Here is a 72089-nt window from a genome sequence, read left to right on the forward strand (position 1 = left end):
CTCCCACCAGCGGTACTTTTATCAAATTTGATTTTTTCAATTACATTCTTTATATATAGTCCTATATATAAAACTATATATACTTTTACATATAAAAGCGTTACCTTCAACTAGTTTGGATTTTTTTTTAATTAGTTTTTTATATACTTCCAACATCGACCACAATTTTTAACCACCACCACCACTATTTTTAACTAGTTTAAATTTTTTAAAGAATAAAATTGCTTTTTCTTAAAAAAATTCGTAATATAAAATAAAAAATTATTATAAACTATAATTTTTTTATTAATTCTTTTAATCACCAAGTAATTACATTAAGTAATATTTGACCGATATTACATATTACTTATATATTACTAATAAATTATTAGTACTATATTAGTAATGTCGTAAAGCATAAGTGGGTATGACGTTGTCAAAATAGCTTAAATTTTGTCAAGATTTCTTTTGTTAATGATGTTCTGGATTATTTTTATATACGGTAATAGAGTTATAATAACCGAGTAAATTTGAGTTAAAATATTCGTAATTCATTGAAACGTAAATCTAATCGTAAAAGCGTAGTAAAAACTAATCGTAATTGTATCGTATTTTGAAATCATCTGATAAAAAATATTATTAATAGCAGCAGCGGACTGGCCCGGTGTGCCACTATTCTATAGCACAGTAGGCCGGTACCTGCTTAAACGTTTTGGGCCTCAAGCAAAGATATCTATAATTTTATATTTGCACTATTTTTTTACTATCTTTTATTATAATTTATAATATAATATAAATTATTGTTATATTGGACGTGGCCGTTTCCCGTTAACACATAGACACATAGTATAAAATATTAAAGTATAAATAGACATCAAAATTCAAAACAAACAAAAATATTTTGTTTCTGCGAACGTTATCGTCTTATCGGATATCGGTATTATATCATAATTATATGACAATATCAATATACGCCATGGATAGCAACGTATTTACGTATCAATAATCTATAAATAAATACGAACAATATATTGTGTGTGTGTGCGTGTGTGTGTGTGTGTGTGTGTGTGTGTGTGTGTGTGTGTGTGTGTGTGTGTGTGTGTGTGTGTGTGTGTGTGTGTGTGGTTGTGGTCAGTGGGTGGTACCGTGGTGGTGTATATCAGGAAGAAACTGACTACAACTGCCGGAACAATTATTAACTTAATAATAATTTGTTGTTGAGTATACTTATACTGTTCGTCGTACATTTACCGTAAAGTACAATAGGTGCATTAACCTAACGAGTATAATATAAGATACGACTACGGACTAATAGTCAATTCTAAAAAATAAAAATGAATAAAGTTAAAACTAATCGTAAAGGAGGAGCGGAAAAAATTAGAGATAAACGAATTGCCGAACTGAAAGCAGCAGGAAGTCATCCAAAACAAAAGAAATTACAATTTTGTTCAACTATCAATACACGAAGAGGTAAGTTTATAAGTTTATATAATTCAATTATGAGTGGGTATGTTATAGATAGTATATGTATATAAATAATAAATATATATGAAGACATGAAGTACCTTAAGTTCTTAAGTACCTATTTTAATTTATTGCATTAACATTTTTAGATAACTTTAATGATGATACATCGGAATTCGAAATAAAAACAAATAATTCTATATTTTCAAGTGTAAGTATTAAAGTATATTATATACCTACCACCAGTCTTGTTAAGTATTCGAATACTTGTATTTAAATACTTTTTTTGTATTTTAAATACTTTTCAGATTCTTTCAACCCGTGTATTTTTAAATATTTAAAAAATACTTTGTTTTGTATTTTTATTTGAGAATACTAAATACTTTTATTCTAGTGTTCAACTCGAAATTCCAATTATCAATTTTTCTTAATATACTAATTTAAATTTTGTTTCCAAAGTATTATTATTTAATGTTAATAGTTTTGACTTATGAGAATTTATAAATAAGGTTTCCCAAAACACAAGCAGATAACAAAATGACTGAAACCCCCATCTGCTCCTCTCTACCATGGCATACGGGACACTTGTACTTACTACTTATTAAAGAATTATATTTAGTCATTGAAACATTTATAAATAAGTTTAAATATCTATACATTTGCATATCGTGTTAATTATATATTATATATTAATAATTATTAATAAAAATAACATTTATAATATGCAATTTATTGAACTAAAAAAAAAAATTTGTTAAGTATTTTGAATATTTTTAAAAAGTATTTGTATTTATATTCAAATACATTTGAAAAGTATTCTTAACAAGACTGCCTACCACATTAAAATATATTAAATGTAAATAAAGAAAAAATTTACTCAAAGGTGTTTTTTTAAAAAACCTAGCTATACACTTTTATTTTAATATTGTGTTGTAGACTATAGAATAAAAAAACTTATGTTTTTTATTCAAAATAACTTATATTGGAATTATCATTACAGGATCCTGTATGTACTAATACATCTACTGTGCATAATTCCAATAACTTAAACATCAATGAAAAAAGTTTGGAATTAGTAATAGAATCTGATGAAACGAAAAATCTTATATTTTCTAGTGTGAGTACAAAGTATTAAAGTATCTTATATACCATATTAAAATATATAAAATGTAAATAAAAAAAAAATGTACACAAAGATATTTAAAAAAACTAATACTTTTAAATAAATTTGTGTTAAAGTCTTGTAGACTATAAAATACAAAAAACTTATGTTTCTAATTGTTTGATTGCATTAGGTAGAAGATATTATTATACGTTCTAATATCAATATCAATAGTATTATAGATGATGAGACAGGTATTATGAATAGCAGTATTGGAAAAACTGGTTCTGATTTTATTTCGGTTTGTACATCGACAACTGACATTCCTATTGTGAGGACATTTACTTAATGCCATTTTAATTAGATAGTTTACCCATTAAATTTATATGAGATTTTTTTTTTTGTAGGAAAATTATGATTATACTTTACAAGTTGATTTAAAATTTCCGACAAATCCTAAAAATTTAACCGTGGTTCAAAAATTGGAGTTTGTTAATACAATTTACCCTTGTCAACCTAAGTTTTTAGAAAATGTAGCTTGGTCTCTTCACAGAATATATAATTGAACAGACCTAAAAGGTAATTTAATACCAAGAAAATGGTTGACTGTAAAATGTAAAGGCAATAATTATGTAGAAGCTGTTTATTGCACAATTTGCATGGTATTCAGTTCTTCAGCTAGTAATTTTTGTTCTGGATGTACAAATTTCAAAAATATATATGCCACCATCGAATCACATGAAAATAGTCAAGTTCATTGTTTTCGCTGTGGAAGCATATACTTTAGCATTCAATAATTACAGTATTGAAAATTCTGTAAATATAAATATGATGAATTTAAAAAAAAATCAAGCACTTGAACGTATTCATGTTTTAGAGCAAGTTTTTGAAATTGTTAAGCTTTTCGGGAAACAAAATCTCCCTTATAGAGGTTCAGGTTAATCTGAATCTTTATGTAATATTAACAGTGAGAATATTAACTATAATAGAGGAAACTTTTTAGAACTCTTAAAGTTTACAGCCAAGCGAGATTCAATTTTAAATGACTATTTGACAGTTGCAATTGAAAGTAGTAAAAAGCGCAAAGAAAATTTTTTCTAATAATTCTAAAGGAAGAGGATCTTTAGTAATAATGCTCTCTAAGAATACAGTTAATAAAGTTATCTTAGCTATATTAGAGTTAATAAGAAGAAAAATTAAAGGTGAATTGGGAGATAAACAATTTAGTATACAAGTATGTTATTTGAAAATTATATTTTTTTTCTATATGTGTATATAATACATATTTTAAATATTTTGTTCATAGGTAGACAGCACACAAGATATAGGGTCTACAGACCAAGCTGCTGTTTGTATACGATATGTTTTTAAATCTGAAGTAAAGGAACGTCTCTTTGCTGTATTAGAAGTAAAAAATTCTTCTGGAAAAGGCATGTATGAATTATTAAAAAAATGTTTTGATGACCATTCGATTAATTTTAAAAACATTGTTGGTGAGTCTTTTGATGGTGCTGCTAATATGCGAGGAGATTTTAATGGACTTCATGCGTACATAAAAAAAGAAAATGAAAACAGTATTTACATATGGTGTTATGCACATATTTTGAATTTATGCATTTGTGATACTTGTGATAATAAAGATGCTATTAAACTATTTGGATTATTGAATCGTCTATCAACATTCTTCTCAGACTCTTACAAAAGAATAAATGTTTGGAAAGAACAACAGGAACAACTAGGAACTGGTCAGAATAAATTAAGAAAACTTCAAAAAATTGATGAAGCCCGATGGTGGTCACGAGAAAAAGCATTAAAATGGGTTCTTAACTTTGTTACCACATCAAGTAAATTTGATCCAAAGTCTTCATCCGAGGCCTCGTCTTTAATAGAAAATTTATGCAATTTTAAAACCATATGTACAGCTCATGTATTTTTAAAAATATTTATTACTGTTGGTTCTACGTTAACTTATTTACAAACTAAAAATTTAGACCTCCTTGCTGCATGGGAAATGGTCAAAACAACTATTAAAGAAATAGATAAAATTAACTTTGATGATGTTATGTCAGAATCAGAAAAATTTTGTTCGGATATGAATACCAAGTTAACAACTGTTAAATTACCTGAAGATATAATTGTCGAATCCGAGTTTAAGCAAAACAGAATAAGACGTACAAAGCGAATGTTTGACGAAATATGTAGCGATGAACCACCAATAAATCCCAAACAAAAATTTAAGGTTGAAGTATTCCTGTGTATTATTGATCAACTAAAAACTAGTCTGTCAGAGAGATTTATAAATAATACAAGTTTAATTGTTGACATGCAATATCTTTTACCAAAACATTTAAAGGATTTGAAGTCAGATGATCTTCCAGAGTCAGCGTTACAAAAATTGTCTACTTTGGCGTCAGTAGACCATCCATTGTTAATTGCTGAATTAAAACATTTTGCAAGTATTTACAATAGTGTTAAACAACCGCTGAACAAATCCAATCGTATAATATATGATAGCATTGATGACAATAGCCATGAAGAAGATGATGGGATTAATGATAATTTATATGATATCAGGACAGGTAAAATAAAAAACAATTTAGGTAGGTTGTAAGTTAAACCTAGGTGTATAAACAAGTATAACTAAAAACTTAATAGGTAATTCATTTTTTTTTTGGATGTGAACAGTCTATGAGAGAAAATGATAATGGACATAATTGTGATTCTTGTCTCTTGTGTGTTCACAAACTAATTTATTCGCTTAATATGCATTCTCCTTTATACGCTAATCTTTTAACTGCCATAGAATTTGTATTAACACTATCCGTGAGTCAAGTAAATTGCGAGCGTGTTTTTAGTAAATTAAAAATAATTAAAAATCGTTTACGTTCTTCTCTTGGAATGAACACTTGGAAGCATTTCTCCTTATGACAGTTGGAAAAGAAATTTTAGACGAAATTGAATTTGAAGACATACTTGAAATAGTAAAGAGTTCATCACCGTTTATGTCTTAGCTGTTGTCAAAATATTAAATATTTCAATTTATATTAACTGTACCTAACTATCTAAGTACCTATAAGGGCATAAGGCCATAAAGTATCATTACTTTTATTTTGTTTAATTATGTTTTATGTTATATCAAATTTATCACATTGATTGTATTATTATGTATTTATGTTATGTTTTCATACTAATTTATACAAGATTTTAGCAAAATTTATGTTGATGACAATATCAACTATTTAGATATTGTGCAACAACATAAATATAATAATGGTATAAAAACCATTAACATATTCATAACATTCAGTAATTATTATTTTGTATAAAAGATAATTTGGCCTTCGAGCCACAAAGTTTATAAAGGCCCGTAATCACAATATGAGTAAACTTTTTTTTTTTTTGGGGGGGGGGGTTGGACCTGCAGTAATAGGGCCGCTAATGAACTTGGAATAGTGGGCCGAACCCTTCCCAGTCCGCCCCTGATTAATAGGGTCTGTTTATTAGGTTTAATCGGCGCACTCTCTCCTATCAAAAATTTGAATATCGTTTGTTGCTCCTTTAAATTATTAGATGCTATGAAACAATCCTTAAATTCTGGCAGCATTTTAATTTCGGGGTCATTTATAAATTACGTCACTCATAAGGGAAAAGGGTCGTAGGGGTTAGTGGTTTTGTGACAACTCAAACCGAGGGTCGAAAACGGTCAAATATTGTGTGGCGTAATAATTTGTAGATGACTCATATAAATCGCTGTTTATATGAATCGGGCTGGCCCGGTTAGCCGGATGGACAAAAAAAAAAATTTATTTCAATTTTAATTACACAACTTTATTTTTATTTAATTAAATAAATAAAAATATTATAATATATCTAAATATTACAGGGTTTATGCGAAATATAAAACATTTTTTAAGAAAATATAAAACATTTTTTAAGAAAATATAAAACATTTTTTAAGAAAATATAAAACATTTTTTAAGAAAATATAAAACATTTTTTAAGAAAATATAAAACATTTTTTAAGAAAATATAAATCATTTTTTAAGAAAATATAAAACATTTTTTAAGAAAATATAAAACATTTTTTAAGAAAATATAAAACATTTTTTAAGAAAATATAAAACATTTTTTAAGAAAATATAAAACATTTTTTAAGAAAATATAAAACATTTTTTAAGAAAATATAAATCATTTTTTAAGAAAATATAAAACATTTTTTAAGAAAATATAAAACATTTTTTAAGAAAATATAAAACATTTTTTAAGAATTTATAGAACATTTTTTTAGAAAATACAAAACAAATTGTAAGAAAATAAAAAATAAATTTATAAAATTATAAAACATTAAAAATATATATATATAAAACAATTTTTAAGAAAATATAAAACAATTTTTAAGAAAATATAAAACATTTTAGTTATTTAAGAGTGCATTTATGATGTATAAAGTTATTCATAAAGCTTCTAAAGAATAAAGTGTATTTTTTTAATATAACTAAAACTCATTATATTTAAAGATATAATATAAATAACAAAGTATCCACTTTAATAAAACTATTGCCTTGCTATGCCTTTCAAAACCCATTTTCTCATATTACAATACCAACCACAAAAATCAATGCCAATTGTCGGTATAAGCCAATTTAAAGTAGCCTTAACTTCATTGCTAGTTTTTAGAAACGGCCTTATAGAAGTATAATTAGCTTTAAGACAACTAAAGTATTCCTCGATCGGGTTCAATTGCGGTGAATAAGGTGGCAAAAAGTAAACTGAAACATTGGATTGGCCGAGCAAATCGATTACATCTCTTCGACGATGAAATGCACAATTATCCAATACTAGTACAAAATGAGGATTTGTTAGGAAATACGGTCTTAAATTATTGGTTATAAAATCACAAAAAATATCACCATTATAGGCACCATCCACTATCTTAAAGCTTAGAATACCATTAACTGTTATAGCGGCCATTAGACTTACATTCTTTCCACGATTTGCTGGCACTGTAACAAAACATTTTGTATTCTTTATAGAATAGCCATATTGCTTAGAAGTATGTAAGTTAAAACCTGTTTCATCTAGAAATACTAAGTTATTATCAGGAATCGAATTAATAGTCCTGCAAAAACTTTGTCTTAAATCAACGTTTTGCGGCGAGTTCCTTTCTTTTGGTACTAATGTAAGTCGTTTTCTAGTGAACTCCATCGACTTCAAATACTTAGATATTGTTGGTATAGATACATTAATATTCCTTTCAATGAGAATGTTTCTCAATGATGCTAAAGTATGAGATGGATCATGCTCAATTAACAATCGAATTTCAGATTTAAGCGTCTCGTCATAAGAGCTGCGCCTTCCTTTTTTTACTGATGTGATTTCATCATCACTAAGTCCTTTACTGATTTTATCAGAAATAGAACGTGTTGCAGAAACTGATATTTCAACTTCTTCCGCTATTTCTTTTAACTTCATTTCTTTTAGAATTGACTTTCTTATGGTTCTTACAATATCCTTTGTAATAAGTGTTCTTTTTTTCCTTTCTCTCTCATTTTCCATTAATCAGTTAAAACAACAAAATAAAGCTCGAATAATATATTTTAATTATAAGCATAGTAAGGCATGATAACATATGTATTGCATTTAAAAAGTTTTCTCTGGATAAAAAAAAGCATTTGTTTAATATGTGTATAGTAATTTTTCTATTTTTCATTGTACTTGATATAAACTTAAAACTATAACAAACATTACTCACCATATTAAATCTTTTAAGTTTGGAATAAAAGTTTTATATCTTATAAATATAAAACTTTTATTCCATACTTAAAAGTCTGATTCCAAACTTTAAGGTATGATAAAAAGTTTGATAATAGACTCAAAAAATTATACTTTTAAGGCACTTACAACTGACAACTAATTCACTACCGCCATCCTTTTTTTTATTTTTTATAGTTCTCTTCTTTGTCATGAATAAACCTCATAAATTCCAAAGTGTTAAGGAGTAATTACGTAATTAAGTGTTTTATATTTTCTTAAAAAATGTTTTATATTTTCTTAAAAATTGTTTTATATTTTCTTAAAAATTGTTTTATATTTTCTTAAAAATTATTTTATATTTTCTTAAAAAATGTTTTATATTTTCTTAAAAAAATGTTTTATATTTTCTTAAAAGATGTTTTATATTTTCTTAAAAAATGTTTTATATTTCGCATAAACCCTGTAATACGCTAATGAATATTATAAGTGCGCATAGTTACGCCTATTGTTAAAATACACTATTTCTTAGTTTTTAAGTAGTTTCTAGATTTTTGTTATGCGCGGTTATATGTTCCATGCGGTCCACAGTGGGCGGAATTTCAAAAAACCTGGCCAAAAGTCAAAAAATGATTATAATTAATGGAAAATTTCTGTAAAGCATTTTTTTGAATCCCCAACTTTGAATTTGACATAAGTGTACCAAAATTCAATAATGGTAGATCCAAAATGGCGGTGTTTTAAAAACATTAATCATTAGAAATGCTTTCGTGGGGCTTTCGTGTTTAAACAATTAGTTATAATTCAACATTTAAGTTCAATAGACTAATGTATTATTTACATTACATATATAAACATTATATATAATACCGATATATAATGTATTATGACTGTATTATTATGCCGCAATGTTAAAAAAAATAAATTGAAAAATTCATTATTTATTCTACTTATTTATTTGTTCAAGGAAAACAAGGAAAACTTTTATTTGCATCATTTATCATAATTGTTTCATTTATATTACTTTAAAATAAATCACCACTGTCATCTGAATCATTTATTGTTGAAATATTGTTGATAAACTCAATCACAGACGAATGAGTTTCAGAGTTTTCGTTAATCTCCGGAGGTAATAACATTTGTAAAGCTTGAGAAGTCAAAGATCTGCTAACTTTTGCATGAGATTTTAAAAGTGAAGATATTGCAGGATCTGACGTAACCAGAAGTCTGCAAAAAACGTCATGCATTGTATTTTTTCTGGAATTTTTCCTGGAGAAATCTTCGCGATATTTTTTTAAGTCTTTGTTTCTCGATTCCTGTGCATCCTCAGATAGTTGTCCTATGGGTAGTATTGCTGTTTTTGTTATTAAGGCTCCATGAATAAGTACTTTGTGTACTGTTGTAGGCATGTTGTACCAAGGATACTTTTCAACAAAAAGTAGTGCAGTTTCGGTAGAATAGTTATCGAGTTTGTCTGCGTCTATAGGAAAGCCACTAGATAATACCTGTAAAATTACATGAAACCGATTTATTAGTTCTAAATCCACTCCTAGAATATCAGCAGACACTTGTGAGTTTTTAAAAAATCTTCGAGCTGTATTTCCGTCATTTGTATTACCGCATCCTGGTTTCGGTCGATCAACTATTAACCCTAGCTGCAGCTTAAAAGCATTCTGGATTAACAATTTTTGTTGTAATATTATACTTTTTTCAATGTCAGAACGCTTGCCATTTTTTTATTCCAAGTTTATACCCAAGATGCAAAAAACATTCAAAAAAGCGAATCCATGCGTGCAACGTTGATAAACCGTATTCCAATTTTGATTCGTCAACTTTTATTTCTTTAACGAAATTGATATTATTGAATTGACTCGAAGTAGCAGAACACAAATAACACCGCATTGTTGATTTCGTCAATGTTATTGCATTGCAAACTTTTCCGTCAATCATTGTCATAACCAATTTATAATGTATTTTAATTTCTATTTCATGTTGAACAATGACGAGAGGAACCAGTGATTTAATTTTATCTTCAATATAGTCTTTTTCATTAATGCTTGTATGGACATTTTTGTGAAGAAATTGAAGTCTGATAGGTCGGCAAAATCGAGTAGATGAGGGTGTCCTATTTTTCCATAGAATAATATCTTGACCTAAAACTGAATTTGTACACAAAAGTTGTAATGGTACAAGTGAAGTCAGAAAAACATTTGCATCTGAGTTTCTTCCATCGGCAAATCTCTGTTTATATTCGCTATGACCGGAACTGCCATCAAACCCCCACTTAAGAATTAAAATAAAATTTGATAAAATATTTACATTCAAGGAGTCAATTACATTTTGTTGAGTTTTTATAATTCTTAAACAAGTGTGATTTAATAAAGATTGCAGTTTTACTTCGGCGCTTATTTCAGTTACCGTTATATCTTCAGGGTAACACATTTTCTTGGCTTCTTTAAGTTTTTCGTAAGATGGTAAAAAAGAAGAGCTATTCGCAATTGCAGCACTTCTTATAATGCAATATTGATGTTTAGAAAGCTTTGCTTCCATTAGTATAGAAAGAGCTGTTTCAGCACATAGTTCAGATGTTTGTGAAATTTGGGACAATTTAAGGCTCTCTATATAGTTTGCGACTCGGTGTTGAATTGTGGAAGGTAAATCTTTAACTGTAACTCCGGCATTGCATGCTTCTGAAGCCCGAAGACTCTTCTGAGAAGCAAATGCTAACTCGGATGAACTAAATGTCGAACGCATTTCCTCTGTTTTTCGTCGTTTCGTTCGTTCACTAGCTTTATCAAAATTCAAAGGTGGTCGACCTATTGCACTATGGCTTTTTCTCTCTTTATTTCGTGCTTGAACAATCTGAAATTATTTAAATGTTTAGTAAATATAAAAAAGTTAAAAACTTTAATAGAGATAAGCATTAAATAACTTACACAAATATTTGTTGAGGCTTTTAACCAAGTGTCATGTGTCTTCAAAAATTTTTTTTTTGTTCGGTTACTACTTTTCCATTTTATTTTTAATTTTGTCAATACATTTTTTAGTTTCTTTTTATCATCTGTTGAAAATTGGAAACAAATTTTTCTTCTTAGACACAACTGTGATTGCAAAATATTAAGCTGGTCATCTAGATCTGAAGGTAACTCGTTTTTTAAAATTTCAAAAATTTCAGTTCGAGGAATTTGCAAATGATCTTTTTGTGAACCTTAGATATTAATTGAAAATATAATAATTGAGAAAATCATAAAAAAATTATAACTTTACTAAACTAATTAAAAATAAAGTAAAAAGTAATCGATGATATATTATATTATATAAATTCGATATATAAGAGAAAGGTAAAATATACTGTTAATCATATGATTGTATATAGATAAAGTTATTATGTTTTTTGAGAAACTGATTTTGTAAAATTCAATAAAACTATACAAAAATCGTCGTTGCTGAGGTATAACTAGCACGACTAGCACTACACAATATAAGTTAATGAAGTAATAGGCAAAAATAGGTGCCTTTTCTTTTAATCAATCTTTAGAATACACTTTTATGAACAACATCCAAATTATAACTAAGCGGAATCTCGCGGGTTCACTACTTTTTCAATGCTTGAAAAATAGGTTAAAGAAAATAAATAAACTTTATTCTGTACTTTTTTGTTCGCACTTTTCGCATAAAATTTAGAGAAATAATATAAAACTTTTTACTAAAATATTATATAAATACCTTGAATAGTATCGTCCATAGTTAGTTTTTTAGTAACGATAAATAACTTTTTTGTAAACGATACTTATTTGACCACATTTTTTGTTTTGTTTTTAAAATGCCTATTAAGTGTTTTTAATAACAGATGTTTAACTGCGTAGATTTAGGTAACTTTAAAATTTATACAATTTTTTCTTATACAATAAAATGCAACAGGGCTTTGTTTATATAGTTTCAAAATAATAAAATCGCAATAGTGATTTTTTTTTTTGACTTTTGGCCAGCTTTTTGAAAATTAGCCCACTGCACAGTGGGCCAGGTATATGGGAAGTGGTGGACAAAACCTAATTATTACCCAATTGGTCCACAAACCTATTTAGATATATAAATAATCATTATATATGAAATAATATTTATTTTTAACAAGAATATTTTAATTTTTAATAAAATAAAAGACATTTAATTGGCTTAGGTAGTAAAAAAATATTTTTTTCAATATCAACCTTTTTTAAAAATCAAACAACAAATTGTGTTTAGCTACAAAGAAAAAGAAGAAGGTGGAGCTGATTCCCTCAGCAAAGCCAAAACTTCACTGGGGTATTTTTTTAAACTCTTACCATTTTTTTTATGACACTTTCTTAATGATGTTATGACAGGATCACTAGATACAAGTAGCCTGTTAACTAGGTCACGATTTGTGTCAATTCTGGAAGTCTTTCTACTGAAATCTTCCCTAAAATTTTTAAAATCCTTGTTACAGGCCTCTTGGGCCTCCTCTGACATCAGTCCAATTGGCAAGTACTGTCTAGCAATGATGGCATGGCCATGAACTAAAATTTTGTGTACTGATTGTGCCATGTAATACCAGGAATACTTAGATATGTAAAGTTTAAGAGCAGTAATACAGAACTCTTTAAATTTGACAGTGTCAATTTCAAATCCAGATGATAAAGTGACTAGTATGATGTAAAAATAAAATAAAAGAGTTTCATCTACTTTCAAAATTTTGGCAGTTGATTGATAGTTTGCAAAGGCTCGTCGGGCAGTGTTACCATCATTACTGGTACCTACAAATTGTATATATGTGATAGTTAACCTGATGATTTATATAAAAGTATTTATGTAATTTCACTTACCAGATCCTCCACTTTTTGGGAAATTCACAACTAGTCCCATTTGGTTCATAAATTCTGTCTGTATACGTTTCTTCACTTGCATAACATTTTCTTTATCTTCTATAGCTCTAGACTGCCACTTTTGAGTTTCTAGTTTATGTCCAATATGCAATACCATCTCAAAAAACCTAATCCAGGCATGCAGGCTAGAAAGACCATATTTCAATTCTAAATTATTAGAATTGTCCAATTTCAGCACCATTTCTAAGTTATTCATGTTTTTTGGAGACACACCACACACAGAGCAACATTGAGTTGAGTTAGTCACATGAGACAGAATAGTTTGAATTTTGCCATCAATCATGGTCAGTTCAATAATACTTTTGACAACCAGTTCCTTTCCATTAAAAGTAAAATTAAAAACACCACATTTTTTGATTTCAGATTCTAAATATTTTGCTTCTTCTATAACAACTGCTTTGCTTTCATTTTGAAAAGAAAATCTTATTGGACGACAATATGCAGTAGATGATGGCTTTTCATTTCGCCATAATAGTACTTTTTTGTTATTACAGAACCCACTGAGTTCTAGTGGTGCTAAGCAGGTAATGAACAGAGATTCTTCTTTTTTTAAGTTACGATCTCCAGCTTCCTCACTGCTAATTTGCTTGTACATGCTTTGCCCAGTAGCCCCATCAAACCCAGCCTTGCAACGCAAAGTCAACCGGGTCAAACCATCTAGCATTGTGCTGATCACAGGAGCTTGCACCTCACAAAGTCTTTTTACTGTATGTTTTAATAATTCTTGTAGTGGTACATGTGCTGAATAATCATCAACAAAGATGTTCTCTGGATAGCACTTAGCTTTGGACAATCTTATGTTGTTGTATGAAGGATATATATGGCAGTCACGTTCTTCAGCTCCATTTCTCATAAGTTGGTAGGTTGATTTTGACATGCCACCATCTATAATTAATGCCAGACCTTCATCAGGTGTATACTTTTTAAATTGACTAGAAGGTTCTGATATCTCAGCAACTTGCTTGGCAGCCTCATAATTATACTCATTTCTTAATTTAAGCCTTGCTGAGTGGAGCAACTCATCACTAGAAAAATTATTTATAATATCATTAAGTCTTCTCCTTTTGGTTTTGTCAGAAGCAACTTTAAAGGAACAACTTGGTCTTCCACCAATCTTATGTAATTGACTAGAATTATCAGGCTTAGATATATTATTACTGTATGTAGATTTAAAGTCCTGAGTCAACCAATTTTTATTTTTACTCTCAAACTTTATGTTTCCTCGGTTTGCATCCTTCCATTTCTTTTGATAAACTTTTAAAAATGCAGCACACCCAGTAGAACCCAAATTCATAGAGACTAAAATAGCTTCTACAGACAAAGAAAATGATTTATCACTCGGATTTAGTTGGTCATGCCGTATACGGTTATGGACATCACTTATCTTCATATCAACTACAAAAAAATTAATTTAAAATTATTAGTGCAACCACTATAAACTAATATAACATGAATATGGCCATTATTTTTATTTCAGATATATTTAATTAGGCCAGTACAATAAGCACAACACCTAATAATGACAACAAACCAAAAAATAGGTTTGTCGCGAATAGCATTTTACAACAATATATATTTTTTAAATGTTTACCAAACCTAAAGGGGCAGCTATGAGCAGAATAAAACAGCACCAACAGGCTGTACATATATTGTATTAACTTATTCTAACATTAATATGCTGTTCCAGCAGGTTCTAAACTATATGAGCCACTTTTAACATAATATTTTTATACTATAAACAAGAATCTTACCTTTATATTTCAAAATAAAACTGTGACTTTAATACAAGACCTTGGAATTTGTTATGGTATTTTTTGAAAAGCTATCAAATTAAATTTTAATAATGTCAATTAATTTCGCATATGTTAAATAATTTAAAAGTTATTTGTTGTTATAGTTATGTTGTTATGGTATATTAAAAAAAAAAAAAAAATTAATTCATCATTATATTCAATTGTAAATAATAATTGTACATTTATGATGTACAATTAAACTACAAATAATGTTTTAAACCATACATTATGCTCTTATAAATATAATGTACTAAGTAGTTGGAAGTATTTCGAAATTTTTTTTTTTAGGTTTTGTCTACCACCTGGCCCACTGTGCACTGTGCGGTCTTTCGAGTAAGGTCAGCAAGCGAATTAGAGCTGATGTACTTTTATTCTCAAGAAGAATTAATGGTGTTCATTGTTCAAAATTAAAATTTAAATAATAGTTTGTTTGTTGTTGGTTGTTTTTATTTTTCTAATTTTTATAGCCTGTTTTTATTTTTTAGAAGAAGTTATATTATTTATAGATTATGAGATTATTTATAGATTATTTTTTGTAGAAAGAATAATAAGAGTAAAATTTTTATTTATCTATTTAATATGAAAAGTTAAATAAAATAAGACTGTTGTTTGTGGTCATGTAAGTTTATATACATAAGTTTGCGTTTATTTCAATCTATTTTATATTTCTCTATATCTATATAGATATGTATATTTTATATTCTTAGGAAAAATAATAAGGAATAGAAAAATTAAAAAAAACTCTTCTGGAATTTGTCAAAAGAATGTTGTGTTATGCTTCATTTTAAGGTATCTGTATTTTTGTTTATTAGAAATTTTTGATTTTGTTCTTAAATGGTTTCATCTCTTTCATTCCAATGTTGTGAATTGTAGTCTGCATTCTTTGTTACATTAAAAATAATTGATGCTAATAAATGTTTCATATATATATTTATACTATGCTCAAAGTTAAAAAGTTTTTGATAAATACGTTTATGTGATGATATATGTTATATACTATATAACATATATCATCACATACACGTATAATATAGTTGTTTTATAAATGTGTTTATATAAATGTTTTTATAATAGTATGAAATGTATTTTATCTAATGTGTACATGATTGTTAAATGAGGTGTTTTTATATGTTATATAAAATTTAAAAAATATTGTGTTTTATAGTTAGTATAACTATAACACACAATATATTTGAGATATAGATCTAGAACAAGATTCATCAACCTTACCAGTCAAGCGGTGTTACTGTGTTAGGTCTAAGTGTAGTCTAGCCTTCAATATAACTATTCTGAAAATACATAACATCTTTAATAATTTTTTGTGTAATGTTGTTACCTAAGGCTAATCTTTATGTTAGTGTCTGTTGTTAAAAATGGTTAATAGCTAGTTTCATTACTAGAACTCACTGCTTTTGTTTCTTAATATAAATACATTAATATAATTTCTTCAAGCAGAAACATAAATTAGTGACTTTTATCTGAAATAGCATAGTAAATATTATTATTAGTGCACATAGTTATACCTATTGTTCGATATTAGTTACAATTCTGTATTCTGTAAAATACACTATTTCTTAGTTTTTAAATAGCTTCCTGACTTTTCTTAACCAAGTGTTTTCTTAAAAAAGTCATGACCTTTTATGGTACAAGTTAAAAATGTTTAAGTTGACATTTGGTGGATAATGTGTAGTAGCTTAAACTGATAGGTAATATAAAATCTTTTTAAAATTTTATTAAGTAATTAGTTTATTGTAATCTTTTTTTAAATTGTACTTTTAAATTTAAAGCTTCGTGTTATAGATGTTAATATTGAAAATATAAGTTACTATAATTTTTAGATGGGGTCTACCATTAAAAGATATTTATGGGTAGTTTCATGCTTTCACATGCTTTTAATAATTGGGGTAAATGCCATGACAACATCTTGTTATAAATAAAATTTATCTATAGTATTGTTAAAACTTTTCTCTTTGAAAAAAATGTTTCTGGCTTTTCAATAAGTGTATAATAATTTCTCTTGCATGAATGAATTGTGGTTTAGGATATAATTGTTTAGGATATTATATGTTTGTTTTTCTATATTTAATATAGTATTAATCATTTTCATACCTTTTTATTTAAGTTTAATTGTTTATAATTTATTAAGATTTAGATTATTAGAAAATTCATGCTTACAGAGTTGTTATTAATCATAATCGAGTTGTTGTACCAAGGAAATTGTAGAGGTTTATTTATAAAATGTACTATATATGTTATATAGAAAATTTTGGATTACATATGTTTTCACTAATAAATAGTTCAATATATATATATATATATATATATATATATATATATATATATATATATATATATATATATATATATATATATATATATATCCTTGGAGTTGCAGCAGCGTCATAGTTTGTGTGTTGGAGGGGGGGGATTTACAAACACGCGTTAATAACCTGTTTTGTACATAACGCATTTATAAGTTTTATTATGTGTTTTGCTCAATGTTTTCTCCCAACACATGAACTATGACGCTGTCTGCGACTCCGAGGATATATGTATGTATATGTATGTATGTATATACATATATATTTTTTATTAGAAACACTTTACTGTTTCTAATAAAAAAGGATTTTGTTTGTTTCTAAATTTTTTTTATTAGAAACAAAATAAATTTTAACTTTTTTTTATTAGTCTTTGCTAATATGGTTGCAGGTTTTTCTTAACTTTAATTAAATAAACTTAAGAAAAAGTAATACAGGTGTATTACTTTTAATGATGGCAAATTAATTTTATTTTGCATTTATTTGGTTTCTTTATTTTATAATATTTCAAATAAGATTTTTTTGAGTTATTTATTAAGTTTTTTTATTTTATTGTTAACTTTAGAGTAGTAAAACAAAGAAATAATTAGTGTTGCTTTGATAAATATGTTTAATGATAATGATGACATTGAAATGGATGATAGGCTAGATAAAGTTATGTATTTACAAAACCATGTAAGTGCTATAAGGCGTGTTAAAAATAATCGTAGACGAAATAAAAGAAATAGACTTAGGCGAGATGAAATTAATCATTTACAAAATGAAAGAAATTGGTTAATCAAGATGAAGTTAATCGTCGTTAAATGAAAGAAATAGGCTTGATTGAGATAATGTTAATCGTCGCCAAAATGAAAGAAATAGGCTAAATCGAAGTGAAGTTAATCATCGCCAAAATGTAAGAAGATCTGTTTGACAAGGACGAATGTATTCTATAGCAAGAAGTAATGCTATTTTAGATTATAATTATTTAGGAGAAATGAATCAAATTTGTCAGCACTGTGGTGCTAAGAAATTTCTAGATGAAACACATTTTCTATGTTACCATAATGGTAAGGTAGCTTTACCTCCACTTTCACCATTTACACAAGTTTTACAGGGGATTATGTAGATCGTAATGCTAATGTTAATTTTTTAAAACATTCGAAATTATAATGCCTGTCTTTCTTTCGCTTCTTTTAAAGGAACTGTAGTTCAACCAATAAATCATGGGCCTCCATGTTTTAAAATATGTGGCCAGATTTATCATTGTGTAGGTAATCTTAGGCCAGATCAAGATATTCCACCAATATATTCTCAACTATATATATATGATCCACTTGCAGTAGTAAATTTTAGAATGCAACAACGTGGTAATTATCTTTGTTTACGTGATTTAATATTTCAATTGCAAACTATAATTACTGAACAAAATCCATTTGCTCTTGCATTTAAAAATATGGCTGAAGTAAAAGATGAAGAAATTCGTCAAGCGGCTATAGAAGGTCGCCAAGCTTCTGTTGTAAAAATGTCTTTACTTGAAGGGGGTGATAGGCATCGCTATAATCTACCTTCACACGATGAAGTTGTAGTTGTATTTGTTGGTGAAGATGGTGCTCCCCCAACTTCCAGGGAAGTTGTTATTTACCTATTTCAGCAATATGCTGTAGATGCATATGTAAAAATTGAAGGTCAGCGTCTTGCTTTTATCAGAAATAATCAAGACAAACTGAGAAGCGAGCAGTATGATGCCTTACATGAACATGTTAACAACATTGCGAACGAACATAATGTTAGACCAGGGCAAGTATTTATTTTGCCATCATCTTATGTAGGAAGTCCTAGAGCTTTAAAAGAAAATTTTGAAAATGCTATGGCAATTGTTAAAAAGTATGGTAAACCAGATCTTTTTATTACTTTTACTTGCAACCCAAAATGGCGTGAAATAACAGAAAATTTATATCCAGGTCAGACTGCAAATAATAGACCTGATTTGGTCACTCGAGTATTTAAACTGAAGTTAAATAATCTCCTCAAGGATATATTCAAACATGGTGTATTAGGCAAAGTTGTAACGCATGTTCAGGTTATTGAGTTTCAAAAGTGTGGTTTGCCGCATGCCCACATTTTACTTCATTTAGCCAATGATGATAAACTTGAAACAGCTCAGGATATCAATAGTTTAATATGTGCAGAAATTCCAGATCCGGTTGTTAATCGTGAACTTTATGATATTATTAAAACTTGCATGATTCACGGCCCATGTGGGATACTGAATCCTAATTCTCCCTTCTTAAAAGATGGAGTGTGCAGCAAAAATTATCCTAAAGAATTTAATGCCAACACAGTAGCCGTTCACAATGGTTATCCACAATATAGATATCGTAATGATGGGTTGGTTATCAATATTAAAGGCAACAATGTAGATAACCGCTGGGTGGTACCTTACAATACTTGGTTGCCAAAGAAATATCAAGCCCACGTTAATGTTGAAGCTTGCATGCCTGTAAAGGCTGTTAAATATTTGAACAAATATATATACAAAGGGCATGATTGTGCGAATGTTTTGATAAATGAACAGGTTAATCACAATGAAGAAAATACTTTTTTAGATTGTCGTTATGTTAGTGCACCTGAGGCACTGTGGCGAATATTTGAGTATCCTATAAGTCATATGTCACACACTATTATCCATCTTAAGGTTCATCTTCCTGAGAATCAGATTGTGTATTTTAGGGAAGGAGAAGAACAAGTGGCTTTAGAACATGCTGCCCAATATGATACACACCTTTCGGCATGGTTTAAATTAAATTCTGAAAATGAAGGAGCGCATTGCTATTCATATGTAGACAATCCATATCACTTTGTATTTGATGATAAACATTGTAAATGGAAGGTTAGACAAAGAGGTGGAAATAAGGTGATAGTAAGAATGTATGAAGTTAGTCCAACAGGAGAATTATTTTTTCTTAGATTGTTACTTTTGCAGGCAAAAGGAGCAACATCTTGGGCGGATTTGCGTACTGTTAATGGAATAGTTCTTGAAACCTTTGGTGAAATTGAACGAGCAACCAAGTGTAGAAAATCAACATTCCAGATTGTTTTTTATGGATGGACCAGCTGGTAGTGGAAAAACATTTACGTATAATTATTTGGTTGCTGAAACCATAAGTAGGGGTTTTAAATCTGCTACAGCTGCATGGACTGGCATAGCAGCAACTCTTCTTACAAATGGCACATGTAATGTAACCCCTAACTCTATTTATTGACATTTTTTAAAACAAGTTAGTTTGTTTTTGCTTGATGAAATATCCATGATACCTAAACATGCCTTAAATGCAATTGATAGGTTGTTAAAAGATGTTTGCAACAACAACTTTCCATTTGGAGGAAAAGTCATTCCTTTTGGTGGTGACTTCAGGCAAATATTGCCTGTTGTAAAAAGAGGACAACCAGCTGATATTGTAGAATCGTGTATAAAATGTTCCTTACAGTGGCGATGGGTGCAGAAATTTACATTAACTGAAAATATGAGAGTAGATGATGGGGAAAGAGAATTTTTCCAATGGCTATTAAAACTTGGTAGTGGAACAATACCTGTCAAAGAAGAGGGTCCTTTTAAAGGATGCATTGAAATACCTTATCAGTGCATTATTAGAGAAAATGTCTTTATTGTTGATAAGATTTTTGAAGATACTGAGCAAAATGATTATTCTAAATGTGGATTCATTATCAAATAATGAAGAAGTGCTTGAATGTCTACCGATCAAGTCAAAATTTATTTAAGTGCTGATCAAATTGAGATGGATGACATTAACGAAAGAAATAACTTTCCTGTTGAGTTTTTGAACAGCTTAACTCCTTCAGGTATGCCTCCTCATTGTTTAAAATTGAAAATTGGTTGTGTAATTATGCTACTTAGAAATTTAGATGTCAAAGCTGGGTTATGCAATGGCACTCGAATGAAAGTTTGTGCTCTTCAAAATAATTATATTGATGCAGAGGTTTTGATTTGTGTTTCCGGTGGTAAACGGGTATTTGTTCCTCGAATTCAGTTGGCTCCATCAGATTCTAATTTACCTTTTGTTCTGAAATGTCGTCAGTTTCCTGTCAGATTGGCATATTCAATGACAATTAATAAAAGTCAAGGTCAAACATTTGACAGAGTTGGTGTATATCTAAAAAAAACGTGCTTTTCTCATGGGCAACTATATGTTGCATGTTCAAGAACTAGAGCATTTAATAGTTTGTTTTTCAAAATTAATAAACATACCATTCAAGGTATGGTCGGTGAAAAATGTTACACAAATAATGTTATATTTTCTAATGTTCTTAATTTATAGTCTAGGTTTTTCAAATTTGCACATTACATACATCACACACTTGTGCAAGCACAAGCTGTATGATGTATGTAATGACTTTTAGTTATAAATTATACTTTAATATATCAATTGTACTTTTTATTTATCATTTGTACTTTTTTTTTGTTTAAACATTTGTTCCAAAATTCCATATAAAATTCCAAATGTTGCATTAACAAAATAGCATAAATTTTGAATTATTTAAAAAATGGTTTTCAAAAATGTTTTATTTACAAATATACTTGAATTTTAAATTATTTTAATATATTGTTTTAATATTAAACATTTAATTTTTTTTATAAAAAAATATAGAAAATGCAACCAGTTTTTGTTATTTTGCCTACTGTTATAACTGCCTTTAAATAGTTGTTAGTGTTATAATTCATAGCCAAATGTGTAGAGCTAGGTCGTTAAACTAGCCAAGCAAGTGACTTGCAGTGTGTGTAGAGCTAGACTGTTATGCTAGCCGGCTATTCTTTATAACTAAAAATCTATTTAAAAAGAAAAGAAAAAAGTAGCGATCAGCAAGATTGCAAACTTTGCCAGCCAAGAGCTTTAGTTAGCAGAGCTGTGAGACAGCATTTAGTGCCAAAAGGTGTTTGGATCGTCTATAAGTTACGTAACGCAAACTTATACAATAAAACAAAAAAGTTCAAAAGTTTTCCCTCGCAGAGTTTTAATATTTAGATTAATTAGCGCATTAAATTTAATGAAAATTGACGCGTTAAAGAGCTAAATATCTCCAACTTCTGTTTTTAGATATATTTTGCGTTGCGTAATTTATGGAGGATCCCTTACTGTTATATTTAATGTCTGTTGTCTAGCCTTTTATAGCTATATATATATAAAACACATGTCTGTTAATATTTTGTGTAATTTCATCCTACAAATATCTTAAGCTATTTGCTATTGCTTTGCGTAATTGTTGTGATGTTATTGTTGTAATGTTTTGTGTTGATAGACAGCTTGACTTACCTTCCCGTGGTGTCTATCGTTAAAAATGATTACAGGTTGTTTCTCTAACTGCTTTTAATTATTCACTAAAAGCCAATATAGCATTTGATATTACTACAGTACAATTGTTTATATCTCTTTTTTTTTTATATTTAGTGTTATTAATATTTTTGCTCTTTAAATGAGATTAAACGAGTTGGCTTTTCATTAAAGATAAAGATATTATTGGTTTCAAAAATGGATACCATAGCCAAAGTGCTCACAAAATTAAGTAGTTTTTAAAAATCTTTATATTTTGTTCTTTTTTTAATTTTTTTTTTTTTTTTTTTTTTTACTTTTTACTTATTTTTCTATAACTTCCTACTAGCATGGAATCACTTAGCTTTTTTGATATTTAATCATCGTCCCTATCGATAATAAATATTTTTAATTATTTTAATATGGTTTTCTTTACAATAGGCTATGCTTGACTCTTGGTCCTGGAGATAGCGGCTATTATAACTCAATTGGGCAAGTGCCTTCAACGTTAATTGTTTTTTAAGAAAAATATGTTTTATATAGATTTTTTTTAAATATTTTTGTTACATATTTAACTATTTATCATGTAAATAAATTTACTTTTTGTGTATGTTTGTAAAAAAATTTATTATTAAAGTGAACACAACTGTTCTATATATGGTTTTAACATCTCTTTTATAGCCTTTTCAGCTCATTAGGCCGGGTGAATATAAAAAAGCAATTGCTTTTATTCAACGCTTTTAGACTAATTGCTCACGCAATTTTGACGCAAAGTAAAGACAAACGCAAGGCAAAATATATACCGGACATTTTTTGCTAAATATTTTCTGCATTATTATAAATTAGGATTGGATGAATGCTGAAATAAATATATGTTAATATAAAGTAAATCGACATTTTCTTTACGGTATTTTTTTTTTTTTATTTACTAAATAAGACTTGGATGATCTATGCATAGAATTTTAGTCATATTTTAACAAAACGATTTTGTGATTTGTGCATTTAATGTTCGAACGTTGCGGAATAAATGGTTCACTGTATCTTTATGAAGCTAACAGTTTTGTTTAACTAAGAAGACAAGAAAAATAAAAGTAAGCACAACTAAAAAAGTATTAATGAATTTATATTTCATTAGAGAAAACAAATAAAAGTTAAATTATTAATAATTTATTTACGAAAAACCCGTATTACGGGTTGCCTACTGCTAGTATTTCATAATTTCTTTAAATTATTTTTGGAGGATGTTTAATTTTGGTATTTTACAAAATTTTAAGTTTAAAAAATTATTTTACATATAGATTTTTAGTTTTTTAATAATTAATTTTTATTCAGAAGTACAATTATAATTGTAGTGTCCAATTTTTGTAATATTTTCTGCAAATATCAATTTGATATTATGTTATCAATCTGAATGTATAATCTCAAGACATAGTTAAAAGAATGGTAGGATGAGGTACATAAACATACGCTTTGTTTTCTTATAAATAAAATTCAAGTTTAGCGCAAAATGTCTGTACCGATAGAAACTACTCGCAAAAACTTTTGATATTGATTGGTCTATTAAAATTTAACTGTTATTTTCACATCATTTCCACTTACAATGACTGTAAGTGCGAAAACACGCGCAAACTGGCAATCGGGAAATTTTTGAACAAAAATTAACGCCGTGTAAAGTTAAGCAATTTACTCAGTAATTGTTCAGCTTTACGTGAATAAAAAGTTAATTAAAATTGTTAAAGTTTTTATTCACGTAAAGCTGACCAATTTCTGAGTAAAAGCAATTGCTCATTTTTATTCACCCGGCCTATGGTATTACTATGTTAGTTAAGAAGTAAAATATTCTCTCTGTCAAAAATTAAAATATTTTGATTTTATTACTAGTTTTTAGAACAATATGTTGTTAGCTACAAATTGTAGCTTTGTAACTCGCTAAAACATTACTATAAATCTATACATCTGTAGGCGACATCGCTAGCTAAAAAGTTGTGGTGCGTATACACACTACAGCTATTATGATTATTATTATATTATTGTAGATAACTATAACATAACGGCTAATCAATATTTGTTCGATAACTACATATCATAGCTTTGTAGCTATCAATATGGTTATTTTAGATAAAACTATTAAAACAATAAAAATTAAAAAAAGAATCACAAGCAAACGCTAATTCTAGCCAAATCACTGTCTTTATTGTTACGCGAAATCGCTAGGAATATTGCTTGCCGATTTTCCACCAGATATACTAGTTTTTTGTTACTAAAATATATTTTAAAGTTATATAATTTATATAACTTTAAAAAAAAAATGCGTTTTCTGGAGAGTTTATTGCCAAAAATAAAGCGTAAATATATTTTAAATCGAGACTCCTTTAAAGGTTTGGTTTTGCAAAAAACAATCTTGAAATGATAAAGAAAACGGGAGCTGATAGGCAAAGAATACCAGATGGGATATCTTTGTAAAGCCCATACGAATCAGAGAGAGGACCCCTTTTGATTCCACTGGCAGATTCACAATTGTACTCATGACGGGAACCCAAATGGGTCTCAGTATTTTCCCTTGTTCCAGTTGGCACCCAGTTATACTGGTTAGCTGGGATTATCTCACTACGAGGCCAGGATGATCCAAAGATAGGCTTGGGGGTACTAGATGTGGTGTTTTTTGTGGAGTAAGATTTAATTCCGACGTTTCGGTCATTCAAAATTCTTATTTTGGCGTTTGGTTTTATGTTTTTTCGAAGCAGTCTCGGTTTTTTTTTAATCAAAACTATAACAAAGAATCAAAGTAATTTTTGTTTTTTTATTCAAACTATTTTTATTTCATACTCGGGAAAAAATATAAATAATCTGATTATTTCAAAAAAAAAACTTTATACGACTGCAGGGGGTTTATATAAATTATAAAAATTTAATTTAGCAAAAAATACTATAATTTTACTACATAATAACTATATTTCTAAGAAGTTTTATTTATTTATTTTTTGCGTAGTTTTAGGTGATTTCAAGGTTTCTAGTTTACTTGATGAAGAGCGATTAATAATTTTATTTTCTTGATAATCTTTTTTTAAAAATAAATAATCCTTAAATCAAACTCTTTTAAAATCAATTTTTAATTTTTTATTTGCTACGGTTTAAAGCAAAAGCTTTAATACCTAACTAAGTTAATAATTTATTTGAGTCTAATAATTTTATTGAGTTAATGTAAAACTTCAAGAATAGCGTTTCAAATGTTAAACTTCATACATGAATGCAGTTAACTTATTTTTGAAATTCTTTTGTTGCAAAAGTTCGATATGAGTTCTAACTTTCAATTTTATATACTGAATTATTATATAATAACTTTTATCACAATTATTATAATGACATTGATTTTTCCTGTAACTATTGGAGAAACGATAATTTCTAGTCAAGAATGGACATCAACACCATCTCTAAATGTAACATTAGAAACATCTACTGCTTTAAAGCAATCATCGTATGTAGACATTTTACAAATTTTTAGCTCAACAGTTAAACAAACTTCTTTTGTAACATCGTCCACTAGAACAGAAACGCCTAATTTATTACTAAAATGGCTTCTCAAATTTGACTTATCAGCTAAAATAGAAAAACCTTTCAATGAAAACCTTAAAGACTCAAAATCGAATGAGTTTTTTAATTTATCTACTCAAATAATTAATGAAGTAAGTTATTAGTTTTTATATTTTAATGTTTTTCTGTGTTCTTTACCATTTTCAATATCAATATTACGTTTTTCTAAAATAAGCAATAATTGTTAATATTGGTAACTAACAACCTTTTCATTTAATACAAGCTTTTTTAACTTTTATTATAAATGGGTACATTTATAACCCTTTTTATTGTTCAGGTTAATTTTTAGCAATAAGCAAACTACTTATTTGCGCATTTTTTCCCCTGATGTTAAATGAGGAGAAACATACATATTGACAAAAAGACACTGTGATTGGAGCCTTAGAGCCTCATTTGATCTTAGAGCTTCGATTTGATCTTAGAGCCTCGCAGTGGTTGGAGCCTCATAGGCTGCTAAGCTTTTAATTAAAAAAAAATCAAAATGTTCTCTTAATAAACTTTTTGTTGTTGTGGTTTTTATTTTTGTAACCATAAATAAAGTCTCTAAATTCATTTTAATTTCATTTTAAAAAAAAGTCAATTTTAAGTTTCACAATCCTATTTTCTGTTAGTCATTAAAAAGATTTTCCGAGTGATAATGCTGATAATTAAATGTCATTTTGAAAGTTATAAAATTACCCTGGCCAAAAATATCTGCGTCCAGAAATCTTTGACGCGAATCTGTATTCTTCAACGTCAAACAATGGATTCACTGGTTTTTAACCAATAGTAATAGTAATATATTTAAATAAGTCCTCTTAGATAACATGACAAATAATTAAAAAACAAACAAACAAAACCAACAAATTAAACAAAGGTTTATGGTTTGTGAAATATAAACTTTAAGTAAAAAAAAAGCATTTGTTATTGATTTTGACAATGAATTGGTTGTTGTTTTTTTTCAAGTTTTTTTTTTTAGCTTGTTTGTTTGTTTTGTCGTTTAATAACTTTTACAATTTAAAAGTTTATAAATAAAAACACTGGCGGGGAACTTTGCTTTAAATTGCTATCAGCATCTTTATTTCAATATTATATTAATATTTGTGCATGAAACACAAATATTAATATAATATTGAAATAAAGGTGTTGATATTAGATTTCTTTGGGTGGGTAGGGGAGGTCATTAAATGTTGACGTAATTTTTTAGGGGGTCTCTGAAAGTTTGACGAATTCTTGACAAGGGTGAGGGGAGGTAAAAATTGTCAGAAAATTATTGACGTAATTAATGGACAGCCCTTTTAGGGACAATGTAGGTATTATCTGAAAATTTTGCCGGGTATTTATGCACTACTTTTTCAAAGTAGGAATGAAATATTTTAGGAGATATCCGATCTTTATTTTATACATGAACATTAAAACTTGGTGTAGTTTGATTTTATAAACGTTTAATGCGCCAAGTATACGCAGAAGAGGCTCGCGTATACTTGGCGCATTAAGCTTACCAGCTTAAAATAATATTCTGCACGCATGTTTTTGTTTACTGTACAATTTTTTAACTTTGTTTGATTTGTACTCGCCCGTGTAATATTACAATAAATCAAATAACAATGAATGAAAGAAAAATGAATACTTTTAAAAAATCTATTATTTAGAAATGGTTCAACCCTATATATCATGGCAATATTTTTTGATATTTTTTTCTCAATGCTTTTTATATAATCACTCCCACGTAAATGTTCATCTAATATTACGCTCAAAAAGTTTACTGAAGTGTCTCTTTTAATGCTAGCGTTATTGATTTGGCAGTTTAATGTGAATATTTTCTAATTCATTTACTTTATGGAACAAAATGAATTTGGTTTTATCCACATTTAGAGACAGTTTATTACTTATAAATCACGTCTTACACAAGTTGTAAACGTCGTTGTACGTTAAATTGAAAAAGTGCAGCCGTGGTGCAGTAATTAGAATTCTGGTTTCCAAGAGTTCTGTGGTTACATTGGTAAGGAAGGAGGTACATTGGTAAAGAAGGAAGCATGAAGTTAGTTAAATGGTTTTCTGCGGTGCTATGTGATAAGACCGTAAAGGACTCCTGGGAGCACCTTAACTCTCAAAACAATTTTTTTTAGAACCTACATTTGAAAAAAATCTAAAAATATTAATAAAATTTTTATTACTAACTGTTTATGGACACATTCAATTCGCTAACTTTTAAAAATGCGATCAAAGTCATTGTGCGTTAAATTGAAAAATTATTTTTTTGTCAAGAAGGTAATGTTCTTCTTTTGGAGGAATAATAGCTTCTTTGTTTGTTAATAGTCGAAGAAATTGAAAAGATCACCTGCAAAATTATTCGTAAATACTTTTAAAGATAGTCATCCAATTGTAACTAAAATTTTGAAGATTCAACGACTTTGATGAATTGTTCATCCAATCCGAAATTAAGGAACTGTTAAATGTCAAAGTTGAATTTGAGTTGACTTAAAGTCAACTAAAGTCAAAATTCGGGAAATTCTCGAATTTTGATTGACCTCGTCGATTATTAAGCAGGTTGCCGAAAACAGTTTTGTGTAAATTTTCATAAAACAATACGTGTTTTAATACGTGTTTTAGACGTCTTAAACACGTGCGTTTCAAACTTTATAAAAATTACAGCAAGTTGTCTAACAAGAAGCAACGAAATTGTGTTTATTTAATGGGCAAGGGGTCGTGCATCTAATACGTAACATAAGTTTTGACAGTTTTTACCAAAAGAAATTTAAAGTTTAGAAATTAAATGCTCCTCTTAAACACGCTGATTGCTTACATTTTTTAAATACTCGCAATCAATACTAAATAAATATAATGTAGATTAAAAGTAGATCAAAGAAATGACTTTCCTTAAAGGCTTCAGTAAAGCCTTATTGTTAAACTGTGTTGTTAAACTGTATTGTTAAACTTTACCTTTACAATATAATTTTATCTTATAAAATCATCTTAGCATCACAACAATTAAACTGCCCTTCGAGTACAAAAATAAATCATTCTTTTCAATGAGGACTATTTCTTGATTTAATTAAAGTTGCTGAAGTTGTACTTATATTTTAAATATAGGTACAATATTAGAACATTTTTAATATCTCTTACATTACTAATTTCACGTCTATAGGAATTTCTCAGGGTTCAACTCTCGGTCCCCTTCTTTTCATTATCTATCCATCCAGTTGGCATGACGTCACTCCGTATTAAAAGTATTGTTTTCAAGTTAACCATCTTGAATTAGGGGAAAACAAACTAAAAAGTCAGTTGCGGTTTGTTAGTTATTTTTTTTTATAAATACTTAAAAGTTGTTGTGCAGTAGGTTGCATTAAAAAAATAAAATAAAAAAATCAAAACTTAAATCTTCGTAAAGATGAAGTACTTAAAATAATTGGTTGAGTACGTTAAATCGTACTGTAGTACGATTTTACGTACTCAACCAATTATTTTAAGTACTTCATCTTTACGAAGATTACGATTTTAGGGTGTCCCAAAAACACACTTTTTTTAAAATTTCAATGTGCTCTCAACTGATCCCCATTCTATAGGTCCTAAATAGCTACCAAAATCTTTTTTTTAATTTTTTAATGACTAGAAGTGATAGATGTAAATTCTGAGTTTTACGGTTTTGTACACTTATGTGTATTTACTAAAAAACAGCGCTATCTAGTATTTCAATATGTTTTAATACGATGTAATAATTAGTACACAAATAATTCCCATAGGATGTTATTAAAGAATAGGATCATTCCCTATGAACATTGTTAGAGATTGATATTTTTCCCTCAAGACAATATTATTAGTTCGTATAATTCCCCATGGATTGGTTCACAAATAACTCCATTTAGAAATTTTTTTTGAAGGAAAAAATTTCTAAATGGAATTATTTGTGCACGAAGGAATTCTAATTTGTGCACGAAGAAGTTCTCGTGTAAACGGTTATAAAAGCCGTAACGGTAAACTTAGATAAAATATTATACGAGAGGGAATAACGACTTCATAGATTTTTGATGCAAGTGTAACATTTAGTATAAATTTAGTTAAAAAACTGATTATTTCGAAATTCATATAAAAATGGGTAGAACAGCTAAAAAAAAAGAAGATGATAGGACAGAATAAGATAAAACGGAAAAATACAGAAAGGTTGAGGTATATTTACCTATTGAAGTACCCACTGAGGGAGTTACCTCAGAGACAGCTTCCATCTAATGGTGATATTCTTAGATACTATCAATTTATCGTTCGCGAGTCACAAGTTAAATACAAACCCACTTCTACTAATGTTGGTTGCAAATTGAAATCGAAATCCAAGAATCTTGTTTGTGAAAATGGTGTTTGTACAGATCCTGATAGTTCTTGCTTGGTATCTAGGATTAAAAAAGTTTGGGATAATGCTGGGTTTGGCAAGAAATTTGTGATTTGTGGGTACAATATAAAGACTAAAATCATTAAACTTAATTTAAAATACAAGAAATTGATTAAATTGTCTTCTCTAAACTGGAACAGCAGTCTTGATAAGCAATCAAAGTTAGAGAAAGATTTTCTCACAGAATCCTATCAGCTTTTTGACATCTCGACTAAGAATTTTAAAAAAGATATTCTTGCTGATAGATTGAGAACAGATGATGCCAAGCTGGAAGATATAAAGTAAGTTCATTAAATAACACTTTTTTTTAGTAGTGAGATTTTTTTTCCAATTAAAAGTAACTTAAGTAATAGCATATTATTTCCTTTAAATTATTTACGTTTAACTCTTTACATGGTTTGGTCATCTTCCAAGAAAAACTAGAACAATTATTAATTTATTTATAAATGGCTTGATAGATTTAAATATTTCTTAGTTTTTATGAAGACCAGAAGTTACATAGGAAAGGATATATGGAAACAAAAGTCAATGAAGACTACAGTAGAAGAGTACTGGATGCAAACAGGAGAAAGAACAAGCTAGATAAGTTGAGAGAGAAAGAATTAGAGAGACAGAAAAACTTAAAAGATATCAATGATGTTTTGTTGTCACATGACTCCATGACAGAAGAGATTCAATTCAGCAGTGAGGAAGAAAAGTCAAACGAGGACTGTGAAATCAGCGAGGAAGATGATTTCCTGGGTAACGGTCGGAAATGCAGGTATAGTATTATTTTAATAACATAGTTGTAATTTTCACAAGCTAAAGCTGTTTTATTGAAAAGTATATAATTATAAATAGGTAGAAAAATATTATAAAATGATACCTAGGTACAATTCTGGAGATACGATAAATCTAGCAGTGAATGTTGAAAAGCTCATTGAATGTACTGCTGTTCCAGCAACAAGGTTCAATGTTGGTGTACAACGTCATCTGGCAATTTTAAGTGAAGTATTTAAAGCTGGAGGTATAGAAATTAATGATATACCGCTTTCAAGAAGCACACTTCATAGAAAAAAGTTCAAATATGTAGAACTTGAAGGAGACTCGGAGTGGATTTCAATATCTAATCATCTTAAAGGCCGACGGCTTATTTTTCATTTTGATACCAAACTGTTGGAACAAATTACCACTGGGCTTAACATTATCCGAAAAATTGAGCGACTTGCAGTCTCAGTGAGTTCCCCGGATGACGATACCATGGGAGACCATCTTTTAGGTGTTGTTCAATGTCCCTCTTCAAAGGGAGTTGACCAAGCAGAACAAGTGCACAATCTTTTAGAATATTACGGATGTACAGAGCAGATCATTGGTATATGTTGTGATACAACTGCAAGCAATACAGGCGGAGTAAATGGAGCATTTCAAATTCTTACAGATATTTTGAAATTACCAATTTTGTGGATAATGTGTAGGAACAAATATATGAAGTACATGTATCTCACCATATGGCTGCCCTTACTGGTGAGAAAACTAAAGGTCCAAGAAGAGCTCTTTATGTCAAGCTAAAGAACAAGTGGCCTGAAATCTGTGAGAAAGTGAATGAAGTGAAAGATTTATGTAAATTGGACTGGCAAAGAGATGATCTGAAGATTGGCTCTGTTCTTCGCACTGTTGCAGAGGAAGCTAAGAATATTTTTTACTAATGCAACTACCGATATAGTGTTTTCAAGGAATGATTATGGTATAGTTTGTAAGCTTGCCTCCTTCCTTGGAGTGGAAGTACAAGGTTTTAAGTTCCATCAACCTGGCGCCTGCCATGAGACAAGGTTTTTAGCAGATGCGATCTACATCCTGACTCTTTATATGACTAAAGATATCAGTAATATCTTGACAGAAAAAGAAGTGCTGCAGTTGAAGGATGCAAGTTTGTTCATTGCAATTTGCTATGTTCCATGGTTTTTAAAAAGTTTTTAAGGATTTCTGGCTCCCTACAATGATTTGAAAGCTATCCAGACAGCCTATGCATTGAGAAAAGTTAGTAAGAATATTGGAAATGCTTTGCTTCTCAGCATGGGACGCCATACGTGGTACTTAACTCTGCAACTCTGTGTTTTGTCCTTTGGGGATAAAGAAGTTCCTTCTGAAACAAAGCTAAGAATGCTGTTAGCTCTGATTGAGTTTGAAGAGCCAAATGAATTTCAGCGTTGTAAACCATCAAATGTACAAATTGGAGAGACCACAGAGCTACCTGAGTTGATTTCCGAGCAAAGCTACCTTCTCTTCAAACATTTTAAAATATCAAGAGCAAGTATAAAAGAATGGCTTAATAATAGTCTTAATACTATAGATGTTTTTAACCATCCTCAGTTGCTAGATTTTATTGCATGGATCAAAAACATATCTGTTGTAAATGATGGTGAAGAAAGAAACATTAAGCTCATTAAAGATTTTCTTTCAGCTACTAGAGATGAAGATCACCTTCAAAATGTACTTTTTGTAGTTAAAAAGTCTAGAAAAAACTTGACTAAGACTATGACTAAAAAGGAGCTTGGGAACTGTTCAAAATGTTGTATTTTTTGAGAAATGTTTCACCGCAATAAAATCTTAAATTTGCTAATAAATATTAGTTTTCATGTATTTTTTTTTGTATTTTCATATTTATAAATATAATCTATCAAGTTAAATAGTAGAAAACAATTGGAAATGATTTATACGCATCTAATTGTTTTGTTTTAATTTTCTAAAATGTGTTTTCTATTAATGTTAAGCTAGCTTAACATTAAAACAGTAAAACTCAGATTTTACATCTAGCACTTCCTGTCAAAATAAAACCGTCAAATTTTTTTTAGTACTTATTTAGGTCACATAGAATGGGAATCAGTAGAGAGCTTTTTTTTTTTTTTTTGGGACACCCTAATGGATATAAATAATTTAGACATGAGTGTTAAGTACACGAAAATATATCGTTTTGCTCATGACATCAACCTACTGATAGTAGATAAATCTTTTAAAAAGCAAAATAATTACGTAAATCATGACCTGAAATCTTTGGTCCAGCATTTATCAACCAAATAAAATATCTATAAATGACACAAAAACTGAACCTAAAAAAAATTATTTAAAAGCTTGAATTAGTGGTCAAAACTAAATTTTGTTAATAAAATAAAGTATGGAGACAAAGATCATCAATTCATAAAAAAAGCGTTATAAATCTTCAAAGTAATTCAATTAGGTTGAAAATTAATAATATTTCATTTTTAAGCTAACAGTTTTAATTCTTATGTATTTTTAAAATTTTAAGGCTTGATAAACTTATCTACTTGTCAAATCGTGTGTTGAACATTTTCCACAATAACATGCCAAGCTGCTTCAATGGCTTCTTTAATTTCACAAATGATACTCATAGCCATAATTGTAGATCTGTATCTTGTTAATACTGTTATTATTGCAATGATTATTACTGTATTATTATTATTAATTTTATTATTATTAGTTTGCTATTTAGTTTATGTACTTTTTTAAATTTATGGAAATATTTGTAGGTCGTCATGTTTTTGTCAGTTACAAAACTGTTTGTGACTGATCCTAACTTTTTATTAATTTCATTTTATAAAGTGAAATAAACGATTGATTGATTGTAGATTTTCTTTACATTTAAAACAAACGCACAAGTATGGTATTAAGTCAATCAAATATCAGTCAATTCACTCCCAGAACTCTATTTTAAAACTTGCAAATATACTCCATAATGACAAATAAAAATGCCTTCATAGTCAATGTAAAAAAGCCGATGTAATCAATTAACTATTTACAATTCAATGTTTTCTTTAGTTATTCTCTAAATTCTTAAAGTTTATATATATATATATCAAGTTCTCTATTTTTTCTTGAATATTTATTGTAGATAAAAAGATTTATGACTTCCTTAATTTTAATGCTGCTACTCTTCTGAACTCTTCTCTTTCAAGTTATGTTCATCTGTCCCTTGAATCTCATTTTTCTCCTTATTTTATTTTTGCTATTTTTGTTATTAGTCATTATCATTATTATTGATGTTATTGTTGTTGCTGCTATTATTATTTTATAAAATAACTTTCTAAAATAATTTCTTAATAAAAGTTAGAACTCTATTAAACCTAAAGGTTTATGATAAAGTTAAAAGCTACTTTGATTGGATATTCAGTGATTAAGGAATGGTTATAAAATCTATTATTATCAGTATTAATGAATTCTGCATGTAAAGATTTGCGTCAGGAAAACATGAGTTGAATTGTAGAATAAAGTGGGATTGTAGTTGATTTGTATGCATCTTTTGGAATATAAATCTTTTATGCTGATTTTAATGCTCTCTATGCAAATACAAAGAAGAAGGCTGAAATTGAAGAACTTAAAAATAATAATTAGATGAGAAAAGCTGAAGTTAAGGTATAATAGGTTGGAAATATTAAGTGACATTATGAGAAACTGTTCAACCACACAAAGTGGGATAGTAAATCAATGATAATAATAATGTATATCAGTGAATTTTAAGCTGTCTCTATTTTTATTAGTCTAAATTATGCCAAACTAAGTTTCAGAAATAAAACTCTGAGTGTAAATTCCTAGATTTTTACAATAATAAAAGGTGTAACTTAGTGACTTTTCTGTATTGTTTAAAATAAAAATTTGCAATAAAGAGTATGATGCTAATGTTTAATTAAAATTTGCAATAAAGAGTGTGATGCTAATGTTTAATATTAATGTATAATATAAAAAAGTACAAATAATATAAATTAGAAAAATAAAGTTTTTGAATTTATTTTATATTGATTTTATATTTTGATTTAAATGATCATTTTGCTTTTTTTTTTTTAGTTTTATGATAATCTTTATCCAAATACACCAGTCGAGACTATAATTCATAGTTTCAGGTCAGTATTTTTTAATTTCTCAAATTTGTATTTGTATTTTTCATTTTTATACAACTATTTGAAATTAACTATTTTTTTAATTAGTAATGGAAGTATCTTGTTTAATGCAACTTTGTATTTCAATTTTTCAAATATAAGTGCAACGAGCTTAAAAGAAAGTTTGAATAATGGAGATCTAAGTGTAAAAATACTTTATCTCCAAGGTAATATGTGTTTATTATTTTAAAAAATAATTTTTTTTTTTTTTATTATTTTATAAAACATATAAAATAAAACAGTAGGAGACGAAATGAAACATAGTCAGTAATTGACAATCATGTCAATACAAAATGTTTTCAAATTTTCTTTCCATATTAAATGTTACAACACTTTCTGTCCAAAGTAAACACTAAATGATTAATGTATTGTAATAGTTGTTGGTCTATCAATAGCGTACAGTTCAATTTTTTTTAGTCTTTTTATATGTGATTAGATATATTTTACCTTGAAACATGTTTTTCTATTAAGAAACTTGTTTATAAGAAACTAGCATTAGAAGCCAAAATCTTATAAAAATTTTTAGTATAAAGTTACTTTTCGATTAGAAACTATTTTAATAAGAGTTTAAGGAACATTTCCTAATTTCTCACGAACGTATAATATCAACAAAACAAAAAATTGAAACAAAGCATTACAAACAAGAATGACAGTTTAAATAATTCATTTAATTTACATTTTCAAATGTTGAAATAAAGAAAAAGATCTAGAATGTAGCAGAATTAAATAGCCTTGATAAATTATTAAACAATTTTTTTAAACAAGGCGAAAGTTTTAAGCACAACTTTAGTTGAAATATGTAGTTTAAATAATATATCTCAACTTGAAAACAATAGTGTTGAAGAAAATATGAATGAGTCACAACTTTAAATCATTGATAACCAGAAGGAGAGTTTAGATGATGTATTAGGATCCAAAAGTGTATATATTGAGGATCAATATCTGACAATTTTTCAGAAATATACAAAGTAAGAAAATATAAGAAATGTACAAATAGAGAATAGTACATTATCAAAATTAAATTATGATATATTAGCAACTTGGTCTGTTGATATTGACAACGAACAACAAAAGAGTAACAAAAAGTACAACATCAAAGCAGTCATCATAAAGTATTAAAGACAGAGCCATACTTTTGCAAGCGCAACTACACTGGAACCCTGATATTTAAGGGGCCCCTATTATTAACAACATGTTTTTAATATGAAACTTATAAGAAACTAGCACTAGAAGCAAATTCTTAAGAATCTATTAGTACTAAATTACTTTTTGATTAGAAATTTATTTTATTAAAAGTTCGAGGAATATTTTCTAATTTTTCATCAATATATAACAACAACAAAACACAAAATTAAAACAAAACATTACCTACAATCGAGAACAACAATTTAAATAAGTATTTAATTTGCACACACAATTAAATGAAATACATATATTTGTACATGGAATAGAACAGAAGTTTTTAAAAATGATTGCACTGAGCTGCGAACACTTGAGTCACTAAGATTAAGCAGTAAGTTGTATAAATCGAGCGGATCAAAGAAAATTAGAGCAAAAGAATATTTTAACTGTATTTATGAAGTTCTTTTAATTGGAGATGATAATGACCTTGTTGTTAATCATCTTTCTCCTCCAGAACTTCATTTGATGGAAGGGGCAACAAACCACATCTTAAAACGATAAACAAATTAACTGATCCAGTACTATTAAAAAAGATCAAAAATGATTTAAATATTTTAAAATCAATAAGAAATAGGTCATATAATGGAAATGGTTGCCAAAAAATATTAAAAAATGGGTTGAAGTACTATAACTTGTTAAAATGGGTTGAAGTACTATAACTTGTATTAAAACCATTGGCTGAGACATTCAGGCTTCTGGATAACCTTCTTCACTCTTGTTTTGATGTAAATCTAAGGGCAACATTTGAAAAAGACATCATGTTATTTAAGAATCATTATTCAACCTTAGTGGAAGATTACAAAATAACAGTTACTAAGAAGTTACACATTATATTTCAACATGTAGGTCCTTTTTGTAAAAATAAGGACATTGGATTGGGTTTCTTTAGTGAACAAGCAGGGGAATCTGTTCACTACCTGATAACCATCAAAAGCATGCAAAGTATTTGCTTGGCACTGGCGCCCCTCAGACTGTTTTTAAGACCCATATGAGGAGGGGGTATAATATCTAGTCATATTTTTTGACAAAATGTACAGCAGTTGCTTGTACCCCTGGGTGGGTCCTGAGATCGGTCAGAGTGGCACCAAGGTCTGGGATCTATTTAGCCCCCGTATAAACCCAAATATATTTTGAATGTTATAGTTCTAACAATTCTAAGATGGTATGACACAACCCTATGCCATTTCATTAAACTAAAATCTGGTTCAGCATGGCTGAATTATTGAATAATTTTAAAGTTAAAAAAATGATAAAATTCGGTTAAATTAAATTTGCTTACACTAGAATTAGAAATAAATGTTATAGTACAGTTCACTGATCGGTCTTCTTGTAATACTCAAATATCAATAAGTAGAAACAGTGTCATGATAAATCACTAGGACCTAGTTTACCCTTACCAGTACATAATCTCAAGAGATTACGTACTCTACGCTTTGGGAGGCCATTTATATTATACAGACCATAAAAATAAAGTAAATAAGAAATATGACAATATTGATACACCAAATGAAAAAATTAAACCAACAGACAAAGAAACTCAACCAATTGAATGCTGTGAAGATATATGTGAGCTCATTTTTGAAATTGATGATGATTATAACCATCTAACTCAAACAGGTGAAAATAAATTTAAACAATCTTATTTTAATAAACTAATCATTATAGTAAAAGATTCATTACAAGAACGATTTGAACCGTATAATGCTTTGAATCAAATTTTCGGTTTGGTTTTCTATAATAAAAAAGCTAAAAACTATGAATAAAATACATGAATTCAATACTAATTGTACAAATTGGTCAAATACTTAGATGATGTTGAAAAAGTGGGGAGCTTAAAAATTCACTTTCTATTTTAGAAAATGATTATACTATTATAGAGAAGTTAGGGTTTGTTTTAGAAATTTGAAAAAATCCAAATGTTTGTAACTTTTAACAATATCTGTTTCTGTTGTTTATTGTGAGCCATTATTTTCAAAACTAAATTTAATTGAAAACTATCTACGGTCTACAATATCACAGGAAAAACTTTTAGTATTACTAATACTGCTGATAGGAAATATGACCGCGAGGACAATAGATTACTATGATATAATTGATAAATTTGCAAGTAAAAGGGCTAGGAAAGTTGATTTATAATATCTTTGTATAATTTAAAAATAATTTTTTTAAAATGAGTCCCAAAAAGTTACAGCATAGGGGCCCAAATAGTGACAGCGCGGCTCTGTAACTTATTATGTTGTGCATCATCTATTGCAACATCATGTATAGATCATTTGTAGTAAATTTTAATAAACTTTTTTATGTATCATTTAATTTTATTAATACATAAAAAAGTTTATTAAAATTTGTTTACATTTTAAAGTAGAGGTTAAAACTAATTTTTTATAAATGTTAACATAAAAAAACTAATTTGCTAATAAATAACTTTTTTGTATAAGTTAAAAATCCCCCAAGAACTATTCTGTTTGGTATTTTAAAATTATACAAAAACTTTGATAAACTTAGTTTTACAATTTTTATTTGGAGCAGTATAGGTGCCCAAATAATATTTATTTTTTGTTATTTTTTTATTAAAAGTAGGAAAAAAAGTTTCGGTTTCAAATGCAGTTGTAAATAACTAATTCTCTGTTTATTTTAGCGAGTTCATTTTTTTCAGGACAATGAAATAGATTAAAAAGGTTTGAGAAGGTTAATTGAAATTAAAAAAAAAAGTATTTATCCTACTGCCCATGTACTTTAAATCTAAATCAGATTTGATGTACATGAATTGGTTTTGTTGTGGGTAAAGAAATTAGGCATGTTATTTTGGAATTAAAATAAAAAAAAATTGGACACAGCACTCATCATCTCTCATTTTCCAAAAGAAATTTTTAACTGGTCTATGGAGGTGCATGAATCTGACTTTAATATCAAGTTTACCTACATTACCATTAATTATCATTCGCCATTTAAATTATAGTATTTACTGTGATGGTAAAGATTGATAAAGTTTTTATTGTGCCTTACAGCCATCAGAAAAATACATACACAATGCATCATGTAGATTTTCTTCTAGTTGCATCTTCTTGGATTTTGTAAACAAACCATGTATTTTAATTAACATCTTCTGAAAGATAATGAAGATTTTGTTTCATTAATGTTTTCTTTATAAAATAAATTACAATGTATAATGGAAACATTAACTCCAGTGATAAATTTGAACTTGATCCTTGACAGCATATTAATAATTTTCAGCAAAATCTCTCTAAATAAAGCATTTGTTTTGGTTGAGATTTTTTTAATAGTTTTTCAATTATCTACTTTGTGTTTTTACAATATACGTGTGCATATATACTATATATCTAAATATCTGATATGTATATATACCTATGGATATATCATTGACTGATGTAGACATAGTCACAGCATTAATCATCTGACTTAAATTGGAATAGCCGTAGTGGAGTGTAGATACATCAAATAGAATTGGTTGAAAACTATCTTTTGATTAAAAAAACTCTTTTAATCAAAAGAAAAAACTAAAATAAAACTAAAAAAAAATCTGCTGCGCCACAGAATTGGGTGTTCCTCATTCCCTCCAACAAAAATTCACAAAATCACTAACCTTTACTCTTTCTCTCTCTTCCCCTCCCCCTCTGCCTCCATTCCATGATGTAATTTTTGGACAACCCCCTATACAGTGTTTTTATCCGAAATAAGTTTTATTTGAATTGAAGTTAATCAAATTTTTCAGAATAATTTTAAGAAAAATATATTATTATAGAAAGGTGCAGTTTACTTTCATGCAGTGGCAACGGTCAGTGTGAAGAAAGCAAAACGCAAATCTGTTTGTAAGTTTTTAGTTTTTTTAAGTTTTTGTCATACCTGCTAGTAAATTTCTGTTGTCAAATTTTAGTTTATTTATGTATTTATAGGTGTGATCTAGGTTATCACGGAGAAAGGTGTAATGAGCTGTATGCAGTTAGTAAGTTACAATTTAATGTCTCGTTCACTTGATTTACTAAAACTAAAAAAAAAATCTAAAATTTAACTACAAATTATAAAAAAATTTGTGAAGTTTGTGAATTGTTAACTGTGCGCTGGATAGCAGTTGTTCTTTACTACTTACCAGTTCTCAAATTGTTGGTTTAAAATAGTTGGATGAACCATATATTTATTTTGGAATATCTTGTTTATCCAAAGTCAAGCCTTTCAACTTGAAAAGAAAAAATTCTTTTAAAATTAATATTTGCAGTTGCAAAAAAATTCCTTGTTTAAAAAAAATATTCTATTGAACGGAAGAAAGTGTCAAAGAAAGCTATAAAAATTGTTGTCTTACATAAGCAAAGATGACCATAAAGATAAGCTTCCTGTCAACATCTTTGATCATTTAACATTCAAGAAATTTATAGTTTAAACTGATATGATTTTGATTATTAGCTTTAAAAAGTAATTATATTAAGTAACTATATTAAATTATAAAAAAAAAAACAGTTCCATAAATTTCAATAAGGAAAATTTAAAATAAAGTAAAAGATCAAGTTTTTTTCTACTGATATTTTGGCAAAAAAAAAAATTTTTTATAAGTGAATGATGTTTACTATGTATTGTCAAAAATTTTTATTTAAATTTTTTTATATATTTGTGATTTTTATATATAAATTCCTTATTTTTTTCAAATATTAAAGACAAATTGGACTTCATGCACAAAACCTTGTTCAAATGGTACCCAAACAAGAACTGGGGTTTGCCACCCAAAACCTTTAAATGGTGGTGTTTGTACCCTGGGTAATAATACTGTTATTGAAACTAGCATTTGCAATACTAACCGTTGTCCAACAAAATACACAAGTGGGTTATGTTAAAAGTTGTTGCTTTAAATGTTTTTTATTTTTATTATCACTTTGATAAATATTTATACTTACTATTATTTTTAAGCTAATATTTATATTCATATTTACTATTATTTTTAACTTAAAACTATTAAAGTTATCAAAAAACTAAAATATCATTAACGTAATAAAAAGTAATTTTTTTTTCAATTTTAAAACCAACTTTAAAATCAAAAAAACTGACTGTTAAATATCTCCATTATCTTTTGATCCTTTTGAGATTTAATTTTGATTTTTTTTTCCTGATTATGATTATCTTTTTAACATTGTAAGAATAGTTATGTATTATGTTTTGTAAATATTCCTATTCTGCCTTTTCCTATCAAAATCCACAGTTTGTTAATATCTGTTTTAATGACCTTTTTAATTAATTCTCAATTAACTTAATTCATTGTTTTAACAATTCTTTGTTATAGCTGTTTAGCTTGAAGGGAGTAGAACATTTATTTTTATAGATGAAGATTATATTTTGGTGGCAATCATCTGTGGTTCCATCTTGATTTTGATAGTGGTTCTATTGTTTTTTTTGTGTTGTTCAAGTTCTTACTCTATACCAATAAAAAGTCAGAGGTAATTATTTTGCATTAATTTATTGCTTAACAATCAATTTCTGTAAAGTGATACTAATTTTTTTGAAACATATTTTATTAAAAAGTTTTGGATGTTGTTTTTGTTTTTATGTTTTGCTTTTACTTGTTAAAATTAAGAAAACTTTTCTTTATTTAACTGTTGTTATAAATTAATTTTTGAATTAAAAACAACTTGTATTTTTATGTATCAACTTGAATTCATGTTTACTTTTTTTACTTTTTTTTTTCTCTCTTTTTTTCCAAATTTAAACTATAGGCTTAAATTTGTAAAAAAACGAACTTGTATTATTTAATGCTTAAGAGTTTTGAATGTGGGGGAACAGGTATGTGGAGGTATCATCAAGTTTTATTGCCCCAAATAGTGACACTATTTTAGAAAGTGAAATGTGAAAAGGTTGCGTTCCTTTTTTTATTATTTGCCATAAATAAGTTGATATAATTTTTTTTGTGATTTTCAGTAATGCAAAAAACATATTTTTTTAATTATTTTTTTAAAATTCAACAATCAAGCGAATTGTTTGAGCTGAGGTGCCAGGGCCAACGACATGAGTTTCAAAGTGGAAGGGCACAATCAGTAATCTCTAAAAAAAAATCCTCTATAGGGATCGTCCATAAATGTAATTTATGGACATAAATGTAAATTATGCAAACTTTCACAATAAACAAAACAAAAAAGATCAAAGTTTTTCATTGCAGAGTCTTAATTTAAATAAAAAATCAAAATAGGACATTAAGTTTAATTAAAATCGCTGAGTAAAAAAGCTTAATATCTCCTACTTCTGTTTTTTTAAATATATTTTGCGTTGCATAGTTTATGGGCAATCCCATATCTAAAAATTTCTTTAAAAAAAAAAAAATCCTTCAGATAAAAAGTGTTGTGGGAGGGGGGAGGGCAGTGTTACCTAGCCACTCTCAGTGTCTTTGGCCCTAGATTCTTCTATCAAAAGTCTAACAAAAAATTTTTTTAAAAATAATAAAATACTTTTTGTTGTTCATCATTTAAGAAAAATTGTGAAAAATTCAAAATAACATTATTCGAGATAGCACTTAATGAAATTCAATTTTGAAATTACAAAATATATCACAGCAAAAAAATTTTTTTTGCTGTGATATATTTTATAATTTTTTTTTGCTGTGATTTATTTTGTAATTTTAATTACTTTGATTTTTTACTGTGATTATTTTACTATGAATATTATTATAATTAATATTGTGATTATTTTTGTGATTTTTTACGTCCATTGTTGCACTGTTAATAATATTGTGAATATTTAAAATGTTATTTTACTCATACATTACATTTTTTATACCAACTTTAAGCTACTATTACAGTATTCTACAACTTTTTGCAACAATTGTAGTTATTGTTATTTTTTTACTATTGTGAATTTTAACTGTGATTATTTTACTAATAATTTCTGTGTGTCTATATGTGTGTGTGTGTGTGTGTATATATATATATATATATATATATATATATATATATATATATATATATATATATATATTAGGAGCTATTCTAGGAAAAAAATTTGAGCAAAAGTACACCCTTACCCTCCCTTACCCACCCCCGTCGGCGTTTAGCTGAAATATTGCCAAATATTTGCCCTAAAAATTGTTAAAAAAAAAAGGTCTTCAATTTTTAATTTGGGCAGCACCCAAATACTGTAGAAAATGGTCTAGAATAGCTCGTGTATATATATATATAATATATATATATATAATATATATATATATATATATAAATATATATATATATATATATATATAAATATATATATATAATATATATATATATATTATATATATATAGTATATATATTATATATATATAATATATATATTATATATATATATTATATATATATAATATATATATATATATAGAGAGAGAGAGAGAGAGAGAGTAAAAGAGACATTCCTCGTCTGAATTATTTAAGGATAGTTGTAATGAGTGTACACATATCTATGTGTATATATACATTCTTTCTTTTGCCTTTTTTTTTTTGTTTTGTTTAAATTGCTTGGATTAAAGTTGGCATTTTTAACGCTACGGATTTTTTTTACAATATCTATTGATTTCTTTGTGGTCCTTGATCCTCAAGGTTAGTAACATGAGATGCAAAGTCTCATCAAAATCAATAAGAGGCCATGTTTCAACAGTCAATTCCTTAACTTCTATGGTTTTAGTTTGCTTGTTTGATATTTACTGTTTAGGTTCAAAGTCAATTAAAACCTTAAATTAACTTGGCTTTAAGAAATTTGTTTATTGCAAAAACCTAAAAATAAGCTGGTACACAGAATCTAGTTTTTGTTATAAGTCTACATTTATTTCTTCATAACTACATTGTTAGGTTTCTTTAAATTTCAAGTTTTTTTTAATCCTTCACGACTTGCAGAAGGTACTGCTTTTGTGTTTCATCAGTAGTAATTGAATTGAAATTTTGGATTTATGACATGCTCTTCAATATTGTTGACACATGCTAAATGTGGTTTTTCCACCACTGCCTGTACATCTACTGAAGCATTACCTATCCTAGATCGATTCCAAGAACACTTTTGTAGCAATATGGAACTCTCTGTCTTCATTATTTTCATAACTCTTTCAGTAATATATTAGTAAATATTTTCTTCTTCGGATCTATAAATGTAAACAGCAAAATTATAAGGTCATAATTTGCACTTGTTTCTATATTTAAGTTTAGAAATAAATTGTCTTCGTAGAATTATAGGAATGTATTTTGTACAATTTATATGGCAAGTGATGTTGAAATATGCTTATTCATATTTCAATATCATTCATCCTATTCACTGTTTTTATTAAGGGTTTCATCAACTTTTCAAGTCTTAGAATTTAAATCTTCAAATCAACTCAGATTAAAAAATATTTTTGCATATATTTATAACTTATTCTAAGGAAGCTTTTTGATGGTGAAATGGTAAATTTAAAAAGATTTTTAATTTTATTTTACATATGAATACCAATAGATAAGTACATAACTGTGTGTGAAATGTCAGCTATGACGGTGTACTGAAATAGTTTGAAGCTGAAAATTTTAAAACTAGAGTGTTAGCTAATGTTTCTTATTACACTTTGATTAATCTATAAACCAAATGTCTCAGAAGGGTTTAACCAAATCGAAGATGACTCCTCAAATTTGAGATGATAAAATTAGTATGGTTAAAACTTGTTAAATCTTAAATCAGAGTTTGTATGCCATTCAATTGTACCTGATTCAAACATCAAGTGCAGTCGAAACAATATTTCTAATATAGATAAATCAAAGATTTTACAGATGTCATCGTCAGGTTTGCTCTTTTTCTTTATTTCTTAAGGGAATATTGGATTTGCTAAAAAAAGTTGTTAAAAAGACTCGATCTCTTTATTGGTTTTTGTTGGTGAGAATAATCTCTTAAATTTGTGACCAATTTATATTGGTCTCTTAATAGACGAGCTACCTATTGCATATTTGCAAACAATGAAGGCATGGCTGAGACACATAATTATTTCAGTTTTATTGACAAAGATGATGTCATAAATGATGATGTGAAAAATATGTGCTAAATAAGCTCAATCAAGATTAATCCTCGAGAAAATACTTAATGAATACAAATATAATGATACTTGATGGATACAGAAAGTTTTTATTTCATTAGTCTCAGAAGAAGAAAACAATCTATTTCAAAAAACAAAAGCTGACAGACTAAAAACCACGGTTCATAAATCTGTTTTGCACCTAAAGTTGAAATTATTTGATATGTTTTCTGAAATTTTGATACAAAGCTGTTGATATAAGTAGTATATTGTTTTATTTATGGACTGTTATTAAAAAAATAGAGTCCTAGAAACATCCTCAAACTAATGAAGTAAAGGTCTTGGAAATATCCTTAAACTAATGAAGCAACAGTCTTCAAAATATATAAAAAAAGTTCTAGTTTTCAATTTTAGTTGTGAGAATTTGCCTCAATAGATACTGATTGTCTCGTTAGATATTGATTGTCTAAACTCAAACCCTCAGTTGATGTATCTATTGCTATTTTAGTATGATGTCATCGTTTATGTGTATCTAAGTAGCTTATTGACATGGGCTTAAGTATATATCTGAGATTATTGACAAATCCGTAATTTCCTTGAGTGGGTGGGTATTTTATGTATGTTTGTACGTGCGTGCATATGTGTATATATGAATGTATAAATAAATGTATGATTATGTATAATACAGCTAGTTACATACCATAGGCGTTTACTATTTAAAAAATACCCTGAGCTTGTTATAAAATACATATTATTGATGTATTCTTATCACTAAAATTTTTATATAAGTTGTACAATTTTAATATGTATATATTAATATATATTAAAAATATTTTAATATGTATAATAATAAGTTATAAAATTTTTATATTTTATAATTTTTAAATATCTTTAAATTTTTTTATATAAGTTTATTAATTTTAGGTCAAATGAAAAAATTGATTTATCGAAAGGAAAGGATGTAACTGATTCGATCCGTCTTCAATCATCTTTTAGAAAGCAATTAGGCACATCTCTTTTTTCTGCGAATTCTAATATAAAAATAGGTGAGAAGAAATTGTGCAATTTTGGCAATGAAATAGACGAAGGTCTCGATAATCCTATTTATTATGATGAACTTGAAGCTAGCGAGGAAATATATAAAAAGCAGTTGAAAAGGTTTTTGAAAGAAGTTTCCAACATAAGTAAAGATGTTTCACTTGGCAATAAATCACCTGGGCAACAGCATTAGTTTAGTAGTAATTTCATTGACTCCATATCTTTCCATACATATTGCTTTGATTTCAGCAAGTAATGAATTTGTGAAATTACTTTGAAGCTTTATTAAAAAGAAAGAAGTGATAATAATAGACGCTTTGTTTTATTATTAATTATCTCCGCTTTTGCTAAATTTAATATGTTTTATTGCTTACGTGACTAATCACGCGCGAAGTAAGTACAGCATTAAATGGTTTTTTAATCTTATTTTTTTGCTTTTTACACAATATTAGGTTTGAATTTAGAATACGATTTTATTTTTAAATACTTTTAGAAGACTGGAAAAGAATCCAGAAACTTGAGATTGTTTTGATTTTTGACTGGTTTATCTTTTGTTTGTATATTGAGTTTTCGCCAATGTTTGAGGTTATACTTTTAACTTTTGAAAGTTCGATAAAATGCTTGATAAATTTAAATAATTATCGTTTAATTCAATTATTGCAAAAAAAATTAAAGAGCACAAGTGCTTAAATCGGGACGGTGCATTTTAAATGCACTCTGCACTCGCTTTAAAAAAACATTAATAACCCTAGCATGAATAAAAAAAATAATTTATAAAATTTTCATATATATATTTTATCATATTTCTTATTTAGAAATAGTAAAAGAAGTTCCTTTAGCGTTAAGAAATTTTTATTTGAAATGAAAAATAGAGCAAAGTGGGGCAGAATAGCTTTAAAAATTGGACAAAAGTATTTTTTTTTAGTTTTGGATTTTCAAGTTAAATAATTATTTTAAGGGTTCTTGTTGTTAGACTTAAGTTATTACTTAGATTTTTAATCTAAAAGATCTTCATTATTGTTAGACACGGGACAACTATTTTTGAGTAATTTCGAGTAAGATTTTTTTAAAAACCGGAAAGCAAAAATAAGATATTTCATTGGCATAAATGCAATTTTTATTTTTTCTAATGACTAAACCAGTGGTCGAAAAAAAGAATTGGATGCGGCTCGCGAGTCTCAGTCAGTTTATTTTTTCCGGCTAACGCACAGTGGGCCAGAATTTTTTTCGTGGCTAAAAGTCCCAAAAAAGTCAAATCTTCTAAACTTTTTTTTAATTTTATTATTGAAACAGGTGCTTTACTCTACTCAAAAATGTATCCGTTTAATTACTAGAGATGAAGGCAAGCTTGCTAGAACCATTCATAATGGCTTTGAAATTGTCAAGTTTTCGCAAATTTTTTCTCAAAAATACTTATCCTCAAAATCTACATAACTTTTTTCAATTAAAAAAGCTTCGGACTATTTTTATTTTAAATAAACATATTAACTTAGTGCTTATAAAAAGTATATGTTTTAGTTATATATTTGTATTTAATTTTAATTAATAAAAGAAAATCATTTCACTATAAATACATAAAAATCAAATATATAAGTATTCGATTCCAACCAAATGCCGCTCTCTTGAAATCGGAATTAATGATATTTAGGAAGTATAAAGGTTGCTTAATACTATTAAATAAAATCAGCTGCGACCAGCTATAATTTAAACTTAAAATCGATTTTGAAAATTCAAGATTTTAGACTAATTTAATTCTTAAATTACAATGCATTGTGACGTAAAAAAATTTATTTGTCTGGAAATTTGAAGTTTATATGATAATATATAATTATATGATATTAGTTGATAATTGCAGCGATTTGATTGCAATTATGTTCTGAAAGTAATACAATTATTTGTACAAATTTACACTAAATTATAGATATTTAAATTTTCTCTTGAAGTAGTATTATTAAAACTCTTATCTTATAAATAATCAAGTTATCTTATAAAAATGTTTAATAACATAACTCGACTTGAAGTATTTGAAAAACACTATTTTCATCACAACCTACGTCAAGACAAATCGTAGATCAGTATAATAGTATGCTCAAAAACGAATTAAACGTATCCATTCATTTAAATTATGAATTTACTCATTTTGAAAAAGCTCTTCTCGAATTTGTATGCAAATGCCGATCAAAAACAATTAATTCGAACCTCCTAAGGACCAAAGAAAATTGTTCCTTTTAACGAATGTTCGGCAAAAGCGAATTCCCGTTAGGTAAAACTTTGGCCGATATAAGATTTTCGTTCGAGTAAATTAACTGTATTATTTTTAAATGAACGAGCAAAGAGTAGCACCAGCTCCTTCTACTGACACAGCACCAGCTGCTTCCGTTTAATTAGCAGCAGCTACTTCCATTGAAACAGAAGATTGTTTCTAATTGAAATAAGATTACATTAGGGTGCATCGAAAAATAAAATTTGGATTCTTTAAATGTAGAATAATGCATTATAGTAAACTAAAATGTTGAAAATGTATAGTAGCAGTAAAAAGTTGCATGTTGCTTTATAATTATAAAATTCCAAAAAAACAAGAAATTTTTTTATCCAAGTCTTCAGACACCCCGAGAGAATTTTTGCAATGCTTATTGTAAAAAAAAAAAAAAAGAAAAAAAAAAATTAAAATGAGTTCTTGGTCGCCTTTTTAACGCTTTTTGGAAACCTGAAAACTATTTTTTTAATTTTTTTCTTTTGAAAAATAAAATTTAAAAGTTATATCACAATTTTATACTAATTTAGTTTCAATTAAAAAAGGCATTATTAAAAGTGACATATCTGATCATTTCCCTATTTTCTTTTCTATAGATATTTATTCGAAAATTTTTTATAACGAAAAAAAATCATATAAAAAACGAATTTTTTATAATGAAAACCTAGAATCTTTTAAATATCAACTTTTTTAGTTAATTGGAACATTGTTAACTTTTCTGAAGACATTAATTTAATATACAAATCTTTTTAAAAAAATTTTTATAAAATTTATGGCATTAATTCTCCCAAAGTAGAAATAAATTACAATCATAAAAAAATTAAATCGCCATGAATTATTAAAGGTATTCTAAAATCATCTAAAATTAAACAAAAACTTTATATTAAATATTTAAAATTAAAAACAACTGAGAGTAAGACCAATTATAAAAATTACGTAAGACTATTTGAACGCCTTAGGAAAAACTCAAAATTAATATACTACACTAATTTACTTGAAAAATACAAATTAAACTCTAAACGTACTTGGCAACTAATAAACGAAATTACGGGTAACACTAAAAAACATCGCAATCTTTGCCCTCAGTTATTAAAGTAGATGATAATTTTATTCTTGATCACAAAACAATTGCTTCCGAATTTAATAAATATTTTGTATCTGTAGGACAAAACCTAGCCGAAATAATTCCAAACCCTAAAAAATCATTCAAGGCAACATATGAACCTCTAAACTCGTATCTAAATTTTTTTGATTTGCCTTTTGAAGAGTTTGAAAGTGCTTATAAATTGTTAAAGTCAAATAAAGCAGTTGGTCCAGATGATGTCAATGGGAACGTTATTATAAACTGTTTTGACGTTTTAAAAGACATACTTTTCCAAAATTTTAAATGCTCTATATAGAGCATTTAAAATTTCTATATAGAGCATTTAAAATTAATCATCGAAGCTTTCAGAGAGGCTTAAGCCTCTCTGAAAGCTTCGATGATTAATTTTAAATTACTATTTAAGTAATTTTTAAATTGAAAGAATTTTAAAAATTATCATATAAGCATTCGGACTTTCATTTGTCTAGTATTGACTACTTTTATACCATTTGGATTAAAATATGTGGCATTTAAGATTTATAACATGTATTTTCCACCTATATCCCATGTAGGATTTACCACATAAAACCCATGTGGGATTTACCATATGAAACCCACATGGGACAAAATAATAATCCCCAAATGGGTTACATATGGTAAAAACCCACGCGTATCCCATATGGGATTTACCATATGGAATCCATGTGGGATTTACCATTTGAAACCCACAAGGGACAAAATAATAATCCCCACATGGGTTACATATGGAAAAAATCCACGCGTATCCCATGTGCGCTCTTTCACTGAGATTAATCAGGGAGTTTTTCCTGATGATTTAAAAATAGCAAAAATTATTCCTATAGTTAAAGAAGGAGAAAAAACTAATGTTAAACACTATCGTCCAATTTCTATCCTCTCTGTTTTTTCTAAAATTTTAGAAAGAATTTTGTACAACAGAATATACAATCACCTTTTATCAAACAAATTATTATATAACATGCAATATGGATTAAAAAAAAAATAATTCAACAGAGCATGCAATTATTCAGCTTACAAGAAGTATATCAGACTCATTTAATAATTCTAAATTCACATTGGGAGTATTTATTGATTTAGCGAAAGCGTTTGATACCATTTATCATAAAATTCTTGCTAAAAAATTAAAATGTTGTGGTATAACAGGCAATGTTTTACAATTGTTAAAAAGTTATCTAACTAATCGCAAACAATTTGTTTACGCCGATGAAACATTATCATCAAATTTGTTAAATATTACATGTAGAGTTCCTCAAGGATCCATATTAGGACCTCTTCTTTTCCTTATTTATATTAATGATTTATACAAAGCCTCGGATTTAATAACAATTATTTTTGCTGATGACACCAATTTATTTATGTCACACAAAAGCATTCCTACTTTATTTAGTTGCTTGAACATCGAGTTAATCAAAATATCTGACTGGTTTAAGACTAACAAATTATCTCTTAACAATGATAAAACTAAATGGGTTCTTTTCCATCCTCTTATCAAAAAACATAAACTGCCAATTAACATGCCTCATCTTGTTATTGACAATATACAAATTAAACAAGTAACAGTAACCAACTTTCTAGGTGTTTGTATAGATGAAAATCTTACATGAAAAAGTCACATTAAAAACTTATCAAGTAAAATTTCAAAAAGTATAGGAATATTGTACAAAGCAAGAAATGTTTTAAAACGTACTTTAGTACAATTATATCACTCATTTATTCATTGTCACATAAACTATGCAAACATTGCTTGGGGTAGTGCAAAGAAAATTAAACTTAAACCTCTTTATTGTCAGCAGAAGCATGTAGCACGTCTCATATATTTTAAAGACCGTTATACTTATGCCAAGCCTCTATTATTTGAAATGAAAATTTTTAATATATATGAGCTTAACATTTTTAATATTCTTTGTTTTATGTTTAAATGTAAAACCAATTCATCCCCTATTTCTTTCCATAATTTGTATTCATCGAAAGATAAAAATAAATACATTTTGCGGAATGATAATTTTATTAAGCAGCCCATTTTTCAAACAAATCTTTTTAAATTTTGTATTGATTATCGCGGACCATTCTTATGGAATAAAATAGTTTAAAAAATTTTTACTAAAGATTTTATTCATCAAAGTAACTACTTTTCTTTTAAACGAAAGCTTAAATAACTCATTTTTACAATTGAAGATGTAACAATATACTTTTGATATTTTTTTTTTAGTGATCTTCCTTTTTACCCCCTATTTAACTATTGATTTATAAAAATTATATATGCATCATTAACAACTGTAATATATAATAATGTATCTTGTATTCGTAACGGAATATTTTAAGTTTCTTACTTCGTTAACTTATTTTTTATCTTGTAAATATCTTATAAATTTTAACACGATCATTTCTTAGCGGTACTCGACGACAAGACCGTATGGTCTGCTACGAGTTCCCGCGTTCTTTTATTATGTTTTTATTATTATATACTTGTATTTTAAATATTGTAACGAAATGCTTATTTATAATGTAATAAAAAGAACAAAAAAAAAAAAATTATAATTTTTTTTTAAATTTAAAATAAATGATTTTCCAAAAAAAGTTAAGGTCTTCAGGTGCCCCAATGGGTTAAAAGGGTTAAATTTTTTCTCACAATTAACAAATAGCATTGCTAATAGTAAGTATAGATTCTAAAACTCTAAAAAAAATTAAAAATTAAAAGGACATTTTGGCTCTATTTACCCTCTTTGGACACCTGAAAAGCATTCGGGTTAAAAGTGGAGGGACACAATCGTCAATTTTTTTAAATTGACGATTGTGTCCCTCCACTTTTAACCCGAATCGTCGGCCATGGTCATCATTTTTAGAATAACTTTGAAATGATGGATTTTCGAAAGAATTTTATAAGGAATGTCTTATGTAATAAAGTTTATGACAATATCTCCTTTAATGCTGTCAACAGTTGCCTTTTTTCGTTTTAATGATTTAAAAGCATCTGCAAGTTCATTAACTCAGTAAAATTTATATTTGATTTACTTGGAGTTTCGAGAACAAGACATTTTTATAGTTTATGTTAGAATGTTATTAGACAACTTTGTTCACATGGTTGTGAAAAATTTGTTTAATTCTATCGCATTATCATTTGAATAATTTAATATATTTTTTCGAATTTTTATTGTATATGACAGAGAGGTAGCATTTGTTTTCATTTTTTTTGTGGTTTCTTTTTATATTTGCCAGACGCGTTTTGAATCACTTTTGTATTTATCAAGCAAAAAAAAAAGTTATAGATTTCAATATCAAAAAGTGTTTTACCGAAAATCTAAAAAATTAATAAATATAAAAGCGAGATTTACATCTTTCACTTTATATTAATTTTTTTTACAAATTCATAATACGAAGTTCATAATACGAAGGACAAAATTCGAGCGCACAAAGTACATAAAATGAACTTGTTCTAACTTAGCTAAATCACTTTTTTTTAAACTAACAATTACAAAAAACAACATTAATTATATAAATTGTTATTAAAAATATATTAAAATAACATAATTTTACACATTTTTTACATTCTTTTTTTCAAGATCTTTAATTTTCAGTATCAGTATCAAGAAATCTTCAGAATCAGGAATCTTTCAATGCTCCTTTTTAAAATAATAAAATTAAAATAAGAAAAAAGCAACATAGTAAATGTGTTTTGTTGTGTTACGTAAACTTGTACGAGCTCTGTATAATTAGGTTTATAAGATTTTAGAACTTTAAAAGCTTTATTCTTTTTTATCTTTTTTCAAATATGATTTTACTAGCAACTTTATTTCCCAAACCATGAGAAGACCAAGAACAGGGCCCAACCAATAAACTGCAAAATGTTGCCAATCACTTTGATGACCAAGACAGCGAAAAGTATGTGTAGTGGCTAGCACTGGATTCATCCACATTCCCGTCACATCTCCAAAAAAGTGTATAAGTATTAATGTCATAGAAGGCCTTACAAAATATTTCAATATATTGGGAGTTACAAGATCTATAAAAACACATGCAAAAACACCCATAGCTTCCATTAAAACACCATACTGCCATGCATACGATGAGGAGAGAGAAGAATTGCAACTATATTCTAATGCACTTATGTGCTTTTGATCAACAATCACCCAAAAAAACCTTGTAAAACCAAAACCTGACAGCGATGCTATAAGCTGTATAAAAATCATGAATACAATCTCAAACTTAGAATGAAACTTTCTGTTAAACACATAAAATAAATCTATAAAAGCCAATGGTGATCCATGCAATTTTGTCTTCACAAAAAATATATTTTTAAAAAAAAGGTGGAAATATGCGCTACATAAACCATACAAAGATGTGCTTCCATATATAGCATTTATAATATTGATTTCCAGAATGCATACACAAGAAAGAAATGTACCAACAAATTCACCATAATATCGAATTAAAGACTTGCTTTTAGTAAACTGATGAATAAATAAATAAACTAATAAAACCAGGAAAATAGCTGCAGCAGGGGTAAAAAAATATGCTAAACTGTCTATCATTATTTTAGTTTTAAAATGTCTGTATAAATAAAAAATTTTAAAATTATAAAATAGAACAAAACATGCAATATTTTCAATTAAAGATTAACACCAAAACTGTAAATTATATGAAAACATAAACTTTATTTTGTTATTTTTTTAACTTAGTAGATTAAGATTATATTTGGAAGTTCTTTTTACAGTTTTGAGTGTGGACCTTCAATTTTAAATAAAGAAAAGATAAATATAGAATACTAAAAAAAGCAATTAATAAATATTTATTCCTGTGGATTATTCCTGTGGTGGGGGTCAGTACATAAATAAGATGAGGGTTTGAAAAAGGAGTATTTTTATATGAAAGACATTTGTACCATAAAAAATTTTTTAAAAATTATAATAAGCAGAATATATTAGTACTTCACTGACCTATATTGACAGCAGTCACTGACCACTGATTCACTGACCTATGTTGACAGCAGTCAAGATTTTTTACTAATACTGTGTTATGTTAATGTGATATATTTATGTGTAAATATTTTGTTATAGACTAGTATAATTATAGCTCTTTTGAGTCAACATAATTTTAATTTTTCTTTACAATCAAAAGAGCTAAAATATCATTATGAAATAAAAGAAAGATGGAGCGATTCATGAAACCTGATAGACTTGGTATAGATCCGAACTAAACAGATGCAGCAAAAACATACAGCCATTGGTTAAGAACATTTTACAATTTTTTGTAAAATGTTCTTAATAATGCCACTAGATCTAGAAATTATTCTCAAAGAGATAGAGAATTTATTAAATCTGAAATCCACTGCCTGGTCTAAGCAGGAATAATAGAGCCTAGTAATTCACCTCGGCATTCCCAGGTCTTAGTAGTAAATGAAAAGACTAAACGTTGTATGGTTGTTGATCATTCTGAAACTATTAATAAGTATACCCAATTGGACGCATATCCTCTAGCTAAGATTGAAACAGTTGTAAGCATAATTTCAAAATACAAAATTTATTATATACCAAATACCTGTATCTAAAAAAGATCAACCATATACTGCTTTTGAAGCTGACAATAGTGACAATATAATAGAATGCCTTTTGAAGTTACCAATGGATCTGCATGTTTTCAACACAAAATAGATGACTTTGTTAAAACATATACACTAATTGACAGTTTTCCTTTCATTGATAGCATTGCAATATGTGGTAATAGTCAGAAAAAACATGATGAAAATCTACTTAAGTTCAGATTAGCTGCCATTGATGCTGGAATTACCTTAATGAAGAGAAGTGTGTACTTTCAACTGAGACTTTAGATTTTTTAAGTTACCGTATATCTTATGGCTTCTAAAACCAGATCCTCAGAGACTTGCTCCTCTCATTAAGTTACCCTCACTTGATAATGCAAAGTCTTTACAGCATATTATTGAAATGTTCTCGTACTATGCAAAATGGATAAGAAAGTTTTCAGAGAAAATTAGACCTTTGAATTCTGTTACTCAATTCCCACTCAATCAGCAGCAAATATCAGCATTTGAAACATCAAAAAAATGGGCTTGTTCAATCTTCCATGCAAACCATTGATGAGAATATACCTTTTACTGTAGAGCCTGACGCTCCTGATTTTGCCATATTTGCCACACTTAACCAGGATGGAAGGCCTGTTGCCTTCCATTCACAAACCCTTCAAAGGAGTAAAAAATAATATTCATTAGTAGAGAAAGAAGCTCAAGTGATATTAGAAGCCATAAACCAGTCGCGCTATTTTCTTTTGGGTCGATATTTCATTCTCATCACTGACCAATGATCAGTGGTATTTATGTATGATTGTAAATCAAGCAGTAAAATAAAGAATGATAAAATAATGCGTTGGAGAATCGCCTTGTTTCAATATTCTAATGATATCCATTATCGTCCTGGACAACATAATAGTGGTCCAGATACATTTACTCGTGTTAGATGTGCAGCACTTTGCCATCCTGGTGTTACTCGCCTCCATCATTTTATTCAATCAATAAACCTCCCTTATTCAATAAAAGATGTAAAACAAATATGTAAAGATTGTAGAATATGTAAATAAAGTAAAAAAATAAAAAATAAAGTACTACCGCCCAAATGATGTGCACCATATTAAAGCAACTCAGCCATTCAAATGTATATCTATTGACTTCAAAGGTCCATTACCTTCTTCAACCCCTGAACAATTATGCTAACAATTGTAGAAGAATTCTCACGTTTTCCCTTTGCTTATCCTGTAAAAGATACGACAACTCAGACAATAATAAACTGTTTAGCTGATCTTTTTTCCATGTTTGGTATGCCTAGCTATGTTCATTCTGATTGCGAATCCTCATTAACATCTTCTGAATTAAAGCACTGGTTCTTATCAAAAAGGATTGCAACTAGCAGAACAACCCCTTACAAAACGACTGGAAATGGGCAAGTTGAAAGATACAATGGAATTATTTGGAAGTCGATATTACTCACTCTAAAATCTCGAAATCTGCCCATATTATCATGGAAAAGAGTTCTATCGGATGCACTTCATGCTACAAGATCTCTATTATGTACTTCTACTAATTGTATTCCACATGAATGCCTTTTCAATTTTCAACAAAGATCATCATCTGGGTCCTCAATTCCTTCGTCGCTTGTCAACACAGGACTTGTACTTATAAAAAGAAATGCAATGCAAAGTAAATATGAAGATTCAGTAAATGAGGTTCAGCTCATTGAAGCAAATCCTCATTATGCTTATGTGAGATTTTCTAGTGGTCATGAGACTACAGTGTCTACTCAACTGGCTCCCATTGGAACAACTCCTATAATACAAACATCAAACAACAATTTAGAAGTAACAGCCATTGATAACTATCCCCCAACCCCTAATGGTAGCAATGAAACTCCTTTAATCTCCAAAAAGGAACTAGAAAACAAAATGAATCCTATAGAGCAAATTAACATTCTTCCTCATAGATCTTCACGAATTTCTAAAGCACCAGAAAAACTTAACTTATAAATACACGTAAACACTTTTAAGAGGAGGGTAAATGTTATGTTAATGTGATGTATATATAGGGTTAGGACTATTGTAATTATAATTGTAAAAATTAAATACAATTACACATTACAATACAATAATATTGTATTGTAATATTACAGAAACAAGTAAAAAAATTTATTTTGGTATTGTATTGCTAGGATGAAAAACAATTATAATAAGTATTGTATTGTTTTTTTTCTAACAATACAATAAAGTTCGAGAACTATTGTATTGTTTTAATGAAATAAAATTACAATAACTATTGTAGTGTATTACTTTACATTAAAGTAAAAAAGCTAACGTATTTTAACGTATTTATATTCATCTCTGACGAACTTACTGTTATTTTTGATATTTTTTATTTACGGATTTGCAATATATTGCAAATTTTATTTTTTACATATTTAGATTTCGCATCACCTATCTTGTTATGTATTTCTAAGCTCTAAATGGCCGCAAAATATTGCTTGTCTGATGATAGCCTTACTATTATGAAAAATAACATTCATAAATTATTTTATTCAGCCCTTTTATTTTTTCCTCTTGATTTTAATGCTGCAAAGGAACTTAAAATATATATGAAAATTAACTTTGGTAACACAAACAGTTAAACATAATAATTCTTCTTAAATAAAAATGTTAATGTCTTTTATTACAATAGACGAATTACAATACATTATTTATTGTTATAGTACTGGGTCTTTACAATACATTTTTTTTCCAAATATTGTTATTGTTTGATAAAGATGAATTGCAATACAATATTTATTGTTATTGTATTACAGAATTACAGTAGTTGTAAATCACAATTATTATTGTTTCTAAATTAAGTTAATACAATAACAATAATTATTGTTACTGTTATTGTTTTCATTACAATTACAATAGTCCTAACCCTATATATATATACATATATATATATATATATATATATATATATATATATATATATATATATATATATATATACATATATATATATATATGTATGTATAAATATACGTTTTGTATTATACTATATATACTTTATGTATTTTGTTATTTTGTTATAGACTAGTATAATTATAGCTTATTTGAGCCAACATAATTAATTTGGTTATTCTTTATATACTGCGGATGTCAACATGATACTAATATACTCTGCTTACTTTAATTTTTGAAATATACACGTAATATATATATATATATATATATATATATATATATATATATATATATATATATATATATATATATATATATATATGTATATTATCTTTCAGTTATATAATATCTTTTAATATCCTAGCAAGATTTCAAAACTTCTTACAATTATACATCAAAAAACTAATTATTTTATTTATATTCAAGTTTAGTTAAAAACAAAAATTTTCATTAAAGGTTTGAAAAAAACTTTTTATTTAAAACAAAGTTCAACATCTTCAGTTTAAGTTTGTAAAAAAGTGAAAACCTATAAATAAAAAAGCAACCCGTTTAAACACAAAAGTCCTTGAAAAGTTAATAAAAGTACTAGTCTCTAAGTAATTTTAAAATTTTGCAAAAGATTTTCAAAATTTCTACGACTTCTTTACTAAACAAATTAACTTTTTTAGTATTGAGTTTAAAAGTTACATAAAAATTACAATAATATTGTAAATGAAAGTAAAACCGTTGTCCTAAAGAAATTCTTTTTAACACCACTACTTAGACTTTTTAAAAATTAAATGAAAAATTTATTTGAAGAAATTATATTAATAAAAATTAATATAATTTCTTCAACAATTTAAAAAATAAACATTTTTTAAAATAACTTTATTCAACTGCGCGCAGCAAAAATAAACCAAAACATTGGTCAAAGACGTATAAGGGGCCACGCGCTTAAAAACCAGTTTTGCATGATGGTGACTTGTAGAGATTACATTAGTTCTTAAAGGTGTGGTTACATTTATTAGTAGACGCATAGACTTTTTTTTGAGTTTGCCTAAAAATTTATCATTTTTGATTAACTTAACTCAACTATACGCTGCAAAAATAAACTTAAACATTAGTCAAAAGTTGTTCATAGACGTATAATGGGGTCACGCGCCTAAACCGTTTTTTATGATGGTTACTTGAAGCAATTGCATTCAATTTTAAAGGTATGGCAAGGTCGTAGACAACTTTTTTTGATATTTGAGCTAAGCAACTTTGAAACATGAAGAAAACTCCATATTTAAGTATGTTCATATAGATGAGGATGTTATGCAAAAAATTGCGGTGGTTGGAGACTGGGAACAACAAAAACCCCAAAATGTTAGCCCCCCAGCCCCAAAGAGGAGGGCAATAAGTCAAATTTGTTTTTGTTTTTTTCAAACTTGAACTTAATATATATTCATCAACGAATTTTAAATTTGATTCAATTATCTCTTGTTGTTCGGTTTTTATGACCTTTTAAAGTTTACACCCCCTCAAATTGAGGGGGCTGTAAACTTTATAAGGTCATAAATGCCGATCAACAAAAAATTATAAAATCAAATTTGAAATTCGTTGATAAATATAAATAAAGTTCAAGATTGAAAAAAACAAAAACAAATTTGACTTATTGCCCTCCTCTTTGGGCTGGGGGGCTAACATTTTTGGGTTTTTGTTGTGCCCAGTCTCCAATCACCGCAATTTTTTGCATAGCATCCCCATTCCTCATATATATAAACATACTTAAATATGGAGCTTTTTTTCATGTTTCAAAGATGCTTAGCACAAACATCAAAAGTTGTCTACGTCCTCGTATGGTTACATGTTTTACTGTACATCTGAATTTTTTTTTTTAGAGTGCTTTGAATAAAAAATTAAAATCACGTTAAATTAAAAACTTTTTCTAATATTATAAGCAGCCTAAAGCAGCCTCTCATCTAATTTGTCACAAAAATAAATTTAAGTTTCCTTATTACAAAATGTTCAAAATGTCGTACGAAATGTATAACTTAATTTAACGTTTGTTTATAAAGCAATTAAACACGTTTTAGATTTCTTGTATTTTTTATTGTTTTTGGTCATAATAGTTTAAACAACTAAATTTTAACATTGAAACAGTTTTATTATGTTTAAAAACCCTGTTATTTTTGAGATTGTAAACTTTTACAAGGTCGTGTCTTTTGAACTCAACGAGATTTTCATATAAATTTAAAAAACGTCTTTCGATATAAATTATATTACTGTCAGTTTTAAATATCAAGTTAGTTGATCAGAATTCAGATTATGGAGTTCACAAATTTTGGGTTACATTATTCAATCAATGTAGTTTTTGAAAACCTCGATTTGATCTGTCATGAACATAAACAATTTTAGACTTTTGACTAAAAGTTTTGTTTTTTTGAACAAAGAACCGTATTTTATGCATTATGCTATTCATACAAGTTTCAAATGTTATTATTACACAAAGAAAAATTTAGTGCCCCGTTAGTAAAATCCGCGTTTTCTCATTTGTTTCGGTAAATGAAAAAAATTGAGTTAGTAAAATACGTAACGCGTTTGACCATAGATTATCTGATTTACTTATAATCCAACGCATGCGCAGTTTATTAGGCAATACTGCTTGTTCACTTCACCTCCTATTTCTTCTCGAGTGGACCATGTTTCGCCAGGCTGTTAGATCTCTTTGTAGAAGCTCTACAAAAAGTTCTCTTATAAAAGAAACTCAGAAAAGACTCCTTCCAGCATGTATATCTAATTGTAAGCCTAATTTACAATATTTTTTAAATTTTGAACTTTGAGCAACTTTATGAAAGCAATGTATTGTAATTTGTAGCGTTTTGCATATTTTTTACTAAAAAAATATTTTGCATTGTTTATAATTTCTCAAACAAAAAAAATTATCGGGAAAAGTTTTACGAGGATAAATAACTAATCAAATAATATTGAAAAAATCTTCCAAGCAGTGTGATTTTTTTTACAAAAAACAATACCGTTGTCTTTATTTTATTTATGAGTTATTTAAAAAAAATAGAGTTTGCTCTTGTGTAATTTTGTAAATATGTAAATTCAATATCTTATTAAAAAATATAATGTTTTTCTAATTAAATTAAATATTAATTTACTATTATAATACTATTTAAAGTTGTGGTATCATGATTATTATTATTATTAAATATTGTTTGTTATTATTTTTACTCTTTATAATGTAATAGTTTTGCAAAAATTTAAATAAGTTTTGGACATTAGTGTCGTTCTGGTCTGTTCAATGGCCTATCGGAGGGATAAGTTAAAATTATGGAGTATTGAGTATGAAGTAATGAAGTAAATTTTTTAATTGTTTTTTTATTCAGCTCAAAGATTTGTTTCAACTGAGGTTTCCAAAAACCAAGCAGCACCTGCTGTAGCTACTAAGAATGCTCCAGCTAAACAAGAAGTAGCTGGTGGTTCAATAGGAAAGGTTGTTGCAGTTATTGGTGCTGTCGTAGATGTACAGTTTGAATCAAATTTACCTTCCATTCTTAATGCCTTAGAAGTACAAGGGCGTGAATCTAGATTGGTTTTAGAAGTTGCACAGCATTTAGGTTAGTCCAAGTTTACTAATACATAAATAACAATTGATGTAAAACCAATCTAATAGTTTTCACTAATTTTTGTATGTTTTATGCTTTATTAGCCTTTCACTATTTTATATGGACCTAATTTAAAATTTAAATAATGACCTATATTAAATAGGACCTATATTTTGGTGGGATTTTTCTGGTTTTTAAACTTAAAGAAATACAAAACAATAATAATAAATAAAGCTTTAGAGTAATTAAATTGTTTGCAAATAAAAAGTTATAATTTTAAAAAGAATAATAAACTTTTAAATAATAGATAATTCTAATAATTTTTATGTTATATATAATATTTTGTGTATTATATTTCATTCAAGGGAAAATAATTTTGACTGAGGTAATGCACTTTTGCAACTAACAAGTTAAAATTTTAATGGTAATTTTACTTGTAATTATTACAATATTGTTAAACATTTCTATTAATTATTAAATAAACAACTAAATCTTTTAAATTTTTATTACTTTGATATAAAATAATCAATTTTAATTTAAATAAAAAAGAATTATTTTCTTCAAGTTTTGCTATATTTGTATAATTTTAAAATTAAGAAAAAATTTGTTTTAACAACTTAATACCTTTCTAAAAACAGTTTTAAACAAATATTAATCTGTATTTTATCAACTCTCTTGCTTAATAAAACTAGATTAGCATAAATTTATAATATTAAAAACTCATCAAAGAACTAATTAAAAATATTTTAAAAAAGTTAAAAACATTGAAAATTAAAATCATTATTCCGATTATAAAATTTCTATTTTATAATAGGAATAATGAGTTCGCACAATTTTTATTATTATCACAAGATTTATATAACTTTCTTTTTTATATAAAAAAAAAAAGTCTTTTTTTTCTTTTATATATACTCGCAAGATTTAATAAAAACTTTCAGTGCATAAAGGTTTTTAAATAAATTGCTTTTATAAAAATTATGTTGTAAAAGTGTGTGTGTTTGTGTGTGTGTGTGTGTGTACATACATACATACATATATACATACATACATATATACATACAAGAAATTTTTTAGGAGAAAATATTGTTAGAACTATTGCCATGGATGGTACAGAAGGGCTTGTGCGTGGTAATCTAGTTGTTGATAGTGGTAGTCCTATTTGTATTCCTGTTGGACCTGAAACATTAGGTAGAATAATGAATGTTATTGGTGAGCCAATTGATGAAAGGGGACCAATCGTTACAAAAACCAAAGCTCCTATTCATGCAGAAGCTCCAGCTTTTGTTGAAATGAGTGTCCAGCAAGAGATTTTAATCACTGGTATTAAAGTTGTAGATTTACTAGCACCATATGCAAAAGGTGGTAAAATCGGTAAGTGTAGTTAAAAACAGTTAAATTGTTGTTCAAAATCTCTAAATTAATTTAGCAGTAAAAAAGTATTTTGTGTTGTATTTTTGATTTTATTTTTAGTGTAATTCTGCTAATTTATTTTGTTGAAATTTAAAGAATTTAATAGTTTGTGTTCACTTAATTGCACACTAATAAGCTATTAATATAAATCATAAAAATAACTTTTCTTTTTCTTTTTATTAAAGGACTTTTTGGTGGTGCTGGTGTTGGAAAGACTGTATTAATCATGGAGCTAATTAATAATATTGCCAAAGCTCATGGTGGTTATTCTGTGTTTGCTGGTGTTGGAGAACGAACACGTGAAGGTAATGATTTATACCACGAGTTTATGGAAACTGGAGTAATCAATTTGAAAGATAAATCATCTAAAGTAGCTTTGGTTTATGGCCAAATGAATGAACCTCCAGGTGCAAGAGCAAGAGTTGCTTTAACTGGTCTTACAGTTGCTGAATATTTTCGAGATGTTGAAGGGCAAGATGTGCTATTGTTCATTGACAACATTTTCAGATTTACACAAGCTGGTTCAGAAGTATGTATTTGAGTTTTTATAGTGATGTATTTGAATATATGTAAAGTAATATACACCACTATATATATTTGCAGCATGAAAACAAGTATTTTAGTACAATTTGTTAGTTATTTTACAAAGCTAAGTTTATTATGTTATTTAGGTGTCTGCTCTTTTGGGTCGTATTCCTTCTGCTGTAGGATACCAACCTACCTTGGCCACTGATATGGGTACTATGCAAGAGCGTATCACTACAACTCGAAAAGGTTCAATTACATCAGTGCAAGCTATTTATGTGCCTGCTGATGACTTAACAGATCCTGCACCTGCTACTACCTTTGCACATTTAGATGCAAACACTGTATTATCTCGTGGAATTGCTGAGTTAGGAATATACCCTGCTGTCGATCCTTTGGATTCAAATTCACGTATTTTGGACCCAAATATTGTAGGTCAAAAGCATTATGATGTTGCACGTAGTGTTCAAAAGATATTACAGGTTAGTTTTCTAGTGTCTGTTGTTTATTGGGTAATTATTTAAATAAGTTAAACTGATTTAATAGGTTTTGCTCCAAATACTTTGGAAAAACCTTTTTGTGTGGCTCACAAAATTTGTTAAGTTCTATTCTTATTGCATTACAAACAAAATAATAAAAATGAAATTTGAAATTGTAGGATTACAAATCGCTTCAAGATATTATTGCTATTCTTGGTATGGATGAGTTGTCTGAGGAAGATAAAAACATTGTAGCTCGTGCAAGAAAGATTCAGAAGTTTTTATCTCAACCTTTCCAAGTTGCTGAAATATTCACGGGTCATGCCGGAAAGCTTGTTCAATTAGAAGTGGGTGTACTTTTTTTGTTTTATTTTATGTACTTTGAACAGTTTATAAGTATTTTTGAATTAACAATTAAACGACAATTTAATATTTTGTTTCTATTTCAGGAAAACATTGCTGGTTTTGAAAAAATATTAAAAGGAGAAATGGATCATTTGCCTGAAGTTGCGTTTTATATGGTTGGAAATTTAAATGATGTGATAGAAAAAGCCGAACGTCTTGCGAAGGAGACCTAAATGAAATACAAAGATAATTTTAAAACTAACAATTCTCTTCAATTCAATCATATTTTTTAATCAGCCATAGGAAAGAAACGTTTAATAAATTTAGTACTAACTTTTTTCGTTGTTTTACACATTTCTATAATTTTTTATCTACATTTCAAATCCTTTTCTCGTAAATGAAATATTTCGCCTGGAGTCTGGTGAAAAATACTTGATTTTAAAGAGTATTTATATTTGTTGCTCAAAATGTTTAACCCTTATAGTGCTCAGTACAAACACTCAGATTACAATCAAATAATGTGCTTAAACTTGGCAATAAACAGTAATAAAACACCCTGTAAATGAAAACTATTAATATTAGATAATTTTAGCTCACGCCATGCCATAATCATGATTGCACGCGCGTATTATACTGACTGTTAAGCAATGTGTACCAAAAGTACCACTTTCCCATTCTCTAAGGTCCGAGTAGAATAAAATATCGTTAATACACTTTTTATTCGCTTAAAAATGAGTAAATAAAATCTGTAAAACTTCATTTTTTTAGAAATGCTACCCTAGGATATCGCAGCACAATGGACCAGAATTCACTTTAAATTGTCCAAATTAATAACTAAATAAAAATTAGACTTTCATTTATAAAATTTGGCAATAGTACTATTCAATACATAGTGAGGTAAGGTGAATTTCAAGTAATTGCCGTCATTGGGTTATTAGCATAGTCGTCTGTACTAACATGCCTCGTAAACGCGTATTCAGAGGTGGTAATTGCAATAAGTAAAATAAAGAAAAAGTTTTCCGGCTTCCTGATGAAAAAGAAGAATATACTCGTTGGATTAATGCTATATACCAAATTTGACCATAAAAGGCCTCGTGATCCTCCATCAGTTTTTACATGTATCAAACCTAGTTTAACCACTTCCATTTAGAACAACTTTTAAAGCATCTCCATCTGTCCGTAACATTATGCCCGACAAACTTGATATATTTTTAGCTGCTAATAAAATACATCCTTTAGCTCATTACATAAGAAGTTAAAAAATAAAGAAATTGATTTTGGTACAGTTAATGAAACTTGGTATTTAGCTGATGTACAGTTGCTGATCATTCAGTCAACAGATAAATAAAACTCTTAAATTGTCAAATTTATGCTTAAAATCAAGAATGATCTTACTTTTGAGGAATACTTTTGTGGGATTAAACATAAAATTGAACCTCTATAAAAAAACAGGATTTTCATATTCGATTCTTGCTCAAAATTACAAGAAGCTACTAGTTGTTTAAATAACTTAACAAAATCCAATAAAAAAGTAAATCTTTTGCAACACATCCATGATATGAGTTCTATTACAGTTGGAAAAATACATCACAGAAACTATTGTACGAGCATTTAAATACTTTGCAATTTTAAAATCATTATATGGAAGATTAGGCAAGATTTCGAACTTCCAAGTATTTCTCTCCTAACAAAGCTATCTTCAAAACTTGATTCTGCAATGGATGATGATACAGAGTTTTTAAACTCAGTTTTTTCTAAACTTGAAAATGAAATGCAAAAAATGTGTTTGCTATTGATTGACGAAGTATACATTAAACCATCTCTTACTTATCATGCTGGCTCAATCTTTAGAAAAGCAGTAAATAAACCATATTCTTTTGCAACTACTGTTTTAAGTTTTATGTTAGTTTCACTTTATGGAGGACCGCAATATCTTTGCAGAATTTTACCTGTTTGTGAACTTGATTTTAAATTTCTGTTTGAACAAACTCAATTTGTTTTAGAGGAAATAAAAAGCGCTGAAGGGATACCGGTTGCCATAATATGTGATAATAATCGTATAAATCAAGCACTATTTAAAATGTTTAAATGTGTTGATCCATGGTTTACCAAAGACAATATGTTTGTGTTATACGACTTTGTGCATCTACTTAAATCTGTTCGTAATAACTGGATTACAGAAAAAAGCCAAAAGTTACGTTATGAATATAATGGGGAAACTAAATATGCAAGTTGGTCTAATATCTTAAATTTGTTTAAACTCAAAGAAAATAATATTGTAAAATTGTCTAAACTTACGTGTGTCTGTTTCAACAAAACCTATTGAAAGACTAAAGGTGTCTACTTGTGTACAAGTCTTTTGTGATGAAACTGCAACTGCTTTAAAATCTAACATTAATATAAAAGAAGCTGATGATACCATGACTTTTATTGAAATATTTGTTAAGTTCTGGAAAATTGTCAATACAAAAGGACTGTATGCTGATATTCGATATAAAGATCCAGATAGAGCAGTTATATCAACTTCAAAAGATGCTAGACTCAGTTTTACTCAGTCTTGCAACAATGGCAGCACAAATGACTAGCAAACAAGGCAGCAGACAATATCAATTCACTAGAGATACGTGGGCAGCCTTAGCTCATACGTGTCGTGATTTAGTAGCCCTTACAAAGTTTTTGTTGCAGAAATCTTTTAATTATGTAATTTACAACTGACCGACTAGAAAAAATGTTTGGAAAACTCCAATAAGGATCTGGAGGAACATATTTTATCAATCTGCAACAACTCATTCAAAAAGTAAGAATTCAACGAGCAAAACTCAGTCTCAATATTGGTATAGACATTGATTTTTTATCTGCAGAAAATAGACATAACTGCCAGAAATGTGGATATTTTCTTAGCAGTAATGCTATTGATATATTTGACAATTTGCCTGAGCTAGAAAAGAGTGTGCAAATAGATACAAAAGCAGGATTTGTATATATAGCTCGATAAATTGTGCGAAAAGAAGATACAAAAGCAGGACTAGTATATATAGCTGGATATATTGTGCGAAATGAAGTTAAAGAGCAAGAAGAAGCTAAATTTTATTATGAAGAATTTGGCGATTATACTGCTAAAATTAATCGTGGAGGTTTGAAAATACCAAATGACAGTGTTAGTCAGTGGATCATATTTTCTTATATTTTGTTTCATGAAATTGTTCATAATGTTTGCCGAAAATCACTTTGCAATATTTTAATGTTAATATCAGAGTCTTTAATTTTAACATGAAAAAGAAACATGCTATTTCACTTTCAAACATTTTTTAAAAAACTATGTTAATTTATATGCACCAAAGTCATCTAAAGAGTCACAACAAAAGATCTTAAAGCTTTCAAAGTAAACTTATTATGTGTGCTTTTTACTTATGACAACTCTAAGTTACTAATATTTTCTGTTTGTTTAGTGATTTTGGTAAAAAATTTAGTATTTTAATCTATATCTGAAATATATGAAATATTTTAAAAATTTTGTTACAAATTTTGTTGTTACCAAATATGTTATGATTTTTTCGAAACTTCAGCATTTAAAAATATACTATATAATATATTTTTTTGTATCCTCTGATTGTGTAACTTTGAGAAAGATTTTGCATCTTATAGCTGAGCTTTTTATAGACAAGGTTTTATAGCTAAGGAATGTTTTTTATCTTTGTAGGAAGCTTGTTACGAATAAATAGGTTTTAATTGTTAAGTAAAATAAATAGATTAGCTATAGTTCACTCGCACTATATGGAAACGCTTTTTTACAAGCAAATGTTCATGCTTCACTTAACCTTTTCTTAGTTGTTGTTGTTTTTTATTGGCCCCCAGGCTCCGATTCACGCGTTTACGAGGCCTGTTAGTATAGACGGCCATGGTTGTATTTTCGTTAAATATCTGGTCTGCAAAATTAGATTGTGTAAAGGTAAAAGACCAAAAATCTTACCGTGGACTGTTGGGTTTGAACAAAAACCGACTTTTTGAAAAACCGGTTTTCGAATTCCAAATTCCCCAAAATTTTTAATACGAAAATTGAATAACGAGAAATACTTAATATATTATTTTTATTTCACTTATCGTAATTTTTCTTAAATAAATAGGATTTAAAAGACACATGATATGACCACTAAACGATGACTAAGTCTTGTTCTAATTTTGAGCACAAAATTGCCTTCAGTTGAAAATATGCGTTCACTAGATACTGAGCTCGGTTTTATAGCTTTAAGTACATCAAATAACAAACCTATGTTTTTGGGACTTTTATGCTTTACCTCTTATAGTGAGAATCAGCTTTCTTTGTCTTTAGGTTAGTGAACTTTTCTGCATGCTTTTTAAGAAGCTTTACTCTGATGAGTAGTTTCTTCGATTTCCTCTTGATTTGAATTGGTGTTCACAATAGAATATCAAAGTATTGTAAACAATAACTTTTTTGAAAGTCAATTTTTGAAGCTAAAGGAAGTACACTAGGTTTTTTTAATGGCCCGGAAATGTTTTTAGGATTTTGCAACAGTAAAAGAGTTGCTAATTCATAAATTAATACATACACGTATTAAATTATTACATTTATAAATACATAAACATAATATAATCTAACTTATAAATACATTTTATAAATACATATAAATGAATATTATATCCAAATTATTCGAAAAGAATGTCTTTTTCGGGAAGCCATTTTGGCAAAACTTCCCTAAAACGTTGTGTTTACATCCGTGTTTTTTTAGACAAGCTAATGATATATTATATAAACTAGATGACATCTTTTGTCCAATAAAATAAATTGTCCAATAAAATCCCGCATGTTAGACATTGTCTAACATGCGGGATTTTATTGGACAAAAAATGAGACCGCTTTTTTTTTTGTTTATAACAATAGTCCGCCAATTGTAAAAAAGGCAAAAGCTGAAGCTGAAGTGTGGAGTGTGGAATAAAAGTAAAAAATGCAAGCCAAAAGTTCCCAATAAATTAAAGATAATTCAAAAACAAATTTTAAAAATTATAAAATACTTATAAAAGTTTTTTTATGAGTCTATGTTTATTAAAAGGTATTTTAATTCATAAAAAGGCTTCAAAACTGTCTGTCGTTTTACTTTTCTATTCAAAACTTTAATCTCTTTTCAATCGAAAATAAATTAAGGAATCATAAATTATTATTTTACAAGTATTCTAATTTCCGCTTAACACTTTTACATAATTAGTATTTAAGGTGGCAGTACCCTTTAAGAGGAAAAAAATTTAAAACTTGATATTTTATAGGAACATTTATGTTTTTCTGAAGTGTTAAATTAAATTATTTCAAAAAATAACAAAAAAAAATTTTTTTTTAACCTCCTGCTTGGTAATTATGCGCATAAAATAGCAAAATTTAGGCAAAAAAATGGACCTTTTTTTAACAAGAATATCTTGAGAACCATTCATGTTCTACAAACCAAACTTTATAAGTAGTTTTATATATGTTCAAAAATTGTGCTGAATTAAAAATTATACAATAAACAACATTTAATAACTTTAAAATCATTAAATTCTATCAATAAAAAGAAAAAAAGTATAAGTACAGCTTGCTAAAATTCAAATTTTAATACTTTAATATAAAAAAATTGATTTTCTTTGGTTCAGCACATCACAAATACACTCAAGAATAATTGCTGAAAATTCGAAAAAATTCCAATGAGCGGTTAAAAAGCGGTTATCTTTGTTAAAAAATTAAAAAATGCACAAAAAATTAATCGCTAGAAAAACTCAATTTAAAAAAATACTAAAAGTTCATTAAGTTTTTTACACAATAAAAACCAACACTGCAATATCTTCTGCTTTATTGCAATATCTTCTGCTTTATTATGTTGGTCGATAAAACCTTTTTAAGGAACAATTCAGTCATAAGAAAACAAAAAAACTACAAATTAGACTTATGTTTTTCAAGATATTGCAAGAAATATATCTCTAAGGCTCGTTGCTAAGGCGCTTTATGATCCAGTACCAAATCTATTTAGGCCTTTTAATTTATTTAAAAATATTTTTTTAATTATTATTATAAGAGTCGACAAAATAAATAAATGAAAATTGTAAAAATTGAAATTTTGAAAAAAAAAATTGATTTGATTTGCCGCGAACGGACGTGTTTTATTTAACAGAAACAAAAAATTGTAAACTTTTACATTTTGCGTCAATAAAGAATATTCAACTTACTCAGTAATGGATTTTACAATGACGAATATTGAAAATATGTTGCTGGAAAAAGAAAAGAACAATATACTTGAAAAAACTAAAAAAAAGTTAAAAGAACAAGAAAAATATTTTGCTGTTATTACAGATGCTAATGTTAAAATTATAACAGGAAGACTTGATAAGCTTGAGTTAGACATTACAAACAATGTTTCTAAAGTTAATAACATACTAAATGAATAAGAAGTTGAATAAGCGAACATGAAAGCTGGGAAGATAGCGAGAAAAAAGTTCTTAAATTATTTGAAGAGGTTCTTGGAGTTAAAGGAATAAAAATAGAAAGAACCCACAGAACTGGACCAAGAGACATAAAAAAAAACAGAGCAATAGTTCTCAAACTATTAAACTACATAGATAAAGTAGAAATAATTAAAAATTCTGGGAAATTAAAAGGAAAAAACATTTTTATAAACGAAGATTTTTGTGGCGAAACAATAAAAATACGAAAAGAACTGAAAGAAAAAATGTTAAACGAAAGAGCATTAGGAAAATACGCTGTAATTACGTTTGACAAGCTTATTCTTCGAGAATGGAAACCGAAGAAAAGCGACGAAGGCAACTAAGTATCAAAATGTTTAGTTTTACTGTTTTGATTATTTTTTAAATGCCTTTTTAAATTAAATTAAAAAAGAAAATAAAAGATTCATTTCAAAAAGCAAAAATTTAAAAAGAAATTCTTTTATATCAAAGTTTTAAAATACTAAAATGGAGTCAAATCAAATAAACAATTTTGAGTTGAATACTTTTAATTTTTTTCAAACTAATGAATTTGTCCTTGATAAAGGATCGGATCCTGATTTAAACTATCTTAACGAAGCAGATGCTTTATTAAATAACTGTTCTTATTTTTATAACAACGAAATAAAAGAATTTCTCGAGCGAGATCACTTTAATGTGATACATTATAACATAAGAAGTTTAAAAAAAAAGTTTGAAACTTTT

General features: G+C 27.7%; 6 protein-coding genes, 1 long non-coding RNA gene and 1 other non-coding gene across 10 annotated transcripts in view; 5 read left to right on the forward strand and 3 right to left on the reverse strand.

The window, feature by feature from the left end:
• trnar-ucu (transfer RNA arginine (anticodon UCU)) overlaps positions 1-15 on the forward strand; it is a 74-nt gene extending 59 nt beyond the window's left edge. Inside the window, exon 1 of the tRNA in view lies at positions 1-15. This exon is cut by the window's left edge and continues 59 nt beyond it. This is a non-coding gene — a tRNA (tRNA-Arg).
• A 9287-nt stretch (positions 16-9302) lies between these two features.
• Positions 9303-12859, reverse strand: LOC136086842 (uncharacterized). The gene is made up of 3 exons (XM_065809336.1): positions 12619-12859; positions 11233-11504; positions 9303-11158 (listed from the first exon to the last, which is right to left on the reverse strand). The coding sequence occupies exons 1-3, from the start codon at positions 12857-12859 to the stop codon at positions 10013-10015; spliced, it is 1659 nt and encodes a 552-aa protein (XP_065665408.1). The 3' UTR covers positions 9303-10012.
• LOC136087396 (uncharacterized) lies at positions 12475-15031 on the reverse strand. Its single transcript, XM_065810065.1, has 2 exons — positions 14949-15031; positions 12475-14592 (listed from the first exon to the last, which is right to left on the reverse strand). The coding sequence occupies exon 2, from the start codon at positions 14585-14587 to the stop codon at positions 13130-13132; it is 1458 nt and encodes a 485-aa protein (XP_065666137.1). The 5' UTR covers positions 14588-14592; positions 14949-15031; the 3' UTR covers positions 12475-13129.
• A 661-nt stretch (positions 15032-15692) lies between these two features.
• On the forward strand, positions 15693-23437 carry LOC136087187 (uncharacterized). The gene is made up of 4 exons (XR_010641606.1): positions 15693-15779; positions 17137-17215; positions 22756-22870; positions 23059-23437. It is a non-coding gene; the product is annotated as an uncharacterized LOC136087187 (long non-coding RNA).
• Positions 23438-25851: 2414 nt separating this feature from the next.
• LOC136087397 (uncharacterized) lies at positions 25852-47028 on the forward strand. Of its 3 annotated transcripts, XM_065810068.1 has the most exons (8): positions 30010-30852; positions 31047-31331; positions 35408-35463; positions 35548-35666; positions 40445-40511; positions 40596-40645; positions 42008-42122; positions 46602-47028. In XM_065810068.1, the coding sequence occupies exons 2-8, from the start codon at positions 31326-31328 to the stop codon at positions 46906-46908; spliced, it is 720 nt and encodes a 239-aa protein (XP_065666140.1). In that variant the 5' UTR covers positions 30010-30852; positions 31047-31325; the 3' UTR covers positions 46909-47028. The 3 variants fall into 3 exon arrangements, with proteins under 3 accessions (XP_065666139.1, XP_065666138.1, XP_065666140.1); XM_065810067.1 differs by lacking the exons at positions 30010-30852; positions 31047-31331 and adding an exon at positions 25852-26300; XM_065810066.1 differs by lacking the exons at positions 35408-35463; positions 35548-35666; positions 40445-40511; ... (1 more) ...; positions 42008-42122; positions 46602-47028 and adding an exon at positions 31441-33750 and having other exon boundaries at positions 29929-30852.
• A 6807-nt stretch (positions 47029-53835) lies between these two features.
• LOC136086843 (aquaporin-12B-like) lies at positions 53836-54621 on the reverse strand. Its single transcript, XM_065809337.1, has one exon. It carries the CDS (start codon positions 54619-54621, stop codon positions 53836-53838), a length of 786 nt encoding a protein of 261 aa, XP_065665409.1.
• Positions 54622-61141: 6520 nt separating this feature from the next.
• LOC100209130 (ATP synthase subunit beta, mitochondrial) lies at positions 61142-65238 on the forward strand. Its single transcript, XM_065810069.1, has 7 exons — positions 61142-61330; positions 61924-62154; positions 63217-63513; positions 63738-64081; positions 64224-64559; positions 64736-64903; positions 65006-65238. The coding sequence occupies exons 1-7, from the start codon at positions 61168-61170 to the stop codon at positions 65132-65134; spliced, it is 1668 nt and encodes a 555-aa protein (XP_065666141.1). The 5' UTR covers positions 61142-61167; the 3' UTR covers positions 65135-65238.
• A 5891-nt stretch (positions 65239-71129) lies between these two features.
• Positions 71130-71710, forward strand: LOC136086844 (uncharacterized). Its single transcript, XM_065809338.1, has 2 exons — positions 71130-71278; positions 71356-71710. Exons 1-2 carry the CDS (start codon positions 71130-71132, stop codon positions 71708-71710), a joined length of 504 nt encoding a protein of 167 aa, XP_065665410.1.
• The last annotated feature ends 379 nt before the right edge of the window (positions 71711-72089 follow it).

The sequence above is a fragment of the Hydra vulgaris genome, chromosome 11, assembly GCF_038396675.1.
Source record: "Hydra vulgaris chromosome 11, alternate assembly HydraT2T_AEP".
NCBI lineage: Eukaryota > Metazoa > Cnidaria > Hydrozoa > Anthoathecata > Hydridae > Hydra > Hydra vulgaris.

What these genes read in the sequence shown, in the direction of transcription:
- LOC136086842 (XM_065809336.1), bottom strand. Translation starts at nt 12,859, where the DNA reads ATGGCACAATCAGTACACAAAATTTTAGTTCATGGCCATGCCATCATT. An exon ending in AAAGTGTCATAAAAAAAATG is followed by an intron (nt 11,505 to 12,618) that starts GTAAGAGTTTAA and finishes TTAATATCTAAG; the next exon opens with GTTCACAAAAAGATCATTTG. An exon ending in AAGCCTCAACAAATATTTGT is followed by an intron (nt 11,159 to 11,232) that starts GTAAGTTATTTA and finishes AAATAATTTCAG; the next exon opens with ATTGTTCAAGCACGAAATAA.
- LOC136087396 (XM_065810065.1), bottom strand. Translation starts at nt 14,587, where the DNA reads ATGAAGATAAGTGATGTCCATAACCGTATACGGCATGACCAACTAAAT.
- LOC136087397 (XM_065810066.1), top strand. Translation starts at nt 30,308, where the DNA reads ATGATAGGACAGAATAAGATAAAACGGAAAAATACAGAAAGGTTGAGG. An exon ending in GCCAAGCTGGAAGATATAAA is followed by an intron (nt 30,853 to 31,046) that starts GTAAGTTCATTA and finishes AATATTTCTTAG; the next exon opens with TTTTTATGAAGACCAGAAGT. An exon ending in GGTAACGGTCGGAAATGCAG is followed by an intron (nt 31,332 to 31,440) that starts GTATAGTATTAT and finishes AATGATACCTAG; the next exon opens with GTACAATTCTGGAGATACGA.
- LOC136086843 (XM_065809337.1), bottom strand. Translation starts at nt 54,621, where the DNA reads ATGATAGACAGTTTAGCATATTTTTTTACCCCTGCTGCAGCTATTTTC.
- LOC100209130 (XM_065810069.1), top strand. Translation starts at nt 61,168, where the DNA reads ATGCGCAGTTTATTAGGCAATACTGCTTGTTCACTTCACCTCCTATTT. An exon ending in TCCAGCATGTATATCTAATT is followed by an intron (nt 61,331 to 61,923) that starts GTAAGCCTAATT and finishes TTTTTTATTCAG; the next exon opens with CTCAAAGATTTGTTTCAACT. An exon ending in AGAAGTTGCACAGCATTTAG is followed by an intron (nt 62,155 to 63,216) that starts GTTAGTCCAAGT and finishes GAAATTTTTTAG; the next exon opens with GAGAAAATATTGTTAGAACT.
- LOC136086844 (XM_065809338.1), top strand. Translation starts at nt 71,130, where the DNA reads ATGACGAATATTGAAAATATGTTGCTGGAAAAAGAAAAGAACAATATA. An exon ending in GGAAGACTTGATAAGCTTGA is followed by an intron (nt 71,279 to 71,355) that starts GTTAGACATTAC and finishes CGAACATGAAAG; the next exon opens with CTGGGAAGATAGCGAGAAAA.